Consider the following 72,089-nt stretch of genomic DNA (forward strand, 5'->3'; position numbering starts at 1 on the left):
TGAAGGGGTGAACATTGGATATGTGCAAAGTCCTAAGATGATCAATATTGGAAAGTATTGCTCACCTAAAGAGAAGGAAGCTGCCAGAAAAATTTTCGTAGAATATCAAGATGTATTCACCTGGAGCTATGAAGATTTGAAAAGCTATAGGGGTAGGAAAATAAAACATTAGATTCCATTGAAACCTTATGCAGTCCCTTTCTGATAGAAGTAGAGAAATTATAATTTGAAAGTGGCAAACGCTATATTGTGGGAAGTAGACAAGATGCTGAAGGCAAGGATCATTTATCCCATCCATCACTCCACCTAGGTAGCTAATATAGTACTAGTTCGAAAGAAGAATGGAGAAATAAGAATCTGCATAGATTTTAGGAATTTGAACTAGGCATCTTTGGAAGACAATTTCCCTCTTCCCAACATGGATTACCTACTACAAATAGTAGCTAGAGCTGAGATAATGTCCATGCTCGATGGGTTCTTGGGATACAATCAAGTAGAAGTGGAAGAGAAAGACCAACACAAAATGACTTTCACCCCTCCTTGGGGTATGTTCACATATCATAGAATGCCCTTTGGGCTCGTCAATATCAGTGCTATGTTTCAAAGGTGTATGAGTAAGACATTTCTGATCTAAAAGACCATATTATTGTTATATACCTAGATGATCTCATCGTGTTTTCAAAGAAGAAAAATAAACATAGAATATTTGAAGAAGGTATTGCAAAGGTGCCAGGAAAATGGAATCTCACTTAATCCTAAAAATTCAATTTTTTGTGTGATAGAGGGAAAGCTTCTTTGCCATATAGTTTCCCAAGAAGGTATCAAAATCAACCCTAAGTGAGTTGAAGCCATTCAAAGGTTAAGCCTACCGATAAAAAAAAAGGAGTTAAATCATTCTTCGGGAAAGTGAATTTTCTCAAAAGGTTCGTGCCAGATTTTGCATAAACTAATAAGTGTATTATAGATATAATGAAGGGGAATTCAAGTTTCAAATGGAATGAAGCTAGGAAACAAGCCTTCCAAAATATAAAGATTGTTATTACTTATGCCCTAGTACTATGTCATCCAGACTATAAATTAGATTTCATTATTTACTATTACGCCTCTGAACACACCTTGTCATCTATCCTTATGCAAGATAACAAACAAGGGATACAGGTCCTTATTGCCTTCATGAGCATACCTCTGAAAAGTCATGAGTTGAAGTATAGGTAAATAAAAAAAATGCCTTTGTAGTAGTCAAAGCATTGAAGAATTTAGGTTCTATATCTTGCAATTCCATTCTATGGTCTATGTACCTAATGTAGTAGTAAAAAGTGTGTTAATGCAACAAGATGTAGGGTGCAATGCTAGAGGAATGTGGATAGAAAAAATGCAAGAATATGACATTGAAATCAAGCCTAATAAGCTCTTGAGGGGTAATGCTTTATGCTAAGAAATCATAGAAAATAAGATCATTGAAGAACCAGAAGAATTGGGAGAGAAGCAGTTAGTTTTGGCTATAGGATTGCCAAACTCTTGGTTTCAAAATATTACTTATCTAATGATGTATGGAGAATGCCCTGAAGGCATGATGACAAAGAAAAGAAGAGATCTCAAGTTGAAAGTGACCAAATATGTAATTTGGGATGACAAATTGTTTAAGAAAGCTATAGATGGTACTTTTCTTAGATGTGTAGACAAACAACAATAGAAAAAGTTGCTGAGAACATTTCATGATGAAGCATGCAATGGACATTTCTCATCTTTGGTCATGGCTTTCAAAATATTGAGACAGTGTTACTACTAGCCCGCAATGTTTACGGATGCCTACTCTTGGGTGTCAAAATGCAAAACATGTAGGATGTTCATTGGGAGACCTAAGCTAGCTACTCTGCCTCTCAGACTTGTCATCATTGAAGGTCCTTACCAAAAGTGGGGCCTCAATTTCATTGGTCCTATCAATCCAACATCTAGCGCTGGTCACCAGTATGTTATAACTATGAATGATTACTTCACCAAGTGGGTGGAGACCAAAGCAACCAAGAAAAATACTTCTGAGGTAGTTTGTGAATTCTTCAAGGACAACATACTAGTTAGGTTTGGTGTCCCTATCAAACTGGTGATGGATAATGTGACATATTTTTTTGTAGTTGAGATCACCAAGTTTTGTTTCAAGCATGGCATCACACTCAGTCATTCATCTGACTATTTCCCACAAGGAAATGGTCAAGCGAAATCTAGTAACAAGAATTTGATGAATATTGTCAAGAAATTAGTGTTGAACAATTAGAAAACTTGGCACAAGAAAGTTCATGAGGCACTGTGGATAGATAGGGTGACCCATAAGAGGGCAATCAACATCTCTCCTTTTGAGTTAGTCTATGTGATTGAGGCTAATCTTCCATTACCCTTGGAATTGGCTACGAGAAAATTGAGAACAGTATTTAAAGATGACATATATAGAGATGGATTGGAAAAGAGGATTTTTGTACTTGAACAAACTCAAAGAGGAAAGAGAAGAAATCTTGGATCACATCACACAACACCAGATGTGTGTGAAGAGCTTGTTTAATAAAAGGGCGAGATAGTAGAAGTTCATGGTAGGAGATAGCGTACTATTGTGGGATAAGTGAAGAGTACCAAAAGGTATGCATGAGAAATTTGACACATTGTGGAAGGGTCCATTCATTGTTCATTAGGTATTCAAGAACAACTCATTTAAATTGGCATATCTAGATGGTGAAGTGTTACCCCTAACAGTTAATGGTCAGGATTTGAAGCTCTACCAAATTTCAAATTGAAAACAGGTAATTCCTATATTGTACTATAGTTACATTTAGTTCCTTTTTGTGTTTTGCTAGTTAGGTTTCCCTTGCCTTCCTCTTTCCCTTTTGTTCCCTTGCTTTAGTTTTGTTGTGTAGCCACCTTTTATTTTGTGAAACTAGAGATTTTGGATTCATTGCTTGGTTATGGCTTACCCAAGTCCCTAGACAGAGCTAGCTATTGCCCCACTTTTCATCCTCTACCCGAGTAATAAAAGTGATTACTTGTGTCTTAGTGAATTCATATTTGTGTTTGAGTTTAAGTCTAAGCCCCCTTAGGTGGAATGAGTCTCCATAGGATTTCTCCATTTCCTCTTCTCGACATTTCATACCCAGGTGATTCTTCCTTTGTGTTGATTGGATCATACGGGTAGCTTAGTGCCTAATCCAATGGAGATTCACATTGCTCATCACAAAGATCATTTACAAGAGTTCAATCTACTTGCGATCTATCATTTTCTCAATAAAAATAGAAGCTTGTGGAAATTCGGACTTCATCTTCTCCTTGGCGGGTTTTCAACCCATGAAGATGATTTCCCGCGAAGAGCACCAAATGATGCATTTGGATCAAAATAATAAAATAGTAAGTTGGCCTATGGAAAATTCATGTTCCCTTTACGATTATCTAACTCATTAAATGTTCAAGATCCATCACAACTCTCATATTCAATCTATGCAAAAAATACAAAACCAACTTCTCCTCGGCGAGTTTTCAACCCATGAAGTTAGTTTTCCACAAAAGAAAATTTTGAAGGCAAGGAAACAAAAGGTGGGTCCCTAATGAATTCTCACACTCCTTTTAGACATTTCCAAACCCAATGAAGACAATAGTCTAAAGGTAAACCAAAAAGGAAGCATGGGCGGAGAAATGGAAATTGCCTTCTCCTCGGCAGGTTTTCAACCCATGAAGACAATTTTCTAGATTTTAAAGAAAATCAAGTTAATAAGCAGATTCAAACTATAATTTGTGCATAAGACATCTCAAGATGATAATAGAAAGAATCTAATAACTACAGGAAAGTGTATATGCACCAGAATTCAAGTTAGCAAATATTTTCCCATGGAGTACTCTATTGGTAACTTCCCGAAACTTAAAGGAAAATGGGAAAGTAAGTATGGGAAGATAGAAAGTTACCATTGGGCCAACAAAATAGTGAAAAGACACAGAGATATCCATTAAAACCACACATTTACTATTTCAACGAATCTCTCCTTCAATTCATTCATGTGGTGTGAACTTTGAATATCAACGAATGAATTGAAGCTCCTATATAGATGGAAACATGAATAGTTACACAAACTACTACCCTTTCTTGAACTGTTGATATGTTAATTTGCATAACTTTTTCAAAAAGCCAGTATCTATACATTTGCTACTCTTTTCTTTTCCTAGATTCAAAATGTATTTTTAAACAAAATGGCAACTCAAGTTGCAAGTTCCAACGAGTTGAACAGAATTAAGTCTTCACTGTAGAATTTTACAGATACTTCTCTTCGCTTCTATGACATGCAAGATTTTCAGAAGAGAGTGAGGTTAGAGGCAATCCATCCCATTACTAAGAAGCTTGGAGGATGCAGGTTGGTCAAAGCAGTTAGTTTTCTAGTTGTAGTCCAAGATCTAGAGTTAATCTATGAATTTATAAATCGTTACAACTTGGACACAAAGAAAATTGTGCTGCTAGATGGTACAATGTTGATCTTCATTGATAGGAAAATTATAGTGAATTGCCTACGAGTTCCAGAATGAGAGGAATTTTCAGATTTCACATTTAGAGGAGCTATTTCTGAGTTCTCTGTGAAGAAGATGATTTGGAGAAAGGAAATAATGCAGTCATGGTTCCAAAAACAATTGAGCACCAAGAGTAAGGTTCCTAAGAATCTATTTGGGACTAATCTCAAACTTTAGATTGTCGACATCTTGGTCCTCTTGCACAGATTGAAAGGTGAGGTAGAAGCTTTAAACTTTGTTGAGGAATATTTCTTTTTGGTGCAAGTCATCTGCTCTGACACCCAATATATTGATTGGGCTCATGAGGTAAGTGAGATTCTGTCCAATGCTCTTAGTGTTGCAAAATTCTACAATACATTCTATATTTACTCTTTCCTCATTTACATGTTAGCTTCTTTATAATTACGCCCAAGCCTCCCAAGGGTAGAAATTTTTTCTGATGATGTGATATCTTATGAGTTCTACCAATGTGTACAATTGGAAAATAGTTATGTAGAGTATATAAGAGTTAATGATGCATTCACCATGAGAATTTGTAGGGAGCTACATGGATGTCCAGAAAGGAGATTCAGCCCTAAAGCCATGGCAACCATTAGCCAATTTGGGAGTTACTTCATTCAATTCTCATCATTTTCGTATTTGCATCTTGCAACTTTTGATGGTTTCCCCTTGAAGCTACTGAGGTATCCTAGTGATATGATTGTGCTAATTGAGATCGTGCAACAAGAAATCCAAGTGAACATGTTGAGCGAAAGTTTGAAGAAGAAAGGGTATGAGTTTCCTATTAAGGTGGGAGCTTTCAGTTGTGAGTCTTGTTTTAATGCAAAGAACACGCTAAAGGTGTTTGAAATGAAATATAAATTGGAGATGTATGAAGTATTAAGGCCCATATTTGATCCAAATGGATGTGCAAGGGAAGTGTTACAGATTGGAAGTGTAATCAAACATATCACTACCATTGAAGAGTACTAGATTGATTGCAAGGATGAGTTCGAGAGCTGTGATCATGCTTTCGCCAGGCTGATAGTAGATCAAGTGAGGATGTATAAAGTTAATATTGATGTTGAAGGAGTAGAAGATGATGGTCAAAATATGTATAGTAACAACTACTTGACTAAGCTAAGAGGCACTCCTATCAGCTATAAACCTTACGAAGATGCAGGAGAGGAGCTAGATATAATGATGGCTCAGATTATCAAGAGGATCAGGAAATGGGTCAAATGGACCACAGCCAGAAGGATTCAAAGTAAAAGTACATCCACTCAAGCTTCTCTAGTAGTTGGAGTAGCCTCTTCCTCTCAAGGTGGCACATCAGGTGTAACTTTGGCTATCACTCAAGGATCGGGTCAACCATTAAGTGGAGGTGATCAACCTCTCCAAAAAAAATTGCTTTGGCTAAAACTTGTCAAGATGGCTCCCTCTTGGTGATTAGAACCCAATCATAAGTTGAGAAGAAGAAAGAAGAGGATCCAAAAGATGGTGCATTCACTCTGACCCCCTTGCCTCATAGTAGCCCAGTTCCATTCGTAAGTGTTGCACTTCTCCAGCTGAGTAGTCCTCAAGTGTAGGTAGTGGATTTAGGAGATGGAGGAAGTAGTGATAGTGAATCCACTAAATCTGATGAGGTGAAAAACAAGAATTCAAACGTGGAGAAAGCCCAAGGTCCTTCAAAGCTACTTTCATAGGCTCCAAAGAATCCCTTCTCTTTGACTGTGAAAGAAATCACTCCGGTCAAGAGGAAGATGTTTAGCATTGACTCCCTTGGGATGACCTCCAAAGTGATAGGCATAGATTCATGGTTGGAAGATACTCTGGATAGGATGAGAAAAAGGAAAGATGAAGGAGCTCCCAAAAAGGATACCTTACCTATTGTTGTTCACTTTGGATCAGCACTAAGTAAGGTCAAGAAGTAGATGACCTTGTCCATTCTTGGAGAAGATAGCGAAATAGGGTATCTATCAATGGAGATAGAAAAGCCTACCAAAGAGGGAAGAATCGAGGATATGACTACTAATGATTTTACCTTCCATTCAGTGGATCACATGGAAGCTAGACATGATACCCAGGTTGGCTCGTGGAAGTCAACAAATGAGGTGATTGAAGGATAGCTCGAAAGATTTAAATTGTTAAAGGTCAAGATGAAGGCAAAAATAAAAGAACTGAATGGCTTCATTAGGAAATTGTTCACCCCATTGGCAAGAATCTCTGGAATGCCTATTACTAGTGATCCTACTACTGCAAATGTTAAAGTGCTCATCTCTCAGCTCCAAGAAGACACACTTTGTGCAGATTGGTAGAGAGTGGACCGGGAAACTCAAGTTGGAGGGACTCTCCATTATAGAACAAATTGGAAATGCTATATTGAGGCTTGAAATAGAGAAAGATAACATTTCATCAAATATAACCACCTTGGCCTGCAAAGAGAACAAAGAGTGAAGACTCTGTCTCTCTACTGAAGATGATCACTCATATGAAGACTAAGGAGGTTATCAAAGCAACAATCCTACCTAAAGGAGATGAGCCCTTATTTGAATGGCTTCAGAGCATGCAATTCAAGTCTAAAATGATCTTGGCAGCAGAAGAAGGGCTTAGAAAAATTGAAGCTAAAGTGAAGAAAGATAAGATAGAGATTATGAACTCCTAAGAGGTTTAAATACAAACTCACAAACTAGTGGACAATGAAAGGGAATAATTGGAGTAGCCGTCATTCAATTACATAGTTTGACGGGGATATCTTTTGGTCACCAGAATAGAATTTTTGACCTCTAGAAACTTGGTGGATGTGTGCAAGTGGCCATGGAGGAAATATAGGATTGACTAAGTGCTATCAAAGATTTGGCTAGAGAGCATTCTAAATGGCTCTTGAGATATACTAATGTACATGTTCATAGGCATGAAGAATTAATTCCAATCATTGTAGCTACTAAGGCCTATAGGACAAAAGCCGAAAAGGAAAGAAGGCGAAGTGATTCATATTTTGCCTCTTTCATATTTTGATGTAATCATTGCAATGGACAAACTAGCTCCTTGCCATTTGTCATTTTTGAAGAGATGAAGCGATTAAGATTCCTTTGTAATGATCATCTCAGAATCCTATATGTATTGGAATGGAAGATTAATAAAAGTTCAACTAATTTTTGGTGTGAAATACTAGATGTTGCAGAGTCAATTGAATGGTATTTTGTGTTAATTATTTTCTATTTCATTCTGTTAGATGTTAATTTTATGTTTTCTCTTTTATCTGAATTAAAACAAGGAACAAACAGAGCTTCATTCCTCTTTTTTGAGGCAATGAGTTGAATATGATAAGTAGTGTCATCATATGTTCAAGAGAGATCCTTTAGGTGTTTTCCTTCAAGTTAATCTTTATTTTTTTGTAATTAGTTTCCTTTTAATTAGTTTAATATTAGTCAGTATGCACTATTAAATTGTTATGTCTTATGAGTTCATAAGATGTGTGAGTTCATAAACTTAATTAATCTTCTGAAATCATTTCTTGCTTGAGTTAAATCCTATATAGGTTTGACTCGCTTTACCTCTCCTATTCTCAGGTTAAGAAGATACCCTTGTTTAGATTTAGGAACAAACATAATTCATCACAAATCTACAATAGGGAGCTGTACCTAATAATTCAGAGGAAGGTTAGTCTTTTTAAAAGCAAGTTTCTAGTTGTTGTAACCAGATATTGTTCACGAATTTGGGCATCTATGAGTTAAATAAAAAAGAGCAATCTATTAACCAACAATTGCACCCAAAGATATTTTTTTTCTGTTGGTCAACTTATTCTAGCCCTAATTTTGTAAGTAGAAAAATCATGTATAAAAAGGATCAGGATTAGGAATTCCATAATGTACGATGAGATTGTAGCTTCTTGTAGTGATATTGAGCTATAAAGGATTGTGGATAAAAAACCACTAGATAATAAGAATATTGGACTCATTGTTTGGTGGATGTAGCCCAAGGATTGGATGACCATGTTAAATCTTTGTGTCTTTTCATTCTTTTCTTTGAATTTTTTTTTTTTTTTTCTAATATTGGTTATATTTGCATGTAATTGTTATTTTAGTCATATTAATCCTAACACATAGAGCCAAACATTTCTCTTGGGTGGCTAAGACGCCAAGTCATCTAGACTCCCTGGATAAATAATAGAATTCCCAAGTGACTTTGTGAAATCCATGATGGTTACCTAACATCCAAATAAAATCTCTAATTAGGCTCTCTAACTTCAAATAAGATGATTTTGAAGCAACCCAAAAAGAAGAATAATAAACATGAGTATCAGTAAGGACTTAGGAACAAATTTGAAATTTACCAACCAAAGAGAGAGGATTGATAATCTGGTAATCAAGGTTCCTTTTGATTTGAACAAGAACTACATGCCATGTATCCATAGGATTATCCTAGGATGTGAAAGGGATGCCCAAGAACATGAAATTCTCTCCATGTTGGATTTGTTTTGAACCAAATTGTAGAAGCCAAGGAGGTACTAGGAGAAGAGACTAGCAATAACAAAGGGCCTTGTGCCATTGAATAACTGACTCTGAAGCAAGATAAAATGTTTCAAAATAATGAAGAGTTGCATAAAATTACCCTCATATTGAGCAAGAGTAGGGAAAGAGTCATCTATAAAATACCCACTAACAAGTTGAGTAGGTGACTTGGGAAGGGAAATCCCTCTCACAAAACGAACAAAGATGACATGAGTAAATATCCAAATCCTTTCACACCAAGAACATATAAAGTAGGAGCTAAGTGACATCTATAGTAAATAGAGTGAAAGAGACAAAAGGCTTGGGGTTGTTGACCATTAAAGGTAATAAAATTAGAGACATTTGCAAATAGAATCTTAATAGATTGGTTAAAGATAGGGTCAAAGGTAAGTGATTTGAGCATGGCTAAAATGAAAGGCCATTCAATGTGACCACAGGATTTGGAAAAATCTATCTTATGGAAAATAACCACTTGCTTGGATTTCTTGGCCCATTTCATACCTTCCTAAATAGTAATGATGTTGTCAAGAATTTAATAGGATTCAATAAAATAAGTCTTATCAAGGAAAATCAAAATAGGTAGGATATGACAAATTGTGAGAGAAAAAGCCTTAGAAATGATCTTGTAAGAGAGAATGAGTAGGTTAATAGGTATCTAATTATATTTATCCTCTAAATTATTTCCTTAGGAATGTTTTTAATATTTCCTTTGTTAATGATTTATCCTAGGGATTGGATTGACAAGCCTTGAGATAGACCTTGTGTAGATTAGGGCCAACATGATCCCTCAGCTCTTTGTAAAATTCATAGGGGAAACTATTGCAATATGAATATTTGTCACCAACCATTTGAGAAAATACTCTGTTTAAGGTCTTGGAAGGTGAGTACCCCGTCACAAAAATCTTTGGGTTTAGGAGAAAGCTAAGAAAGGACAACATCGAGACATTGTTGCAGGGCCTAATCTCTCATAGGAAAATCCTTGCATTATGAACACCTACTCATAATGTCACACAAAATCTTGGAGAATAACATGGAGTTTAGTAAGAATTTCTTGACCTTATTTTATATTTTTGATCCCTAGGGAGGTGTGTCTAGCTCTAAGGGCCTAGAAGAATTCCTTTGATCCTTGATCCATAACCCAAAGTCAATGAAGACAAGACTTGATTTGAGAAATATTGGCAATATAATTATCTACAATTTTCTTCTTATGTCTAACTTGAGTAAGCCTAACTTGAAGATAAAGATTAAATGGATTCAAGGCTAGAGCCTTAGTTACAACTTGATGAGATCCTTAACAGAAGTCTTGTAAAAATATTGTTGATAAATTTCATGTTGTCTACCATAAATGTGTATAAAGCTTGCAAAAAGAGATATATGACATCATTTCACCATTTAATCTACCAAGAGTGATGAATTCACCTCAGCTCTAAATTCTACAAGCATTGGATATGAGCCAAGGTACTTTGGTGATGAATCAATGATGTGTTGGAAGGATGCATATGACTTATTTGCCATAAAATAGAAAAATGATATTGGGAAGTGGTCATAGAAGGTCATATAAACCATTTGAGTGATAGGTAATTGTTTATCCTTAGAAAAAGAGAAAAAAGGTTGAACTGAGATCATAGAATAATCTAGCTTCTTAAAAAATGTATCTAAGGAAACTCTAAGATTAGATCAAGTATACCAAAAATTATCTAGGTGGTGGTGGTTCATATTGGGATCAAATAAGTCCACTTTATTGTACATGTAGTACCAAGCTTCTCGCTCACTATTTTTCCAATAGAAAGTAAAAATCTCATCCTTATCTAAGACCACCTTAACCATATTGAAGAACCCATAAATGTCCTAGGTTGTAGGTGGAAAATTGTTTGCAAGTTGATGCCAGAGATGTGACTGATCAACCACATCATTGGGTGCATAAACATTAACTATGACAAAGGAATGATTGTTAATAATATAAGAAAGATAAACCACTCTCTTCTTAGGGTCAAAGCCATGATCAACAATGATAGAATGCCAATGAAGTGAGAGTAGAATAGCTAACCCACTTCAACCAACCTCATGCTAGAAAGAATGAACAAAATTGTTCGACCAAATCACACAACAAGCTACACGAATAAAAATTCTTGTAAGTTTGACCACCTCAAGGAAAAGAACATCCAAACTACCAATTCTTGAATGAGTGTTTTGAACAAAATAATTTCTATGGAGGTCACTAAACCCAAAAATATTCCAAGAGAGGAAGTTCATGATAAAAAATCTTGCATGTCATCCTCATCCCCGAGATAGGATGAGCTATTAAACACAAATTCTAAATTGGGTTGAAAGTTGGTGAGAGAATCTTCACCACCAATAACCTTATGCTCAAATTAGATCTTCCATATATGGTCTTTGCACACCCAGATAGACTCTGAGAACATTGTAGTGTCAAGTAGAAGTGTCAATTGCCAAAGGTGCTTGATCCTTGCTTACCTAGGGAGGTTCCAAATCTAGCTATGAGATGTATTTCCCTAAATGAGGGTTTGAAATAAAAGATTTCATTCCCTATTATTCATGGATTGGAACAAAAGACACCATCCCTTACTGGCCACAAGTTGAAATAGAAACATGCTATGAAGAAGTAGTCTATATAAGAGTCAAAGTAGCAACTTGAGGGACTGGAGTCATTGGTTTCTTTGGAGCTGAAAGTTTCTTTCCTTTACAAACCATAGTATTCAATTCTTTTTTTTATGTTCCTAAGTGGTTTGAGAGCTATAGTCCTTCATATGGGGCTTTATATGTGGAGTAAACACTAGATAATCCTTGATCTTATGATCAACTGACTAGCATCTAAAGCAAGTATTGGGAAGATTGAGATACAACACTTTATGAGTGAAAGTGTTATTTCCAACTTGAATATCAACCATTTCTTTGAGGTCACATGAAAGGTGAACCTAAAAAAAAAACCCTTATTTAGGAATGGACATTAAGAAAATTGTTTGGTTTAAAATAGACCACCTTTTCTCAAAGACTATGCAATGGTTTGTACGAGTCACCAGCATGACAAGGGAGACTAGGAAACCCAACCCACACAAGGAGCCTCAATTTTTTTAATCTGAGACTATAAAGTATAGAGACCAATGCTGGGAAACTAGTAAGGAGGAGCAGATAGACCATGGCCTAGTACTGAAGATAGCTTTGACATGAAAAGGTTCAGAAAGGGTTGAAAAAAAAGTCCTTGGTAAGTTTTCGAATATCCTCAAGGCAAATGCCATGAGGTGATCAAGCTTGTTGATATTTGGTAACTTCAATTGGATAAACCATATGTATGTGTGTGTGAGAGAGAGAGGGAGTATATTTCAATAATATATGTATATATGAGATATTATAAAATTATTTATTATTATATTAATTAGGTTATAATGGATATCCATGTCTTATGAGTAAACATGTCATTCTATGTATATTTCTTAATATAATTAAGTGTGAAATCATTGCTATTGAAAAACACATCCCTTAACAGGTGGTGCAATTATATCTGCAAGCAATCCTTAGAAACTTAACATTATATCAGAACCAAGTTGTAGATGTAACAGAGCATTTTATAAGGACCGGATAGGAAATAGGGAATCACCAACTATCAAAAGTCTGAAGGGAAATGAGAGCATCCCAAAAATTCATCTGAGATCCGTATGCACATCTTGTATACAATAGTTTCTGGTAAAATTTCTAATTAGCAAATACAAGTGCATACTACTATGCCATAAAAGTGGAAACAGACATAGTTGATTTCCCACAATTAAAACCTTAAAGGAAAGTGATTGCACTTTACTGATCTAAACAAAATTCAGCAGCATTACGACATACAAATTATTACTCTACTATCATAGAACTAGAAGAATGAGACAGAATAGAGAACATAGATATACGTGGGGAAAACCTTTCCAAGTAAAAAAACCCACCCTCCAAACCATCAAGCTAATGTATTATTCAGTAACAAGTTACAATACATTTTCAGCCTTCACATGGAGATTTACATCTTGCTCCATTGTAGAGAAAATCCGGCAACATAACCCTATGCAAATAACTTCTCATCTCTCTCTATTTTCTACAACAATTCTTTGTACTTATAGAGTTTTCATACAAGAGGAAACAGTTTTTAAAGCGTCTACATTCAACGCATCTACAAATTATTTTAGAAACTTCCTTATGCACAACCCTTGCATAAAAAAAAACATAAGAGAATAAAACACCAAAAAACAAAAGCTTTCTATTTTTCTACTCCAAGTCTTTTCTTGTGGAAGAATCCAGCTTCATTTAGCAACTTTCCAAGAAAGCACAAATAAAGCAATAAAACTTGGTAAGGCTAAGTCACCTTATCCCAACAATCTCCCACTTGACGAAGACCTTACAAGATTCAAACTGATGAAACTATATCATCACAGCCATCCATGAAACAACATAAATCATAACATATGCTCTCGTGCTCCAACTAGACACCTGTCCAACTAACACAAGCATAAGATCCATGCAATAACAAAGGCTACACACACTGCCACCACTCCACTGTGCTCATGAGCTACACAGAAGCATAAAAAAATCTACTTCTTAGCCCAACAAAACTGTGAAGTCATCCTCCAGAAAACAAGATAAAACATCAACCGGAACAACAACCAAACTGATTTGTCCAATCCAACTGATAAACCCATGATATTGAAAATAGCATCCACAGTAAATGCTAACTCATCCAATCACCCATACCTCAAAGGTATCGAACACCAAAAAACTCATGCCAGCAACATAACCAACCCATAAATTGCAACCTCAAGCTCTATGTGCAAACCAATCAATGAAGAACAAACACATACAAGAACTCCCACTTCATGAGTAATGTCAAATCTAAAAAATCAATGACATACTGAGTCTACTAATAACAACACAAAGAAAGTGAAACCATGCAGTACCAAAAACCATCCACAAAGATATGCAAAACCTGTAGCAGAAACACTGCAAGAAACACCTCTCTCATCTAGTCTCCACAACTTTCCCATGTTCTCCACATCCAACAAAGAAAAAGAGATAAAGGAGCCACCATGTCATCACAAAAAACCAATAAAGTACAAGTGATAATAAAAGACCACATAGCTCCAACAAATCTCAAAAAAACAATGTTATGTGAACTCAAACATCCAAGAAGATAACCAAGACCAAAGAAATAAACTGCAAACCATAAGCATGTAGCATGTCCTTCTACAAACACTTCTAAATGTCAACTATGCCAAGTATGATCTCCTTTACAACCCCAAGAGAAAAGCCACAACAACATCCAAAATTATTCAACCTCAACATATCAAACATAATATGATATCACGAATCTACATGGATGTAAGCCTCTCAAAGAAGATCAAACAAATCCATTTCCCATTTCAAAAAATCAGCCCACTACCATCTCCTATTGTCATCATAAATGAAAGTACACTTCAAGGAGATAATCATGTTATCCATCTCTTGCAATGAATCCTCCAGAACCATCTAACTACAACTCAAGATCCACAAATATGAAAGAAAAGATAAATTACCTGAAAGTAACATTGGGCAATACCTCTCAAGTGATAAACTGCCAAGTAGACCAAGAGCAGGGAATGAGAATGCTCCTCCAAGATATGCAAGTCACCCTGTGACTTATCTAAGAACAAACTCCTCATAGGTCTCTATTGAACTCACGTCCAACAAAGGTGTAGGCTCCTTGGACTTTCTATTGAAATCTCATCAAGAGTATACATCTCAACAACATTTCTCTCATCTGAAGAGAACTCTAGCCTCACCTCAATCTCCAAGTATCCACAAGAACCTGTAATCAATCACTCCATGCAAAACTCCACTGCAACATAGCACTGTCATGAAGTATCAAGCAAATGATCAACGTACTCAATACCAAGAAACTAAAACAAGATCAATTTCAAAGCTCCAACCATGGAATCAGGAACATAAACATGACATCATGATCTAAACCATCTCCTCCAAAGAGATAACATGCTTCATGTGATCATATCAAATAACTGTATCATGTCACAACTCTAAACTAGTAATAAAGAGAGAACCATGACATAAAAGCCACCATAATAACATATCAAATAAAAGCATAAACAACATCAATACCAAGGACCCCTTGAATCCTAAAGATGTCAACATCTCCAATTGCATGAAGATACCATCTCCAACTAGTGAACCAACAAATATGAAAGACCCTTCTATAGCAATAGGATCTAAGGCATCCTCCAACATCTGCAAAACTAAAGAAGATCATCCACCACCATATGATGGAAAAAATATAGCCACTGCTAAACCTCCCACTGAAGCGTGATACCAAGCTCTCCAAGCATATGACACACCATCCTCCAAAACTAAAAATCATCTAGGTCCACACATCACATTGAGTGAAACCAAGATCTCCACACTAAGGAAATTCACCATGCTTTAGGACTCCATAACTGACTATCCAAGTACTCAAATATCATCCATCCTCTCATCTCAAAGCAACCACACAAATGCACAAGTGACCACAAACAAGGCTAGCTAACAAGTCTACACCAACATTGAATCAAATCTAGTGGATATAGATAGTCCACAACCAAGTTATCCCACTGCAATTAAATGGGCGGCCTACCCACCTGACTGCATAACTTGTAGATCCAATCATTGCAACATGCAAACCCACTATCACATTAGTGACATATACAAATGAGATCAAAGAGAATAATCATGTAGACAACATGACTCAAACACAAGATCAAGCACAAATATGATTTTCCAATTATGTCCACATCAAGCACCATAGTCTAGGAATCCAACAAAGCATCACCACAGAAATGTTGAGTGACTGATCACGTACCAACATCTCTATGCAGAGAAAGAAAAAACACCTCCTCTCACCATGCACAAAGAATGCATGCATGTAGAACTACAACCATCTCATCTGGTACCACTCTAAAGGAACAAGAGTCCAAAAAATAGCTCTTTAGTAGATCTACAAAAAACCACAAGCTTTTTATTTCAGCATGCAAAACTTGCAAAAACATTGTGTTTATGAATGCCCATGCACATCCACACCCACTTCTCATCTGGAAGACTCAAAGTCTGAATAAAATACAAAACAATTGAACCTAGAATAATGGATTATCATAGATGAACATCACCATAGATTTTTTCAAAAAATCTATAAACCCTTTGAATCCAATGAACAAGAATCCAAGCCATGGATGTATAAACATCCAAGAGGAAAACATAGTATTGGAACTTCAGGCCCACTTGTAGACCAATCCCACAACTACTACTAGTACATGCATTTGAGAGAGAGAGACTATCCAGAAGTTTCTAGATCATCCAATGATCAACTCCATAGTCTCAATGCATTCTAGGTAACAAAAGAGACACTTTCAAATACCCATGCATCAAGAGTTATTCTACTGTCAACCAAGAGCTCCAGATCAATGTCATTTCAACATGACCAACACTATTTTCTCTGTCTTCACCATCCTTCAAGAAATTTCTGTTGCCTCCTGAAAAACTAAATCAACTGCAAGACTTCCACTCATCAAAGGATTAATTATTAGTTAATTTCTTCAAAACAAACTTCTTCAAGCTCTGCAAACTAAGAAATCTTAATAGAAGAAATACCCAGAACCAAAAACTTTGTGAATCCTCCCATGCAAACAACATGCAATTCACAAAAAATGGGCTCTGATACCAATTGAAGGGAAATGAGAGCATCCCAAAAATTCATCTAAGATCAATATGCACATCCTATATACAATAGTTTCTAGTACAACTTCTAATCAGCAAATACAAGTGCATACTACTATGCCATAAAAGCATAGTATATTTCTTAATAAAAGCATAGTATATTTCTTAATATAATTAATTGTGAAATTGTTTCTAACTTTCTATTGAAAAACACATACCATGAGTATGAGCAACTTGGCCAAAGTTAGTCAAGGTCATAATATAATACTAAAATCCCTACAATAAATGTGTTATGATAAGGGTGAGAAATCATAAAAAGATACTAGCAAACAAAATTATCATATTATAATTGGAGATTTTTGGAACTAGAGTTAATAGTTTTAAATGAAATTTTGTTAAAGTCCAAAAAAAATTGAAGTCTTAATAATGAAAATCATAAAATAGAATTATATTAAATTACTATTTAACATTCTATTTTTCAAAGAAAATAAGGGTTGTGTGAGCAACTCAAGTCCCTACCTAGGATGGTAGGAGGAAGAAAGTGTAGAAGAGGGAAAAAAATATGCACTTCACCATCAAGCTAGTTGTTAAAAGACATAATCATAGGCCAAGATCTCTCCTTCCTCCCTAAAGTGAAAAATGTGCATTGAATGAGCTGAAAGTTGAAATCAACACATTTGGATGATGTTTTCTCTACATGTTTATGATGTTTGGAAATAGGGATCTATAGAAAATAAATTAGTAAAAAGGTTGTAGAAACCCTCAAGAAAATGTTGTGGAAGGAAGAAATTTAAAATGTGAAAGAACAAATTTAGGGGAATGTGTGTAAAGGGGGTTGAACTTCTTCAATTGATTGTTTTCACCGATGACATTAAGGTTTGTGGTGGTTGATCAGACATTTTCATCTGGGTACATAGAAAATGAATCTGTTAAGACTTTGAGAATTTCAAATATGAATGGTATAGGTAAACCCATGTTCAACAATGTTTTTCCATTGTTTGTTTTGTTTGTGCATTAATGGAAGCTCTGACAAGGTTGGACACCATAAGAAAGAGGTATGTGGATGTTTCAATTAAAATTCCTTGAAGAAAGTACCATGAAGTGTTTTATATTTAATAGTTGGGCTGAGTGAGTACGCAGAAAGTATTGACCATGCTTTAGTGGCTAGTGTGGGGCCCATTGAGAAGGCTATTTCAGCTCTCACAACCAATTCCATTTAATATCATATTTAGGACTCAAATCTAAACTCACTACTCCCATGGTGAAATATCAGTACATAGTCACACCATTCTTAATGAGACTACAAGCAATTTGACTTTTAACATTAAATTTGTAATCTCCCGCCAAATTATTTTGAAAGATAAACATGGTTTTCTTTGATTATATCAAAATTGTAGTCATAAGAGTTGGAGTAAATGAAATCCTCAATTTTTTTTGTTGTGGTCACATTGGAATTATACTCATCCTTTATATTTCCACCTTTTTAATATATCACAATCACTCTCTGTTAATCCTCATTTTTTTCTACTTTTTTTATCATCATCATATGCTATGGGAACACCAACAAAGAATTTCAAGGTCCAATCATAGTTATTGCATTTATTTGGAAGTTTTATGAGATAACAAGGTATAATAAAATTGGATTTGTTGAAAAAGCTTCATAAAACTTCATGCAAATGATACATGTGAAGCCAAACACTACAACTATACCACCATTTTCCCTACTTGTGCCAATGTGGAAAGTTTCCATTAAATTTTTTTGGGGATCATATTCTATAATTGAAAATGCTTTGGTATATATGTTTATAAAATGTAGAATGCATAGGGAAAGCATCTGTAATTGTTTGACATAATTTGTTGAAGATTACAAGATATGCACAAAATGAATTTCACTAATTCCTTGAAGATTACAAGATATGCATAAAATCAATTTCACGAGGATGATGTCATTCTTAGATTTGATGAAACACTATAGAGAAGAATGCTTGCAGGATATTCACAACACTGAAGCAGAAACATGGCAAACAAATCTAGTTTAAAATTTGCCTCCAAAAAATGTTTTCTCGTGGATTATTTAGAGGGTTTTCTAAAAAATTTGTTTGTAAGTACTTTTTGTAAAGAATTTTGAAAACTTCTAGAGAGTTAAATTCTATACTTGATTAAGTATTTAAATAATTCTATTAATATAAATTATGATATCACATGTAATTAAAAAAGTTAGAAGTACTTAATTTATAGAAGTTCTATCTTTGTATATAATATTAGTTTTTTTTATCAACTTTATTCTTTTCTCTACTAGTAATTTATATAATTTTGTGAAAGATCTTAATTCTTCATAGCATAAAATTAGCTCTTAGAAATGAATCTTTTTTTCAATCTTAATTGGACTCATTAGAAAGGAAATTGAAAACAACAAATAATAACTTAACTTCACTTCATGAATTAGATGTTAATTTTAAGAATGATATAAGTGATTCAATCATCCTCCTTGTATTACCACACAACCAAATTTATAAAATTAATGAATGAGAAAAATATGAAGATGACTATTATTCTACATATTGCCAAATTGCCCCTTCAAAAGAAGAAAATATATATTAAATTGCAATAACATGACCATATATAATAATTTCACTTACTTTTTGTCTATAAAAATTATAAATTCTATGACAAAAGAATATCTTATACATTTGCTAATTTCAAACATTAATGAAATAAGAAAAGTCTATAATTATTGTATTTCAAATCTATTAAAAAAAAATAGATATGATATAAATTAATTTACCTTTCAACTAACAATATAACTAAAATAATCTTATACCTAGTTACTAATATTATTTGGATATCAAATTTTATTTTATATATTGCTATTTTATAATAAAAGTTTAGAAACAAAGAAAAATAAAATAAAAATTCTAAACACATGCAAATCTTAAATGTAACATTGATCAAATTTGTTCAAACATCAATAAAAGTTTATAGAAATTTAATTATTGTTAAAGATTTTAACTAACATAACAATTAAATGATTAGAATATTTAATATTAGATGAATAACAATGAAATAAAAACAAAAGAAAGAAGTAAGAGTTACTATGACTATATCACTGATGTCGAAAGACTATAAAAACATGTGATTATACTATAAACTTCACTGATTGAAACTTAAATTTGAGGGGGAACATCAACTAGATTCTCATAATAGTTAGTTGAATGTACATATAGATACAATTCCTTTCTTGGAGCACTATTAACAAGTGTCACATAGTGGCTTGGTACCTGTCTTTAGTTTTTATATAAATCTAATTTAAATTTAATAAATTTATTATAGTATATAAAATATTTTAATTAATTATATATATATATATATATATTTCTATAATGATATTAATTTAAATTTTATTCATAAATATAATCATTGATCTATATATATATATATATATATATATCATATGATGCTATTATATTATAGGTAATTATAATATGAAAATAAAAATATTTTATAATAATAAAAAATCTTAAATGATTATATAATATAAGTAATATTATTTTTAATTGAATGACAAAAAATGTATTATAAAAAAATACATTATTAAAATATAAAAATCCAAACCAATGCACTTAAATTATAAAAATAAAAATATTAACTTTAATGAATCACATTCAATTTAATAAAAATGACTCTTAAAAAGTATTAGTTTTATAATCTATCAAATCCGGCCAATATAAGAGCTAAATGAATTCACCCAATCATAACTTAGAAAAGTATTTAGTAAAAGTTGTAAAGTTAAAAATATTGCATCTATGTTATGCTATGGTATTAGTTTGATAAGAAAATTTTAGGATGATTTATTCTTATTCATAGAAAAGAAAAAAATTTAGTCACTTGTTAAAGCCTTAATTTTAAAAAGTATCAAATAGTACTTAGCCTACCGGCAAGTACTAATAAAATGATATTGAGGGACCTTAATGAACTACATAAATTATTTGGTAAATTTTCTTATAAAAAATAATATTTAATTAGATTTCATGACCAATGATGTTACTACATCCAGAACTCAAGACCCTACTCTACTCTGCATGGTGGTTTGAAAGGCTATGGGTTGGGAGTTTTAATTTGGAAACTAATGATCATGCAAGAGGATGTTTTGAAACTTTTTCTTAAAATGCGCTGAACATTTTCAGCTATCAAATTTCTACAAGTCTCATGAGAATACTCACTTCGAAAATACTCACTCCAGTTGAACATTTTTTGGTTGAACATTTTAGGAGGAATTTTTTAACATAAAAATGAAAACATGAATGCTTAATCTGATCATAACTGTGATTTGTCAAGTATCTAGGATTTATAAAAATGAAAACATGAATGCTTAATCTGATCACTACGTCCACTAACTGTGATTTGTCAAGTATCTAGGATTTTGTATTGTTATTGAGCAATTGTAGAAAAATGTCGGGTAGTTAGAAGTTAAACAATAAAGTTTTTTTTTTGAAATTTTATGAAGCCAACTATTGAGAATGGGCAATTGAAGAAAATATCATTTCCAAAATATCTTCCGAATCTTGCAAGAAAAAAATAAATTCTTTGTTAAATTTGTTTTATGCTCACAATGATCATAATTCCAAATTCCAAATTCTTAAAAAAAATGTCTCTAATGTTTATTCTATGTACCAAACTCTCCAAATAACTTCCACCTCATTGTATGCAAACAAGGCTTACTCAACAAGTTATATTTCTCTTCTTCCATTACATGTCTCAAGATATACAACAAGGGACACATAGCTCTCTGGAATGATAGTTGTCATGCCTCAAACACATTTAAGGTAATATTTCTCTAAGACCAATAAAAAAATCTAATTTACATAAATAACAAAAAAAAATCATCATATCTTGGAAACTATAGTGCAAGATGATAGTATTTCAAAGACATAATTGTCAACTAACAAACAAAACTCTCCTATATGAGTTGAAAACTGTAATCTCTTGCCTTTACTGAATAAATTTGAAATTATAAAAACCTCCTCTCAGTAGTAATAAGATTAAATTATTATAATTATTATATATATTTAATTATGAAAGACCCCTTTTAAATGGCAATTTTCTTTTTAGAATATTATTCTTAATAGCAGGAAGCTGAAAGATTGTCCAAAAACAGAAAGTAATTTCACGGTACAGTGTAATTTACAATAATAATCAGAAAATAATGATGATTGCGGTTTACTTGTATGACGGTAACGAAGAAGAATAATTAGACTGCAGTATGAAGCATAAGGAAGAAGACACGGCTGTATAAAAGCACGTTCTTCCTTGCACTTCCACGTTAATTGACTGTTTTGAATATCGTGCAGGGAAAAGACGAAACCATGCAGCCCAAGTTGAAGTTCAAGATTATATTGTTTACTAATGAAATGCCAAATGGGTACCGTCTTGCAACGGTTGAAGAAGTTGGGAATAATTTGGACAGCCTCAGACGCCGAGGACTGTTAAAAGACTATCGACTTGAAGCAGCACGTCTTTTGGATGGTCACATGTTGCCTGACTATCGACTTGATCAACATGTTTCTGATTATTTGTATTGGTATGTGGTGGTGAAGGAAAAAGAGAGGGATGAGGATGCAGGCGTTTGGACTAAAAGATGTTCAGGTATAACCACGGCTTGGTCCTACTTGTTATTACTAATATTATAATAATATAGGTGTTATTCATTATTTAAGTTAATATGGTATATTTTTATTTTAAATTCATAATGCTTTATAATAATTATCGTTTTTATTGGGATATTACAGCTTGTTATCCATCAAATGGTAATCTGTTGAGAAAGCAAGTCTATGATGGAATTATTCTCTGTCAACAAGGGAGAGATACTGCAATGGCTCTTGCTTCCATCCATGGAGATCCAGAAGTCCTATACTGGCTGCTCAAAACTACGAATCAAACAGAGGCCCAACGTTTTACAAATTTGCTCAAGTCTTCGAAGATACAAAAATACGGCTGGAGGGCACTAGTTAACTTCTCCGCACACATGTTTGACACTTTGTCGGCTTCTCAATTTCCTCTGCAGTTGCCACTTGAACGTCATCATTTCTTAAATTATTGGAAAGAATATAGTGACTGGTATGACATTCTCAGAACATTCGACATTTTCAGGCCTGCTGCTGGTAGCATTGTTTATGTTGAATTGTTGGTAGAGATGTACTCTGCTGATGTTCTTCACCGGGAATTTAGAGATGGAATATCCATTTTGGATACAGTTACAGTTAAAGCTATGAATGATGAATATTTGATTCCCGCATTGACAAAGCTCCTGTCCGTATCTGATCAACATTCCTTGGAAAATCAGATTTCTAAGATTAGGAATAAATTTGAAGACGTTTTTGTTGAGGCAATTGAAAGAGGGTATGATCAACTTGTACAAGATTTATTAAAATTGAGAAATTACATTGAACGACTCCCTACAAATGTCTGTCTGGAGGTTGGAACAGGGGCCGTGCGTAAAGGCTATCTGCAATTCCTATCTGATTTTTTAAATTTGTTAAAGCAAAAAGTTGGTAATGAACTCCAACAAGACAAATATGGAAAGACACTGTTCCATTATGCAGCCGATTCCGGAAATGAAAAAGTCTTCCAATTGCTTGTTGAGAGTTATCAAGATATGTACAAAGAGAATAAAAGGGATAAATTGGGAAGAAACATTCTTCACTGGGCAGCACTCAATGGGCAAGCCCACTTTTGCAAGGTTTGCGTGAACGATTGGCAGTTAAAAGTAGATGCCAAGGATGTTTTAGGCCGGAATTCTTTACATTTTGCAGCTCAAGGAAAGATGGGACACCTTGTCGTGGATTATTTAGTGGCATCATCTTCTGTGGACTTAATTTATGAAAGGGATGATGAAGGAAGAACACCCTTGCATTTTGCATCTGCAAAAGGCAACATAAAAATGGTTGAGAGACTATTATTTATTGTTGAAGCAGATAACCCCTCTCTAGTGAAACATTACATTGAACAAGCTGATGGCTCTGGAAAGACTGCATTGATAATGGCAGCAGGTGGAGGTCATACGCGCATTGTGCGGCTAATTCTGGAGAAAGGGTGCGATTCTTTATCACAACGCGATGTCAACGGAAGCACGGTATTGCACTATGCCACTAAAGTAGAGGATCCAGAGGTCGCATTGGCCATATCGCAGAGTATCCTAAATAAATATGCTGATCAAAGTACGGAAAAATTATTCTTGTTGTGGGCCTCAGCAGCGGGCATTGGCACTGCAGAGGACAGGGAAGGGGTAAAGCCTTTTGTTAAGGGTTTCTTTTTACGAGAGAAGGAAAAGGATAAGACTAATTTGTTGGAGGCAGCAGCAGAGACTAAGAACGTGGAAATGGTATGGGAGCTTCTAAATAGAGGTGCCCGCATGAAAGACCTTGACCAGTATAGAAATCGAGAATATGGAGGCGAACGTACAAGGAATGCAAAATCGGGTAAGTTATTTTTAGATATAGTATTGTTCTTCGCTCTGTAATTTATTTTCGCTATTTTTGTTGATGCTCTTCGATTGTCAATTTATGGTGACAGTAATTAGAGAAATAGATATAGCAAAGGAGCACGGACGAGATAAACCAAGCCCGAATGACAAGCTCGGTAATATAAAATTTTATAGTTTCAGTTATTATATTGCATAACGTGGATTATAATAGATCAGCCTCATATCCAACACGCATTTGTTCGATTTGTGCAGAAAGAAACGTTTTAGCCGAGGGTCTAGCTGCTCTGTTTCTAAATAGATTTATAGAGTCTCCAATCACAGTGGGAATATCTGGTGAATGGGGCATGGGAAAGTCCAGCCTCATGATTCAGGTGCATTTCTCTTCTGGTATAGCAAAAAGATCAGTTTTTTATGAGTGCTTGTTTAAAAAGTAACAATGAAAATTTACATTCATCCAACTTGTACATGTAGACCGAGAATATTCTGTTAATGGCGGCTTCTCAGTTGACATTTCCAAACCTCCTCTATTCTGAACAATTTGTTGGAGCAGAGAAAACATCGTTGAGTATTAGAGGACGAAAGATATATAAAAGGATGAAAGTCGAGATGAACAAATTGTTTGCATACAGCGAATATGAACCGTGGAGTGATGTGCCATTTGTCCTCCTCCTCCCATATGCAGTTTATGTTGCGGTAAGCAAGCTATACAGATTGCTAACATCCAGCGAATCAGAGGTAATTATACGTCAGATATAGTCTTCTTTTAAATTTCTACACTTTAACAGAAGTAATTATAATATCATAATCAAAAAACCATTTTGAACAGGATGGACTCGTGCTCTTGTTGAAGCAGTATCATCCCCAACACGCAGCAATTTATAAGTCCTTCGCATGCATGGATGTTTATAACCAAATGGTGAGTTAATAAATTAATGATTTTAAATGCATGCAGAATTATAAAGTGTTCAAATAATTATTCTTTTATTTATACTTATGCTCAGGTAAGATCTGATATTAATGAGGAGAGTCAATTCCAACAAATGAGAGGAGTGCCTCGAATCTTGACAATAAGATACAATGCTTGGCACTATCGTGATGAGCAAGAAGCTTGGGCAGGGTTAGCAGTGACAACCACAAAAGAAATAGAGAGGGCAATGACCAGAGCACAAAGGTTCAGTACCTGCTGGAGATACAGTTGGGCTAAGCATAGTTCAGACATTTGCATACAAATATTTTTGCCTTGTCTGTTGGCCATATTTCTAGCAGGTTGGGTTGCTTGGGCAGCTTGGACCTTATTAAAGGATGCTAAATTCAAAGATTTGCAATATGGATCCATACCTTGCACTATCATAGCAATTGTATGGGCGGTTTTAAGATCTGTTATTTCTGTTGTGAAACCAGTGAGCACACAGATGATGGCATACATTAACTCACCAGATCACACAGTTCATCTTGGCTATCAAGAGCAAGTTATATCTGACATAAATTTCTTGAAAGTTGAACTTGGAAGAAAACCCCACTGGTTTTTCTCTTTCATTTCTGGGGAATGGTGCAAAAGTTGGTTTGGCTTGTATCCTGACAATGTTGAAAACACATGCATCCCAAAATTCAGGCCAGCCTCTGAGGACCAACTTCGAATAATAACCTTTGTTGATGACCTTGATAGGTGTGATGAAAAAGTTGTTTTACAGGTACGTGAAAATCTTTTTTTTTTAGGTTTCTTATGTCTGCATATAAGATACGATTCCGGATATAATTTTTCTTTTATTTTCTAATTAATGCAGGTTTTATCTGCTGTCAATCTTGTATTGGCTGAGTGCAAGATCAATGTGATTTTGGGAATAGATAAAAAAATGATTCAAAGAGCCGTCGAGAAACATTTTATAGATAATAATGATAATGATCTAGCAGATAAGTTTATTTGTAAGATTATTCAGATTCCTCTGAGTTTACCTGATCCGACAAATAAAGAATCAGATAAATTTCTACAGTACTATTTGGGACACCAACCACCTATAGAAACCACACTTCGACTGGAAGACAATGAAGACACGGATTATGGTGATTTAGATACAGATAATGGTAAAATATAAGAAAGTGTTCTTTCTACATAACATAGTCATTAAGTTCAAAAAAGATTACATCATAAAATTTTATACAATTGTATTGATTGAAGATATATGACTGCATCAATTAGTCTGTATGATAATTGTATTTTATTTGGCTTACATATTTACAGATGATGATGTAGTCCTTGATCCAAGCACAAGAGAAGATAGTGCAGTGGTAAATATTGAGTGCCCTACTAGATTACACATAGGTTGTGAAGGTAAGTATTTGACTTCTTCAAGTGCTACATTGAAATCATTTAAACTCGCAATAGAAATAAATTTAACAATTCATTTTTTTAATTATTTAGCAGGAATTATCAAAAAGTTGGGCAATTGGCTTGCTTCCCTCTTTCAAATTTTGTGTTTGCTCGCTTGTAACCTTTCAAGCGAACTTAGACAAATTGATGAGGAGTTAAACACAAATAAATTCAAGTCTTTAATGTTCTCAAAAGGTGCAAGGTTAACAAGGGAAATGTTACTATCAAATTATAGCCTAGAAGAAGCTACAACCTTGTATAAGTTTAAAAGATTTTCTATTGGCACCCAAAAACTTCCTCGTGAATGGAAACGCTTTCTGGACTACAGCAAATTTGTGTGCAATGTTCTTTCCATGAGAGGCAAAGTATATAAGCTACTAAATTGGAAGCTAGAATTGGTGGCTTGGATATTCATTTGTTGGAACTGGAAGCATGAGATGAACACTCTCATCAAGGTTGCCTTAACAATTTTGTATTCATTTATTTTGTGTTTGAAAATAAAATTTAATATATTTCTAAATGTTTATTTTGTTTTTCAAGTATAGGGTTGGCACAAATATGCAAGAATGGAAGTGAGAGAAAAAGAAAATCCCATAAAAGATGAAGATGAAGGAAAGGAACATCAATATGGACCTTCACTTAAACAAATAGTTATCAATTATCTTGTTGAAATGCAGAAAATTCAAGGAAATTCAAATGTTGATGTTGAAGAAAGTGAAATCCAACATATCAGTTGGTTGGACTTATTAGAGGCAATGGATATACAAGATGTTTCAATGAGAGGCATTCAATTGTTTCAACAATTTCGCCTTCATTGTGAAACTGACATCCTTCCATGGCCTTTACTAGAATCAAATGCAAATAAATATAAAAGATTAAAATCCTCAATTCTAAATCAAAATTGAAGAAAACTCAATTTATTTTTGTACATAATTTATATATATAGACATTATTTGTAATGTTCAAGAATGTATATTTGTTGAAGTTGTGAAATTCATTTATAATATATTTTAAAACTTTGGAAATAATGTCACTATACCTACATTGTTGTCTTATTCAATCATGTCTCTATCTTTTATCTTTAACATTTTAAAATGGCAAAAAAATATCTGTAAAGAAATACAAATACTTTTTAAAAGTTTCTTGTAAGATTAATTCAATATTTTTGATACGTAAATGTCACTTTCAAACTTACAAGAAATAACAAAGGTTGATTAATTGAAATTTCAAAATGGATGGAGTAATATAACACGCCACAAACATGCACAAGTCATTTTTCTTAGATGTATAAGATCTTGGCTACAAGGAATGGTTAGAATGATGATAATTTACGGTATTATTGTTTAGAAGTTTCAATGAGTGAAATGGATGCTTGCTATAATTTTTAGCTGCTATGCCTATGCTCATAAATTTTTTAGATGTATAATCATATGGAAATTTTTAGATATATAATCATATGGAAATATTTTTAATGAAGACATCATTGTAGAAGAACTAATGCTTAAGAGTCAGATAGATTGCATGGAAGAAAATGCACATGCCTCTATTATGTATAAGTTTAGTTTGATCAACAAATATATTTATTTTTCCTAATAAATCATGAAGTCCATGCATTGCATATCTGCAGTTGAATATTTAAAGACTGCATATTAAATATATTGATCATGCATGCTACTATAATTTTAGGGAGTTTATTAGTAATCAATGAATAATTAATAAATAAATTTATTAGTATGGAGGAGTCTACAAATGGTGTAGACAATATAAGAGAGATGTAATTTATATTGTTTATCAAGCTACAAAATAGAAAGGGTGTATTCATCCTACAAGAATGTAATCAGATTTGGAGATCAATAAAAGATAGTGTATTTGTGTTCTCTATTTTTTATGTTTCTCTATTCTTTTGCTTGTTTTAGATTTTACAATCATACTATAGTAGATATATCCCTTTAGGGAATAGAGTGATAAGGTTTGTAACTTCCCCTTCAACTAAGCATTACTTATTTCCTACATACTTTAGAACAATCATTTCTCAAATCTACAACACTTAAGATCTTAGAGATTGTATAGCTCAGATCATGTTGATTATAATAGGATTAGGACTACTAGCTTGCAATTTTCTTTCGAATGAGATAGAGAGATTTATGGAATGTTTTTAAGTTAAACAATAACTATATGGTAGCACAGTTCCTGCCAAGTGCTTGCAGGGTGGTTTTAGGAAATAGGAGATGGAGGATAAGCAGCTAGAAAATTATTATGAAGAGAAGTGCCAACATTGAAGATATTACATGAATAATCTATAGTAAGGAATTGCTCTTTTGATTTTGTTGCATATATGTTTGAAATAAATGTCCAAGCTCTACCAATTTGATAGTGTAGACGATGAAAGTAAAGTGCAAAATACCATAATGAAAAGGTGCTGAGATTTCAAAGGGACATAATTAAAATAAAGGAAATTCTCCTATAAATTACTGCAACAAAATGTCTGAAATTTTAAAGCTATAATCTATCACAATAAAATGCATGACACCTATCCCTTAATGAACCCCATTTCGTAATCTCCCTAAACACCTCATTTGCATTTTGGGTCATTTGTTAAAGTGTATTTGCAAAGGTTGAGTGGTGAGAAAGACTAGATGGCCTAAACCTATTAACTATCTAGCTAATTTGAGAGGTATTTTGTGTAAGGTAGTTTATGAGGTCCTCTTGCATAGAATTTAAATGATCTAATGGTATGCTTGGAGAGTTTATAGGTGGTCATGGTTGTTGATGGGGAACATTGAGTGGATGGATTTGTGCTTGTGTCACAGAGCATGAAGGGTTTATGCCTGTGTCAAAGCGAGTGGAGATTTCTATGCCTGTGTTAAAATGGATGGAGGATTTTGAGGTTGTGTCGTAGTGGGTAAAGGGTTTTTTAGCTATTCTGCAATCAATGAAGGGTTGTGTGCTTCAGGAATTGATTGCCTTATTAGTGTATGAGATGGTATTTCATGTCTAACTCATTTTCTTGGTTTTTTTGATGCATCTCATAATAAAATAAAAATATATTATAAACCTTACATTTTTAACTAATAGAACCAAATAGAACCATAAACAAAAAAACATGCGAAATTACCTTGTTTATAGGGCAGCATGGTAAAAAATGTTCAAAATGGCTTAGGAAATCTCAAAGCCTGATCAAATTTTACAAATTCTATACTCCTCAAGCTCTATCTATGCTTCTTAGGAATTAAAATGAGGCAACCCATTGGTTTTTAAAAAACTTATAGCTTTTCAAAACTTGACTGGGTTTTATAAAATTAAATCTTTTTAATAATCTAACTAGGTTACAAAACTTAGTTGGGTTATTATTTAATGTTATAAGGCCAAGCTTGGTTACCAATCTTGGCCATTTTTTTAGTTTGTAATAACCCAATCAAGTTAGTAATAACCTTATTGAGTTATTGAATATTTGTTTTGTTCGTGGGTGTCCACATTTTTGTACACCAACCTGGTGCACACACCCCACAAATCCCTGACATCATAATGACTAATATGATGTGTATTCAATTCAAACCAATACAAAATATCACTCTTAACATCAAGGCTTATTACACTGCCTTGTACCTAGCGATAATTTTTTTTTTAACGTAGGACAATAAAACACAATGTCATGTCTAAATAGTATATTTTTAAAGTTCGATTTAGATGACTACAATAAATGTATTGATATCAAATTAATATTTACTAATTTGACATGTATATAAAACATAAAAACGTCTAACTAAAAAGGGTAAAAATAATAAATATTAGCACCTAAAATTTACACTACTGCCAAATTGACAAATGTTAATTATTATTCACAAAATCGCTGAATACGTTCATTGTGAAAAAATGGCATGCTTATTATATAATTATTGTACAATAGAAAATTAAACTACATTAGTCCAAATCAATAATAAAAACACTCCAACACATAATTTGTGTCATAATATTATACAATACTGCAAAGGTACAAACTTACTTACACAATGTTTATGTTTAGATAATCCTTGACAAATACTTCATATTAATTTATTAATATTATTTATTATTCTAAATTTTAATATTGATTTAATTTTATAAAAAAAATACAAAACCAAATAAGCCTGATCCCAAGTTGTCTATAATGTACTATAACTAAAAATACTAGTTATCACACTTATTTCTCTTTCTATATCTCAGCTTAAATTGTACACACTATTGGAAAAATAGAACAACAAAAAAATAATAGAGAAAGAAATAACTTCCAACTAGTTTTTTTTGAATAATAGATGCCAATTTATACAATAGCTTGACTCAGCAACATTCCTAAATGACTACTAATTAGATTGACAACAAACTACTTCATGATTGACAACACACACAGAAACTTGACACTAACTAAAATTTATGGACACCTAACTCAACACATCTACAATAAGAACTTGATTCAAACTAAAACTCTTTGACTCAATCCTAAACTAAACTTGTGTTGCAAGTAAGTCAACAAGGTTTGCCACATGTGTAACAATTATTATTGACTATTGTTGGAACATTAACTCCAACACCCCCACTTAATGTGACAACTAAAGGAAATATTATGTAGAAATTACACTTTGAAAATATGTCATAGAGAAGTAAGATTTTCTCATAGTTATTCAGCTATCATCCAGCTTCAAAACACCATTGGACACACCATCTCCACATGAAATATCTCATAAATGATGTCAAGCTTCCAGACTTTCAGATCTCCCCGAACTATTGGACACACCATCTCTACATGGAATGTTTCATAACCCTCGTAAAGGTATAGCTTCTCCAATCCTATAGCATCTCAAACTATTCAAGCATCCATCTAGACTCTACCACATCTTTTCCTAATTTTCAAAGCAATGATCTCTTCAAAATCAAACAAATTCTTTAATGAAATCATGATCATTTGGCGGTTCTTCTCCTGGCCTCATCTTCTTAACAACTTCTCTAATGAACAGAACTTAATAGGAAGATAGCTCTAATACCATATTGGAAAAATAGATCAATAGAAACATAATAGAGAAAGAAAGAACTTCCAGCTAGTTTTTGTTGAATAATAGATGCAAATTTATACAATAGCTTGACTCAACAACATTCCTAAATGACTACTAATTAGATTGACAACGAACTAATTCATGATTGAAAACACACACATAAAATTAATACTAACTAAAATTTATGGACACCTAACTCAACACATCTACATACAAACTTGATTCAAACTAAAACTCTTTGACTCAATCATAAACTAAACTTGTGTTGCAAGTAATTCAAGAAGGTTTTCCACATGTGTAACAATTATTATTGACTATTTTTGGAACATTAACTCCAACACACACACCCTCTCTCTATCCCACCCTCTCAAAAGTATTCTAGTTTACCACCTCATCCTCGTAACTAATAACAAACAATATAATGCAAACAGATCCCTGAACCTTCAAGAAACAACTCATCTCTTTTCTATAAATTCTCATAACTTCTCCACTTTCAACATCTGATTGCAGATAAATCCTTGAAGCTGTAGGTGAAAATTACAAAAAATAATATTGAAACTCATAAAAAAAAAATTTGATGCTAACAGATCTTTGAGTATCCATAGACATAGTCTTAACTATCATTTGAATTATTTAGATATGTCCTCATAAATTCTCTTTTATAAGTATTGTTGGAAGCCTTGATACTAAATTGATTCAGACAAATCTTTGAACCTATGAATCTAATTCCCAAAGATAACCCTATCTTGGTAAACATTACTAAGGCTATGAATAGTATCAAAACAACATAACTTACAAGTTAATGAGGAACAATCTATTAAATTCATATTGCACAAATAACAAACAGAAAAGTTTTAACTCATGTTCAATCATCAAATAAATGAAGCAAAGGACACTTCTTGTAAAATATCAATTGTAGAGAATAATATAGCTATAAGGGAGTTAGCATTTTGTTTAGATCTAAAAGCAAGAATAAAACTAGGAAGTTGACTGAAATGTGGAAGTATTCGAATCTTTCAATGCAAAATCTCTTGCCCATCTTTTTTTTTTTGCCATTTGGTAGAGATAGTGTTGATATTTACAATTCAATTTTTTTCCCTTCACATATCTCCTCAATAGATTCCAACAACTCTGCAACTTGTGCCATATTTGGTCAATTTTTAGATGAATCTTTTGACCACAACATTTTTAGATGAATCTTTTGAGCAGAAAAGGCTACTTGGATCAGTTGAATAATAGAATTGCATGTTGTTGCCATGTTTTATTCTTCCCCTTTTCAAGATCAAGGTCATTGGTTAAGAGATTAAGAGGTGTCTAAGTCTATTTTAGGTTACTTCTAATCTTACCCAAAGCACTCTGCTATTTACATTTTTTTGGGTCTCCCATTGCAATATATTTACTTAATTTTTATGTGTAGGTTTCCTATTTTTCTAGTGCACACAAGATTTAGGTGATTTAGGTAAGGTAGGGGTGTGATATTATGTCCTCTCAATGAGAAGTAAGTGTTCTAAATTTCATTCTTTGCTATTTTGCCCTAATATTTCATATCTCATAGATTCCAAGCTATCGAGTTGGTTTCCTCATTAAGTGAACTACACCAACTGTAAATCTGAAGGTTGGAGCCATGGAAAGTGATTGTACTTTTGTCAATACCTGAGGACTTATGAAGTTGTGGATAGAGGCTAGAGCGATTCTTATTCAGATTTGTGGAAATAAGATCAAATATTGCTTAGGGATACAGGTTTATGGTTTGTTGTTGCATATTCATGGAAATGCAATCATTTTATTCTGTTTCCAAAGCCTCATGAACCTGAGTCAAATCATAGTTCAAATAATCAAATAATGTGAGCATAATGATTTGATGGTTCATAATAAGTAAGAAATCCTCAAGAATCTAATTCCAAGGCCATCAGGTTGAAGTTAAAGGTTGAATGTTGTTGGTTGTGTGTCAATCTAAAAAATGTTATTGAGAAAGGAGTTCTCAATAAAAAGGTAACAAAATGACCTTCTTTTACAGAGGTTTTGAGAATTCAAAGTCAAGTTACCGAGAATTCAAATAGCCTTTGGAGATGCCCAAAAGATACTTCCGAAAAAGTAAGTGTTGAACATGTGAACCCATTATGAAGAAAAAGAAATGTCAAAGCCTTTAGTGGAAAATAAAAGAATAGAATGCACAAGCTAGCAAAAGGATCACTCCTTGTGCTGCGATCCTGAATAAAAGGAAAATGGGTTTGCGAAGAGGCTAAGTTTTTCTTTCTCTCCCGTATATGTTAATATTGCTAAGAATATATGCAATCTAGATTTTGAAGCAAAGTAAGGCACTACCTGCAAAGCTAAGTATTTATGTGGTTCAATGACTTTTAGTAATATCACTTCACTTAAGTACAGTAAGGGTGCTTTCGAGAACTTAATAATTTAAGTACAGATTAATGAAAAGTTTAAATAGTCATTACTCATGGAATTAAATGTAAATCAGGCCATTATTGCCAAACTTAATTTTTTTCATGTAGCGCCAATGTTCTAATTCCTTAAGGCTATTTCATTGGATTTGCAAGCAATTGGTTTCTGCAAGTTTATTTAATGACTACTTATCAAAAATTGCATCCTGTGCAATCATGGTGAATGGTAATCAGAGTTGCTGGTTATGAAAGATTAATTGGATTAGAAATTGAGTTAAAAGATTATTTAGATACATCCTTTAAGTTCTACGACTTGGGTGATCTACATAGGAGGCTCAATTTTGAATCAATTCACTCAATCACTCTAAAACACAAAAAGAGTGGATTGGTAGAGGCAGCTGGCTTCCCAATGAAATTTCATGCACCTGAGTTAGTAAAGGAGTGTATAGAGAGATACAATCCAAAAATGATGTAGATTCTACTTCCAAATCAATCCATTCTCTTGTCAATTAACAAGGTGTTGATGCAGTTAGCATTTGGCATCCCTGTACAAGAGCAGTATTGTAACATTGATTTTTGGTCCTCCACATCCATGTTTAATGTGAAAATGACCCTCAAATAGGGGGACATGTAGAGGACCTAGTTCCAGATTACTCACTCAAAGAAGGGCAAGATGCCAAAGAATCTATTTGGCACAAATCTAAAGCGAGAGATTGTGGATATCCTCACACTCCTCCTCTGATTGAAAGGAAGGGATGAGATTTTGAAGTTCATCAAGCATCACTTTTTCCTAGTACAATCAATCTGTGTTGAGGATAAGAAGATTGACTGGGCATAGATCATTTGTCATGAGTTTGCTTCCTGGTTGAATTCTACCAAAGAATTCAAGCACATATCATTTGTCATGATCTTGCTTCCTAGTTGAATTTTGCCAAACGATTCAAGCAGTTCTATATGTCCTTCTATTTGATTTATGCTTTGGCAACAAACCATTTGTGGCCTAGTCTCCCAAGTATCCCAAAATATGATGAGTCCACCAAGGTTTATGAGTTATATTCACATCTACAACTACAGAGGAGCTATGAGAAGTATGTAGTTGTCAATGATGCCTTTATGATAAGATTATGTTGGGTGTTGCAAGGTTTCCATGAGATAATATTCTCATCTGAGGCAATTTTTCCTATAAGCTAGTTTGGATGCTCGTTCATCTAATTTCTAAGCTTCTCCTATTTACGAATAGGAGCTTATGATGGATTTCCAAAAAGATTGCCTAGATATCTGTAGGACAAGGTAGTTTTAGTCAAGCTATGTAATCAAATTCTAGAGGTGAACACCTTGTGTTCCAATGGTAGGAAAATTGTTAGGATTCCATTCCCTACTATGGTAGGCCTGTATTCATGTGCCTCCAAATCAAATGCCTAGAACCTAGTAAAGAGTTTTGAAAGCAAGATCAATTTGTTAGACTATGAGGTACTCAGGCTTCAATATGATCCAATAAATTTTGTGAGGGATCATCTAAACTTGGGGTATGCCTATAGGTATGTCCCAGATATTGAAGATTTCTAGTTTGGCTGTCTCACTGAGTACCAAAATTGGGAGAGATTTTGGTCAAGGATAACTATTGATGAAGTAAAATTATATAATAGTTATGTTGACATCTTTGATCTGGGAGATGATGGAGCCTACATGCAACCTACGTCTTATGAGAAGATTAAGAACATACTAATTTTATCTACTCCACTTGTTGAGCCAATCATTGATATGATGGAGGTTCTCATGCGAGGGATAACTAAAAGAATAGTCAAATGGGTGGAGTGGACCCAAGCAAGGAGGAAAAGGATTGGAGCTGTCATTTCAATGGATGGAGTGTCAACAAGAGCTACCCAGTTAGCTATAGCTATGACCAAAATGGACACCACAATAATATCTATTCTAGGCCATCACAATCCATTGGCCAAGGAGTAGACTACCCTCTAGAAAAGAATGTGCCACTTACTCCAACCTAAGGAGCTGGCCCTCTTCCAAACATTTGGAAGATGGGAGAGAAGGAAGATGACAAGGATAAGGGGAAGGAACAAGAGAAATCAGTAGCTAAGCCATCCTCCCCTATTCAAGTCATCAATTTGGATGGCGATACAAATCCCATGGATGACTAGGAATAGGAAGCATCTCAGCAAGGGGATACATTAGCCCTTTTGGTAACCAAGATAGCTTACTTCCCAAAGCAAGCCAACTCCATTGATTCTGAGGAAGCTATTCGATCCATCTGCACTAAAATCTTCTATCAATGTGCTCTCTAAAGAGTCTTGGCTTGAAGAGACCATTGATAGAAAGAAGAGCAGATATGAGGATGTAGCCCCATCAAAAGACTTGATCACACAAGTCACCTCCTCTTAGCCATCAGAGAAGACTAAGAGGCATAAAACAATTGATGCATTGTCTATAGATTCAACAACTAGCCATATGCTAGTTGAGATTATAGAGGCTCAGATATAGGGAAGATTTTACGAGCTCTCAAAAGATGATTTTCAAATCAAAACATTGGATCTTTGAAATCCAATTCATGACTCCATGGTGAACATGTGGAATTCCACCAATGAAAATATTGAGGACAAGTTGGAGGAGCTAAGAGTAGAGAAGGAGATATTGAAAGCCTCAAATAGAGACCTAGTAGAGTACATAAAATCTAAACTTGGGAGTACTTCTTCCACTCAATTTGACCCAAATGTAGAAGAAAACAAGAACTTACTACTAAAGCTACAACAAGAGATACAATTTGGGCAAGTAGGCCGAGCATGGGTAGATTAGATAAACGCCCAGGGTCCCCCACTAGTTGAGAATCTAGGGAGCTTGGTACTGGATGCTCACAAGCTTAGAGAGGCTACCTCATATCATAAAACAACCATACAGAAGGCAACACACAAGATGACAGAGTAATTTTCCCTTCTGTAGGAAGTGATAGATATGAAGACCAATGTGGCCATTACTCACGGGATTCTAAAGTTTGGCCAAGAGTCTCTGTTCCACTAGAAGAAATCCTTGGAGTTTGTCATTGAAATATCTATGAGATCTATGAGTGAACTTAAGGATGTGCACGACCTAGTACAAAATATTATTGACAAGTTGTTTCAATACTTGAAGATCTTGAACATAGAGTCCTTTGTATCTACTAATGGAAAGCTGGTGGACATCGAAAGAATGAAGTCCAAGTTCCTGACATTAATTGACAAAGCCATTGACCTGCTTAACTTCTAGGTGGCCAAGATCCAAGAACTATCAACAACTAATGTAGTCATAAAGAGGGAAATGGAGAAGTTCCAGTCGAGGGTTGCTAGAATTGATGAACTTACATAAATGTATGATTATTGGAATATCAAAGCCAACAATATCCTCATTCTAGGTGTTGAAGATCTTGATAAAGTAACTGAAGCTATGAAAGAATATAGGGTTAAATCAATTACTTCTAAGAAGGCATGATGATTTTGATTCTTCTCTAGACATCTATCATTCTTCCCCTCTTCCTTCTTTTGTCACCATTTTTGGCATTTTACTAATTCTCTATAATGGGCAATTATTCGAGCTTGTCCTTTTTTTAGAATATTCTATTTAGAGATGCTCTACTAATAAATCATCCAATGTAATTGACCATTTTGAGAAGGCCTATAAATGTAACCTTTTAAGATGTAAATAAGATCGGCAAAATTTACTTTGAAAAAACCCGTGTAGCTAGGACTACTATGTGGGACTCTAAGTTCATTTTAAGTTTTGATGTTCATTTAGTTTAAGTGGAGTTTATGGAATAAATTTGTTAATGCTGAAAGTTGAATGAATATGAATGAACTTGGCTTTATTTCCTTCGTTCAATAGGTTGTATGCTTTACTCCTGTCAGCATATGCATGTCTTATCTTCATTGTAATCTATGTGTTTAGTTTAGTTTGTTGTATAAGGAAGTTGGAAATTAGTGTGGGAGTAGCTGAGGAATAGACAATCTTGGTATTGTTAAAACATTGGCTAACTATATAATATGTGAATTGCTTATTTCATTATCTTTCCTTTCTTCCTGTTTTTGTAGTTAGTGTTGCATGTTTCCATTTGTTTTTATTTTTAGTTTGAGTAGATTTCATATTGTGAGATAGTCCCCCTTCTTTGTCTAGGTTGTTTAAAGTGTTGAGCAACTTGGTTTTTGCCTCTTCTACTCTCTGGTTAAAAGCACACCCCCAAAACCCAAAAGATAAATTCATTGCATATCTTGCACCCATAAGAGAGTTGTACCTTTCAATTCAGGGGTCTTTGATAGATTACTACGCTAACCCATTATGTTGTTAACTTTTGTGTTTTCCATATAATCCTTTGGGAAAGTAAAGAGTTAAGGTACAAACCAATATATAAAGGAAGACAAGCTATTAACCAATAGTTTTTGGTGACTCTACTGGGGATGATACTCATACATCTTAAGTTCTCTTAAGTAGGGTCCTACATTCTCTTAAGTAGGTATGTTTGTGGCTTTAATTAACAAACTCAAAGATTATCTCTGTGGCACTCAAATAATTGAGTCATGTATAACAAATCTTAAGGAAAATTGGTTTTGCCTCATTAAGGAAAAATTCTCGTAGTGCAACCTAATCTTGGCTTCTAGGATGAGCAAGAAGATATCATAAATCAGTTGAATACCCTTGCCTAGAAAAGCCAAAAGTCCATAGACCAATATAGAAGAGTAAGCTTCGCCCTCAAAAGAGACGAAGCAAATGTTGAATATTGGGAGGGAGTTTTGCAGGAAAGAAGATTGAGAGAAGTGCATCCGTAGTGAATTGATATAGTTCACCCTGGATTCTACATATACCTGCAGTGCTTGTGATAAGGCGAAGATTAACCCTGTGTTTGAAGAATTGCAAAAAGCTGACTTCCCTATATTGGAAGACCCTATAGGACAAGGAAGAATGTGCTCTTGAGATCCAGTGTATGAAGGTATCTGTGGTGCTTTGTTTCTGCCTCACCATTCTATTGCTCAAATATGCAACCATTCATCTTTTCCTCCTATTTTTTGCACTCAAATCCCATATATTTATAATACCCTCACTCTTCATGGAGTAGTCACTCCTACTGCTATCACTTTTTAGCTCGTGCTAGTAATCCTCCCTGGCTTAATGGTTGTTCCTTGAGGTAATGTCATTGGTCCTCTATGCCTTGCTGCCAACAATGACGTTCCTAGAGCCTCTAGAAAGAATTTCCCAAAGTTCAATGGTGATGGGAAGATTTTTGCCGATGAGCACATCACGGGATAAAAGTACAAAGTTGCGTCACCTTTCAGGCTGACTTATCAGAATGACTGAATTTGAGTATTTCTATCTAAAAATAATTTTTGTTCAAACACATGATCTTGATAAATTTATTCTAGCTAAGTTATATATGGTCTCACACTTTTCCAATTGAAAATGTCTATTAAATGGATGTTTTATATTAGTTATTATCCAATTAGTAAAGAAATAAAATTATTTTAGAAAATTGATGTTTCAATAACTCTTACTATTTTTTATTATATTTTTTAAATAACATATAAACACCATTTTATAGATCTCAAAGTCATGAATATTCTCATATATAGTTCATAGTGTTTTAATTAGATATAGTATATTGTAATTAAAAAATTCTACAAGTACATATTTTAACACTCGAGAAGATGTCAATTTTGAGAAAGAAAAAAATATTAAATCATATATATATTTTTTGAAATTATATGACGTTCTAGAGGAGAGATTCCTCTTCCAGAATCTATAATTTTTCTTTTGGTTGGAATATATTTATTTTGAAAAATGTGGTGGGAGATGAAAACCGTTGATTTGAATAAATTAAAATTTGAATCATTATAAAAGAGAAAATATAGGTCTAAAGCCAATTTTAATTTTTGATTTTTCTACCTACATATGTTATTTGTAACATAATTTGATATCAAAAGGAAATAAGTTTATTTCCATGTCATTTTGTGGTGGGAATTAGACCCCTAATTTCCAACATTTTTTAGCAACTAAAAAGTTATCTTTAAAAATAGAAAAATAAATAATTTCTTATTCCAAATAATTATAAAAAATTATAATCCTAAAATTCATCCATTTCTACACATTTCATTAGTTTACTTCATTTTCAAATTCTAAATAATAATACCAGTGTTATGTCATTGTAGGTGAATAGTTATACTTTTGTTAGCCTTTTCCTTTGTAAAAGGGTGACACAGGTTTGTGCTTTTACCCTGCGACTTTCATTGCTGCATGTAATGTCATTTGTCCTAAACATGAAGATGTTTCAATGAGGATTTTCATGATAACCATGGTTGACAATGTTGTTGGCTAGTTTCAGCACATCCCAGTGGGATGTATAGCAACCTGGGATGACATGTGGACCCGATTTGAAGATCGTTACAAGAGTACAGAGGATGAACACACTCTCATGACTCAACTTACCTAAATCAAGAAGGAGCCAAGTGTTCCTATGATATATTTTATTTCTAAATTCAATAAGTTGGTCAATAGGATCCCTTCTGCAAGAAGGCCTACTACTAATAACAAGAAGATGTTCTTCACTAGCTCAATGCCCCCTAACATAAGCTTTCATATCAAACGTGCACATGTGGCTAATTTTTTGGTTGCTCAAAACTTGGAAATTGAATTAGAGGATGATCTAATAGCAGCTAAAAAATGGAAAAGAGAAATTCATAGTGGAGCATCTTCAAGCTCTATCCTTGGTGTAACTAACAATACTAAAGCAATGCTTCAGAAACTCTCCAATGAGATTATTACCATGAAGAGAAAAATGGGAAAACTTGACCCTTCACCCCAGCAACCATATCATGATATTCCTTGAAGGCAACATGAAGGTAGGCCATATTAGTTGTCATCTACTCAGTAGAAGCTTGCTATCAAGGCACCCCCCAAGAAGAAAAGCATGCACATTTTTCATCTACAAGCTAATCATGATGGTGATTCCTACCCATAGATGAATAGATATAAGTAGCTCATCACTTCTAATGAGCTAACTATCTAGTATCCTAAAAGTGAAGATGATTCTACTTTGCATGGTGAATCTAGAACATTATTTTTGGAGTATGAATTAGATTTGGAAGTTGGAGGTGACTGCTTCACCATCCTAGATGGAATTTAGATGATTGTGGCTACAAGAAGTCAGAGAGAGAGGAATCTAGGGAACTTTATTCCTTCTTAGAACATAGTCACTAGCCCTTTACCAACTACAGCGGGAGTATCTACTTCCTCAACCTGGAGTTAAGAACTATCAAAGTTTGAACCAAGTGGTAAGCCTCATTCCTTGTTTGATATTATACAATATTGTAAGGATGCTCATATTCAGGTGTCTCATCTTTAGTATCTCAAAACTCATCTATATCAATTACAAAAGCTAGTTGATTATCGTAAAAGTGACACTAGTGCCAGAACTTAGCCTAATGTCAACTCTACCATTAACAATGACCAACCTCAATTGGATAGTGTCCCTCTAGCTGATGAAGAGCTTGTTTTGCCTATGTTATTCAAAGAGAAAGAATAATCATCCTACCTACCTTCCCTAGTCAAAATCTGGACCCATTCTATGTGTCTTTGTACATAAATGGTCATAAGCTTAGTAACTGTATTATTGATTCTAGTGCCTTTGATAATGTCATGCCCTCTATAGTTGCCCATGCCCTTGGCTTGAATCTTACCAAAACCTTTGGATGTTTCTACTCCATGGATGCAAAGAAAGTCCCTCTGATAGGTCAAGTAAAAGATGCACAAGTAGCATTGGTTGTTCACCCTACAAAGAGAATAAAGTTGACTATCCTTGTAGAACATATTTCTATGAGCTATGGGATGCTTTTGAGTAGAAGTTTGTTTAGGGATATGGGAGGCAAAATGAAGATGGATTTGTCTCATGCCATTATTCTCATGGGGAATAAGAAGATCAAGTTGGAACCTGAAGAGAAGGCTAAATTCATAGTTTTATAGTTTGATGATTCTAAGGAACACATTTTTTACCAAGAGATGGAGTTCAGAAACTACATGATGTTCTTTGACTCTAATTATTTAGAAGAACAACTAGATCCCTCTAGTGATCTCAAAATTTGGAGCCTAGAGTTTGATGAAAGTTGTGTAACTGTCAGGTCCGGAGCTGGGGTGGTGTTGATCTCCCCATGCGGATATGTAACTTAGCTTTCCTACAAGTTTCAATTCAAGAACACCAATAACACAATAGAATATAAAGCCTTGCTTCTAGGTATCAATGTTACAAAGAAAAGATGAATCAAAATTCTAAGAGCTCAAGGATATGCTGAGCTTATGGTAAAATAAGTCTGAGCTTAGTACACTATAAAAAATGTGGGGCTCGAGAAGTACAAAAATAGAGTCTAGGCTGAGATTGAGCACCTAGATGCCTTTTCAATCCAAGATGTTCTAAGGGAGCAAAAGGCAAGGGCAGACTTGTTAGTGGCATCTTCTTTGTTGCTACTTCCTCATCAATACTTCATAGATAATGAATACAACGTCAAAGTCTTGTTTAGACAAAATGTTCCTGATAATGTAGAAACTTGGCAAGTATTCAATGATGACAAGAAAATCCAACCTTTCCTTGAATAATTTGAGACCTTAAGTGATCAGTACTTTGAAGGGAGTGAAAATGTCTGCAAGGATTTTACCCATGAAACCGAAAAGGAGTTGGAGCTTGGAGTCAAACAACTCAAAGGTAACAACATACCTCATCACCTTATTTCCCTTGAGGATTTTTTTGATAGGCATGATGCATTTATCTGAAGGGAAAGAGGAAGGAAAGGTGGAACTTTAGGAGAGTATGAAGGAATGAATATTGGCACTGAGTATAAGCCAAAAATTGTTAATATTGATAGTAGTTGCTCAAAGGAAGAAAGATCAAAGGAAAAAGGTTTCAGAGTACCAGAATGTGCTTTCTTGGGGATACAAGGACCTAAAGACATTTATAAATGGTGAGTTCAAGAAAAAATTCCCCCCTAAAGCTTGATGCTACTCCCTTTAGGCAAAAGCAGCATTACTGCAATCATATGGTCTTTGATGCCATTTTTAGGGAGGTGCACAAGATGCTGAAAGACAAGATTATCTACCCCATACATCATTTGATATAGATAGCTAGCATTGTCCTAGTCTGGAAAAATAGTGGAGAGATTAGAATATGCGTGGATTTCAGACATTTAAATCAAGCATCTCTAAAGGACAACTATGCCTTGCCTAACATGGACCACTTGCTGCAAATAGTTGTTGGCTCCAAAATGATGTCCATGCTAGATGGATTCTCAGGTTTCAACCAAATTGAGGTAAACCCAAAAGATTAGTACAAGACTATATTCACCATTCCTTGGGGAATGTTTACATATAACAAAATGCCCTTTGGGCTTATTAATGTTGGTGCCACCTTTCAATGGGCTACAAATTCCTCATTTTCTAACCTAAAGGATAAGAAAATTGTTATCTACTTGGATGATCTGACAATCTTCTCCAAGAAAGGAGAAAACCATCTAAAAGACCTAGAGAAGGTGTTCAAAAGATGTAGAGAGTATGGGATTTTCCTCAATCCCAAGAAGTCAGTTACAAAAGACAACCTACTAGGTCATATAGTCTCCCAGGAAGGCACCAGGATTGATCCAGAATGTGTTAGAGCCATCTCATAGTTGAACTTACTGGGAAGGAAATCTGGAGTCAAATCTTTCTTTGGACAGGTGAACTTTTTTAGATGATTTTCCCCTAACTTCTCTGAAATCACCAAGTGCATTGGTGATATTATGAAAGGAATTAAGATCTTTAAGTGGAATGATTTTGGAATAGTGCCTTTTGATCAAATTAAGGAGACCATAGCCAAGGCATCCATGCCGGTACATCCAGATTACACTAAAGAGTTCATATTATAGTGTTACACTTCAGGCCATACATTGTCTACAATACTCATACAGGAGAACAAGGAAGGCATCCAAGCACCAATTTCCTTCATGAGTACCCCCCCTTAAGGAGCATGAGCTTAGATATTCTCAAATGAAGAAGCATGCCTATGAAGTGGTAAGAGCTCTCAAGAACTTTAGATTTTATGTATTGCACTCTCATTCTTTTATGTTCATACTTGATTCAACTGTCAAGAGCATATTGACCCAACAAGAGATAGGTTGTAACACTATAGGTGCATGGATAACCAAGGTTCAAGAATATGACATTTATGTAAAGCCAACCAAGTTGGTGAGAGGAAATGGCTTGTGTAAAATAATAGCAAAAAATCAGGACTTAAACTAGGATGATGAATCTTCAAAAACACTAATGATCAGACTTTAGGATCCCTGGTTCTTGAATATTACCTACTTCCTAACTTATAGAGATTTCCTTGATGGACTAACATATAAGAAGAAGCAAGACCTTAGAATCAGATCAGCTAAGCATGGCATCTATGATGATCAACTATATAAGAGGACAGTAGATGGGACCTTTCTAAGGTGTGTGGATAAACCTCAACAAGAGAGGTTTCTTCATAGCTTCCACAACGAGGCCTATGGAAGTCACTCTTCATCAACAATCACAACATATAAAATCTTGAGGCAATGCTACTACTGCCCCAAAATGTTCAAGGATACATATCAATGGGTGGAAAAGTGTGACAAATACATAATGTTCTCAAGAAATCTTCAATTAGTTGCTCTACCTTCAAAGCCAATTGTAATTAAAGGCCCCTTTTAGCAATGGGAAATTGATTTCACTAGACCAATCAATCCACCCTCATCTACTAGACATCTATATGTCATCACTACTATAGACTACTTCACCAAATGGTTTGAGACCAAGCTGACTAAGAAGACTACTTTTGAAGTAGTTTGTGAATTAATTAAAGATAATATCTTGATAAGATTTGGAGTGTCAACAAAGTTTTTCATGGAAAATGCTTCCTTTCTTTTTTTTGCAGAAATCACAGAATTTTGCTATGACAATAGTATTCACTTAAGTCATTCATCTGACTACTTTCCTTAGGAAAATGGTCAAGTAGAGTCAAGCAACAAAAACTTGAACAATATCATGAATATATTGGTTTCTAAGAACCAAAAGAACTAGCACAAGAAATTATATGATGCACTCTAGGAAGACAAAGTTACACCTAAGAAGGAAATCAAGATTTCCCTATTTGAATTGGTTTACAGAGTTCAAGCTAGTCTTCCTCTCCCACTAGAGCTATCCATCTACAAACTACAACAAGTAATCAAGGATGCACAATTCCAAGATGGATTGGAGAAGTGCATTATGTATCTAACTAAGTTGGTAGAATAGTGTGATAGGATGGTTGATCATATTTTCGAACATTAGAAGTGTGTGAAGTCATTCTTCGATAAGAAGGCTAGACCAAGAATATTCATAGAAGGTAACCTAGCATTGCTATGGGATAGAAGGCATGAGCCCAAGGGCATGGCTCACAAGTTTGACTCACTCTGGAAGGGCCCTTTCAAGATTATGCAGGCAAACTAGAACAGTTCCTTCATTCTGGTATATCCTTCTAGAGAGATTCTACCATTTTCATACAATGGCCAAGACTTGAAGTTGTTTCAACTTCACAATTGAAAGAAGGTAGCTCCTATAGTTAGCGTTAGTCTAGATATATTTTTTTTAATTTTCATGCTTTGTTTTCCCGCTTTCCTAGTTTAGCTTTCCTTCTAGTTGTGTCCTTACTTTAGTTGCCCATTGTATTTTCGTCATTCTAGTTGTGTGAAACTAGAGATTCTAGGTCCCTTCTCAGACATTTTTGTAAATTCCTAAGTCCCCAGTTAGAGCCAACTGTTACCAAGTTTTAGTCTTCCACTTTTCAAGCTTGAAGTCATTGGTTAATAGAGTAAGAGGTGTCTAAGTCTATTTTAGGTTACTTATCTTTTCCAAAGCACTCCGATATCTACATTTTCTAGGTCTCCCTTTGCATACATTTACCTAATCTTTATGTGTGGGTTTCTTATTTTTCTAGTTTACAAGGGGTTTAGGTGATTTAGGTAAGGTTGGGGTGTGATATCATGTCCTCCCAGTGAGAAGTAAGTATTTTGAATTTCATTCTCTTCTATCTTGCCCTAATATTTTATATCTCACATATTATGAGCTATCAAGTTGATTTCCCCATCAAAAAAACTACACCAACTACGAATCCAAAGATTGGAGCCACAAAAAGTGATAAAAAGGGCTGTGAATGTGCTTTTGTTAATACCCAAGGACTTATGAAGCTATGGATAGAGGCCAAAGTGATTCTCATTTAGATCTATGGAATTAAGATCAAATATTGCTTAGGAATACAAGTTTATGGTTTGTTGTTGCATATTCATGGAAATGCAATCATTTTATTTTGTTTTTGAAGCCTTATGAACCTGAGTCAAATCATAGTTCAAATAATCAAATAATGTTAGCATAATGATTTGATGGTTCATAATAAGTAAGGCATCCTTGAGAATCTGATTCCAAGGCCATCAGGTTGAATTTAAAGGTTGAATGTTATTGGTTGTGCTTCAATTCAGAAAATGCTACTAAGAAAGGAGTTTTCAATCCAAAGGTAACAAAACGGGCTTCTTTCTGGAGGTTTTGAGAATTCAAAGTCAAGTTACCCAAAATTTGAATATCCTTCGGAGATGCCCAAAAGATACTTCTAGAAAAGTAAGTGTTGAACATGTGAACCCGTTATGAAGAAAAAGAAGTGTCAAAGCCTTTAGTGGAAAATAGAAGAATGAAATGTGCAAGCTAGCAAAAGGATCACTCCTTGTGCTGTGATTTTGAATAAAAGGAAAATGGGTTTACAGAGAGGCTAATTTTTTCTCTCTCTCTCCCATATATGTTAATATTGCTAACAATATCTGCAGTCTAGATTTTGAAGGAAAGTAAAGCACTTCACACAAAGCTAAGTATTTATGTGGTTCAATGACTTTTAGTAATATCACTTTACTTTAAGTAAAGTAAGTGTGCTTTTGGGAACTTAATATTTTCAGTATAGATTAACAAAAAATTTAAATAGTCGTTACTCATGGAATTAAATGCAAATCAGGTCATTATAATCATTGGCTGAACTTAATTTTGTTCATTTGTCACCAACGTTCTAATTCCTTAAGGCTATTTCATCAGATTTGCAAGCAATTGGTTTCTACAAGTTTAGTTGATGGCTACTTATCAAAAATTGCATCATGTGCAATCATAGTGAATGTCAATTAGAGTTATTTGTTATGAAAGATTAATTAGCTTGGAAAGTGAGTTAAAAGATTATTTAGATACATCTTTCAAGTTCTATGACTTGCATGATCTACATAGGAGGCTAAATTCCCAACTCATTCACTCAATCACTCTGAAACTCAAAGAAAGTGGATTGGTAGAGGCAACCAACTTCCTAATGGTAGTTCATGGACTTGAGTTTGTTAACGAGTGCATAGAGAGATACAATCCATGAATGATGTAGATTTTATTTCTAGATCAATCCATTCTCTTGTCAATTAACAAGGTAGTGATGTAGTCAACATTTGGCAACCCTATAAGAGAGCAGTATTGTGAAATTGATTTTGGGTCCTTCGCATCCATGTTTAATAAAAAAAAAGACCTTTAGATGAGAGGAAATGCAGAGGACCTAGTTCCAGACTACCCGCCCGAAGAAGAGCAAGATGCCAAAGACTCTATTTGGCACAAATCTAAGGCAAGAGATTGTGGATATCCTCACACTCCTCCTCAGATTGAAAGGAAGGGAGAAGATTTTGGAGTTCATTGAGCATCAATTTTTCTTAGTGCAAGCAATTTTTGCTGCTCGGATATGAAGATCAATTGTGCACAAATTATCTGTCATTAGCTTTCTTCCTAGTTGGATTCTACTGGAGGATTCAAATAGTTCTATATGTCCTCTTATTTGATTTATATTTTGGCAACACATCATTTGTGGCCTAGTCTCCCAAATATCACAAACTACAATGAGCGCACCAAGGTTTATGAGTTCTATCTACATCCACAACAGTAGAGGAGCTATGAGGAGTATGTAGTTTTCAATGATGTCTTTCTTACGATGAGATTGTAGTTGGAAAGTAAAGAGTCAAGGTACAAACCAATATATTAAGGAAGACAAACTGTTAACCAACACATTTATCATACGTAAAAGCTTCATTACACAACAACAAGATATCATCAACCACCTCTAAAATCCTATTAGGAAAAAGCATACTAACCCACATGTGTAAGATGAGTCCATCAAAAAAATCTAGTGGGTTGGCCTCTTACCTGTTAACATCTCCAACAACAAATTTCCATAGCTGTAAACATCTCCCTTAGTTGAAATTGTTGAACTAACTCCATGCTCTACATCAAACCTATGTCATTTTTCTTCAATTAGAATAGTGTAAGAAAATTGAAAAATTAGGGCAAGTCTTAAAAATAAAATAACAACTGTTTACCACGGGAAATGTAGCCTAAAGCATCTTTCAATGTTGTTGAAGCTAAAAATGAAACCTAGAGTTGTGAGATAGTATATGGGCATTTCCAAAATTGGCTATATGGGCTGTCATATAGAAGTCTAGAAGAACATTGTTTGGCTTTAAATCATAGTGAAAAATTTGAATTCATTTTCCCTACACCCCCAATATTACATTTTCCAGTATCAAAATGCAGATTCTTGTCAAGGATTTCATTACGTATGAACTCAAAAACCAAACCTTTGAAGTCAAGATTAGAGCATGGGGTTTGGACTTTTATTATATTTTGGTGCTTGACCTTACTCAACACTTGGAATTCAATACTAAAGATTTTATGAGCTGCTTCATTCTTTAAATTGAGAGCCTTAACAACTACCATTATTCCATTATTGAAAAGTCCTTTGTATATAGAGCCAACACCTCCAAATCCTAGCAACTTGCCCTTGCCAAATCCATCAGTTGTAGTCTTGAGCTCCTTATATGAGATTCTAGGATGTGGAAACTCTATTGATAGTTCCACACCCCTTCACACATAAATACTTGTACAAAAGTAAAACATATAAGCTAAATAGAACTAGAGAGGGAATCACATAAGTCATGTATTTAAGTAATTTATGGAAGTGCCTTGGAAATGTAAAATTCCCTTGTCCACATAATTGAGCGACTCCTTTTAGTGGTGACTCTATGAGGTTTTTAAATGGTTCCCATTTCATTTGGATCACGAATTTGAGCTAGAATTAGAATTCAAAATTCTCAAAAATTTCCTACTCCATTGTTTGGATTTACAACATGGGAACTAGAATTCAGGGAAATGTGGATTTTGTATCACCATTTGACCCTCAAAACAATCATTTCATCTCCCCTCAAAATAATTGTATTTGGAATTCCCATTTTAGATCCCATTTTTAAAAAATGAGGATTCTAAGTAAAGTGAAATTTAATTGGGTGTGACATCTGGATGCTCATTTGGGCACCTATTTTTGCACATAATTTTGAAATTTAATTGATTTATAATCAAGAGAGTGAGGCTTTTTAAGAAATGACACCCTTTGCATCTACTTCAGGTACCCTTTGAGCACCATTTTGTAAAAATTAGTAGGTATCATTTGAAGAAATTAGAAAGATTACTATAGAAATTCGTACGAATGCAATTTTTTTAAATTAGGGAAAAACATTCTGCTATTGTTGTTCCTACTCATATGTTTGGATAAAACAACTAGTACCATACATATCTAATTTCTTTCGTATTCCTTTTAACATTTTCTTAAATTTAAAGTTACAATGAACATCAACATTTTTGGCATGTGTAGAGTTGGAAGCACCATGAATAGATCCTTGAAAAAATGGGGAATAAGAATCACCTTTCATATTGTAACTTTTATATTTGTCTTTTGAACTATATATTTGTATTTTGAACCAAACAGGCTTGAAATAAAAAATTCTAAATATCAAATATTTTTGGTTTGAACGAAACAATCATAAAATGAATTTTGGAAATAGTAATCTAGATTTCAAGTTCCAGAATCTCAAATCAAATATTCTAAATTCCAATTCTTAAATCATATTCTAGCAACCAAACATTAGAAATTTATCCTCTCGAACAAATTCATTCAAGTTTTAGAGAAAAGACTTATTAAAAAATAGTATGTATAAAACAAAAAGAAAATAAATATATTTAGTATTTGATAATTTTTTGAAAAGATAAAGAGATCATAAAAATAATCAGCTTATGCTCTCTTTATTATCTCTCATGATTTCCTTATGTTCTCTTTATCATCTTGATCATTAATCATTGAGTGTGGTCCAAAATCTATCTGAATAATTGTCAAATAGATTGTGGAAATCTACACTCTTTAATTTAATGGAGATATTTAAAAAAAAACTTTGGTTGCATAGTACCAAATAACTTGTTTTGTTATTGTAGGAGATATACACTATTCTGATATATCCCAGTCTGGAAAATGAATCAATAATTGTGCCTTCAAAGATGTTATGTGAGAGGTTAAGATATTCTAGATTAGTACAACTTCCAATAGAACTTGGAATGTGATCGGATAATTGGTTTTTGGATAGATTGATTCCTTAGAACCACTCCCTAAATAAATTGAGTAGGCAAGCTTCCATATAGTGAATTCCAAGATAGATTGTAGTAGGAAGAAGTGTAACTTGTGGCAGTATGTTTCTAGAGAGATTATTGTGGGATAGGTCAAATAATTCAAGTAACTGAGAGTTGCAAGACTAAGGGGTATCATCTATATTAATTTTTTGTTATCAAGTTGAAGGTGCCTTAGTTGATCAAGATTTCTAATAGTGTTATGAATTTGTCCAATGAGTCGGTTAAATGCCCTGGGCCTACTGGTGAAGTTCAATGGCTTAGAAAGATCCCACTAGGGATCAAGTCTTACTAAGAGTAAGGCTGCAAAATCATAAGAGATGAGGTCAGGATTGTGCCCCACGTAATTTTGACAATGTGGATACCCCTCGGTCCTTAGCTCTAAGACAAATAGGTTTCAGGTATGAGTGTACCTATATCAAATTCCGAAATCACCTTAATCAATATCAAATTATTGAGATTGCCAATTTCTTGTGGTATTCTCTCTCCTACAAGATTTTTTTGTAAGGGTAATACTGAAAGAGTAATAGAGTGTTGGCTAATGGAAGGGGTCAAATCCTCGGAGATAAGGCTCAAGACCAAGTATAAAGTTTGGAGGGAAGAGCAATTTATAAGGGCTGGAAGAAAGGGCAAAGTCCTTGAGCTAGTAATGAAGTTATCATACAACAGAAGATGTCAGAGAAAGGTCAACTTACCCAACTGCAGAGGCATGCTTCCATTCAGATTATTGAGGTTGAGGTCAATAAATTTTAGTTTGGAACAATTTCTAGAGTTTTTGGTAATTTTCCACTTAACTGATTCCCCCACAGATTTAGATCTTTTAGATTGTTGAGCTTCTAGTTGTAATCTAGAATAACACCATGGAAAGATTTGTTAGAGTTATCTAATGTCTCTAAAGATGAAAGATTCTCCAAAATAGGAGAAAAATGACCCATTAAGCCTAACCTCAAAACATTTATTAACAACACTCTCATCAATTTGCTGCATGAAATGCCTGTCCAATTGCAGATGTTAGTGATAGCATCCCAATCTGGTAACGCATTGTTTGGATTAGAAGTGAGAGAATTCTTGAAGGCAAGGAGGGCCTATTTATTATTGAATGAGGTAGAGGCAGAGGTAAAGGTAGAGGTAGAGGAGCACAACTGATGATAAGAGAGAAGAATCTGCACATGCAAGGGATTGATGGCTAATTGGTATCTGATTGAATTCATTATCAAACAACCTACACAAATTCTCTAAACGATTGATGCTCACTATAATTAGAGTATTTGGTCTTTTTCCTTATAATTTCTTAACTTTGCCCAGGGTTATTACTCAATTCTTCATCAAATGACCACACACCCAATTGCATTAACAATTATATATATATATATATATAGGAAAAAACATCCAGATATGATATTGATATTAGAATTCACTTTACAATTTAATTCACTACTCCATGTGTAATGAGTAGTGGTTCAAAAGAACCCATCTATCATGAAAATGAATGAGACATTTTGCACTTATGACATCTACATGATGGTCACTAAGTGATAATAAGAATCAGTCACCCATACCAATATTGCTTCATCTTAAATTTACTTAAGATAGTGCACAAATAAGATAACCCAATCCTTAATATTTCATATCCTCATCTAATCAAAGATCCACTTTGCTAAATAATGTACCACCTTGTTCCATTCTTGGAGAACATGACTAAAACCAACAAGATTTTTTTTTTTTGCAAATTGAACTTTTTTACTATTTCCATCAAAATATTTCTTTTTAATATTAATTATATTAATATAATATAATATAATAATAAATATAATATTCTATCCAACATAGGCAAGTTCCTACAACACAACAATAACTTTTGAGCCTCTCATGTGGGAGGTCTTGGGTTCAAATTTTCTTAACACATAAAAATAATTGATTACAACAAATAACAATAATTAATCTAGGCTTTAGTGATTTATTGATCTAAAAAAATTAAATTTCTATCCAATATATGGGGATGTGCAGGATCATGGTGTACCAAAAAGTGGCAATGTGAAAAAACTGGAGTTTCAAAATGTCTAAAAGTGTTTCAAAATCTGCTCTGACTTTTTTCCACCCATCCTAATACCAAGGCTAAAAAGTTTGGGCCAAGCCTTTTTGGGTATCCAATCAGTAATCATGTATCAGATTTCATATTGGATACCTGATATGTTATTGGGTATCCGATATGAAATAAGATACCCGAAATATGTGACAGATTTTAAAAAGAAAACTTGAGAGCTATTTTGCATTGCATGTTTCTAAGTTTTATTGTTGTGCTCCATTCAGGTATCAGATTTCTAAACGAGTATCGAATAAAGGTACTTTTTTTGTATTTTTTTTATAATTTGAATGAATATTATTATAAATTAGTTATTTTAAATAGAATTTGTTAAAAATTAGGTTTTTTTTAATAGAAATTGTTGAAATTTAGGTTGTTTTTAATAGAAATTATGTTTTGCAAATTAATAGGTATAGTTGACCCAAATAATGATGCTGAACTAGGAAATAATGTTCCTCATAACCCTCCACCAAACGATCCAATACCCCCTCAAAACTGTCAACCAAATGATCTCCTACCCCCTCAAAACCCTCCTCGAATTAAAGATTTGATAATTGAAAATCTTATTGAACTGAGGGTTTTGCAAACCACATATAACAATATACTCACATTGGCTCCCATGTTAACCACATTAAACACCACAGTAGATAATATTGAAACACTTACCAATGAACACAATGCCACTCTTCACCGGCGTGAAGAAATGGATGCCATGTTTGATGATGGGTTTGACTATGATGAGGTTTTTGCCCTAAATATAATTAAAGATGATATAGTTAGCCTTTTTGTGGACCCAAAAACTAGTAAACAAGAAGAATGCACAAAGCCCAAATTAGCAATTAAATGGTACACAAATGAGGCTATGCATGCAAACTTTTGGGATAGTTGGTGGATGATTTCTGACATCCCTCCACACAAAAATTTAGAGGTGGACCATTCTATTTCATTAAAAATTTGTATGCCAAATTTGTGACATTGCACCTCAAGGTGAACTATTGGAGCATGAGGCCCGACATGGGTATAGGAGGAGGAGCTCCTCAAAATAAACCCTTTTCCCAATAGAAGAAATCTGGCACTTTTTCCCCCCTACTGATGTCTCCCCCCTCCTCCATTGCAACATCTTGATATCATTACAGAGACTAGCTCTCAAACTATTAGAGTCATCCATAGATTGAGTAGAATATTGATATCCCAAGCTAGGTCAGTGTTGTCTCCCTATGTTGATGATGCTGGCGTGAGTTCATAATTGATCAACTCATCACATGTTTGCGTGCTCCATACTTGCATAACGTGCAAGAATATTTTTTTGGGTCCCATAGGTGATCATTTTGAGAATCGGTTTGTATTTGAGGAGGATACACTAGATGCGCAGAGGCTACAAACACTGATGTAAGATAGGAGGGGCATGCAAGGGCATGTAATCCTTTTGTTTTGGTATGTGTATACATTTCTTTTATGACATATGTGATTTAAAGTAATTAATCTTTATAATAGAGTAATTTTAACCCATAGTGACTTATATAGGTATGTGATCTTCATTCATATTTAGTTGATGACTAAGGAAGAGCTCAGACAGGTTGACAATGTCACTCTCTCAGCTATTTCATTTGGCCTTGAGACATCTACGGTACATTATGTTGTGTTCTCATTATTTTTCTATTTGATATTGGAGAATATATGGTTTCTAATCTTTTTTTTCTCTTGCAGGTATCACCTATCAGTGGGGGGTAGAGTGCGGGGGTGAGGCAGAACCCATTGACAAGGGAAAGGTAATCAGGTACTTTTAAAGTGATTAAATATCAATGCATTCTTGTAAAATTTTTGTGTTAATGAAACTTAATTACATTCTTTGTTGTACAAGACATGGCTACTGGTAATGAGTGTAGGCAGATTTGGCATCATGGACCCTCTAGCATTTCCATTCATAGTGAAAGCCCCATCATATGTATAAGTATCATTTATTTGTTTTTTTTCTTATTTTCATCAATAATTTAAAAAATAATTTTGTGATATTAACAACTAGTATTTTTTGTTGGCATCATGTTGTATTTGTCATCAATGACAACACTTATTCGATTTTAAATGCCTATTGAGCTCATCACTTAGTCTACAATTTATACCGAGCATTCAATGTATACCTTGTAAGCTTGGCAGTTATGCAGTTCACACTGAGCATTCCTGAAGCTACCAGGTGGTTGTGTAGTTCAATAATGGTTATCGAGCTTCACAGTATCTACTGATTTATCAAGTCAATTTCTTCCAAGAGATGGATATGTAGTGTTTACCGAGTGACAGGAAGGTAAACAAGGAACTCAATATCTATCGAGTGACACTACATCTACTGAGTCACCAGTGGTTACTGAGTTTAGAACTACTCCGAGTGATTAGTATGGACCGAGCCTTCACTTCTACTGAGTGCATGATGATGTTGAGTAATGCAGTGGATGCCGAGTATCAGAAGGTCACTGAGTCAGTTTAGTGAACCTGAGTTGTTTTCTATTAGGCTGACTCAGTAATGTTTTGTTTACTTGTGTTTTGGCTGAATCTGTAGTTTTGTAAATTGGAAAGGTATATATGTAAGATTCATATCATTGTATTGTATGGTATTTTTTGAAGTACCAAGAAGTACTTTTGAGGAGTACATGCGAAGGATAATCGGTAGTAGTTTAAAGAATGCAGAAAGGTCAATATAGAAGAAAACAAGTCATATCTATCACATAACGTGATCAAGTGCTAAAGGATCTTATCAGCAATCAGTTGTAAGTAGATCCACTAGTTCATCCTGATAGGTGAATCAGTTTTCTAAATCCTTCAAGATGGTAGACTTAAGAGTCTTTGTATAAATATCTTAACTGAGTGCATACTTCATTGTATGTTTGTAAATCCTCTAACAAGGTGGACCTAGTAGTCCTATTTGCTTCTAACAGGGTAGATCACCAGAAGTGGTCATTGTAAGCCTTAACTGGCCAACTTTATGTTGCAGTAGTGATGTTTTGTGGGTATCATCCCCACCCTAGTTTTACTTTCTATTTGGAAGGTTTCTGGGTCACCAAACATTGTGTGCATATATTGTGAATGTTATCTTTGTATGCATGTAGTAGATTAGAAGAATAATTGGTGAGTGATTTATATGGTTAAATTTCTAAATTGATTTAAAGTTTTTGAGGTTACTAATTCACCCCTCCCCTCTCAGTAACCTAGCTAGTCTTGAGTATTTCCAACAATTGGTATCAGAGCTTTGTGGTTCTCAAGATAAAGTTTGATAGCTTGAGAAAAGATCAAGGATAATGGAGATATTCAGACTTGACAAAGCTATTGAAAATGAAAAGCTAGATCTAGAAATGGCCATAGCTCAACTCAAAGAAGCAAAAGAGCATCTTTTCCAATCCCTAAAAAGAAGAAAGCAACTTGCAAAAGAAATGATTCAAATGAATAACCATTAGTATTTTGAGGTAAAGATTGAAATTTTTTTTCCATCAAGTAGTTCAGATGAAGCCAATAAAGCAATCAAAGAACTCCTAGAAAAGAATGACTCTTTGCAAGAAGAGGTAAGAAAATTGAAAAGAGAACAAGAAATTCAGTCATTAAGAATGAGTGAGATTTTGGAACAAAGAAACAAGGCAAAAGAAGACTTGGAGGCTAGAAATAATGAAGAAAAAAATCAATCTACTTAGTATGAAGACCTTATTGATCAAATCACTGGAGCAAATGAAGAAATCAACATTCTCAAAACTGAAAATAAAAGAACAAGGAATGATCTGAATTTTGAAAGACAAATAAATGAAAGAAAAATAAGGGAGCTGAGATCTGAAAAGAAAATCAATGAGAGATTGAAGAATGACCTTAATACTAAAAAACAAGTCAATCAAAGGATGGTGAAATCCCAAGAGTATATGCTATATTAGTATGTTAAAAACACTAAATTAAGAAATCAAAAGCATTTACAAACTAAAATACCATAACATAAATGAGAGACTAAAGAGGAAACCCCAATTGGAAATGTGAGCCAAATGAATGGACTCTCCCAATAGGATTTAGCTCTTTGCTTCGTAGATGAGTCTAAGGATTGGGATGTATGCTCGAGTGCTCAAAAGTTACTTCAATGGATGTTGGGTAATGGAAAATTGGTAGCTTTGTGAGCTCTCAATTTGGCATTATAAGGGTATGGTTGATGGCTTTTGGTTCTCAAACTAGCACTATAACTTTAACTCAAGGATTGTGATGAAATGGCTTGGGAGGGGATTCAATTTATAGGCTAAGGGCTTGAGGGATGGAGGGCTAAGATGCAAGGAGAGATGAAAGCTTAAGGAGGGCTAGGATGCACTCAAAGGGGAGCACATGGATTGTGCTTATTTAGCACCAACCAGGGAGTGACACATGTACTAAGGTGAGTGGATAGAGGAAAGGGGATGGATGAGTCAACAAAGGAGGCTCAAGGGATAATATCTTCATAAAGACCCTTCATTATTGCTTGTAACAACTTGTAAGAGTCTTTATTGCCTTTGTAAGAGCATTCATTGTTGGGTGGTTGGGATATTTTGGAGGGAGTTGAGATTGTTGACTTTGCTTGGCTTAGGAAAGTCTTAAGCTTAGTTAGGGAATGTGACAAGGTTAGGGGGGGATTTAGAGGTAATTTAGGATTAGACTAATCTTGTTAGTGATATGCAAGTGGATGGAATTCAATGAGGGTGAGTGAGTTAGTGGCTAAGCTTGGTTAGTTTGGATGAATGGGGTGGATTAGCCTAAATGGAGGATTTAGGATAGTTTAGGGGTTATTAGATTTGACGGTTTTATTTATTAAATAGATTTATTTAATAAATGGAGATTTTGGAATTAGATAGGAGAATATGATTTAATTGATAAATAATAGGTTATTTGATTTATCAATTAGGACTATAGATGATTAATTAAATTAATCATCTAGGAGATGGCAAAGGATTAATTAAATAAGAATTTAATTAATGATGCCTTTAGAGATGGCTAAATTAGATCACCAAAGCGGTGTAATCAAATTTTGGTGTCTACATTTTGCCCTTCTTTGACATAGTGTTGAGACAACACTATTTCAAAGAACTTCGAATGGAGATGACACAAGGAAGATGTTTTTAGCAACAAGGTTGCCCCAGTCTTAGATAAGAAGAGGAGAGACTAGATGTAGAGATGCCCCCTCAAGAAGGCAGTAGGGAGAGAAAATGAGGCTCGATGGCTTCTTGAAAAATACAAGAAATCGGGATGAGCAGAGACATAGATTGGCAAAGAGAAGGGGCTAAATTAGTTCAAACTCTCACTATTGGAGAATGATAAAGGAGAATCAGATGCACAAGGGGAAGCAAGCTTAAGACTTTAGGGAAGGTGGAGGATGAAGGAGTGGAGCGCTATAAAAAGGAATCCAGGAGGAGATGGATAAGGAGATTATAAAGCTGATGCAACAGGATTTCAAAGAGTTAGATTGGCGGAAGATGGGTTTCTGAGATCCCTAAGACTAAGATTGTGGATCTCGAAAGATGAGGCTTGGTGGATTGATTGGATCAGTGGATCCCTAAGACTAGGATTGTGGATCCCTAAAGCTAAGAGTAATGATTGATTCTTAGAGATACGGTTGCACAAGCTAGGGTAGGAGAGACAGATGCTAGATATGGATGGAGGATAATGGAGATGAAGGGAAACCATTGAAGCTTTTTGAGTAGGGGGATACTTCAAAGAGAAGTACCACCATATAGTTGAGCACTAGATTTGCTATAGGACTATTGGTTAATTGCCAAGGTTACCAAGAACATCAAGGCCTTTTCACCAACTATCTAGAGGACTGATGAAATGACTCAAAACAAACACACAAGGATTGCCCTAGCATCACACATGAATCTCAAAAGAATTAGAGTGGAACCAACACTGGGTAACCCACAAGAAGAAAAGAAAAACAAACAAAAGACTTGATCAAGACCTTATGCTCGGATTGCCCCATTCGTAGTATACCATGATATGGAAGATCATGGAAACCTTGAGGAGGGAACAAAAAGATTGCTTGGAAAAGATACTTCAAGACCCAAAAGGGAAGATTCCAAATCAAAAGAAAGCAAAAATCCAAAAGAGAACCATTTGCCAACAAGATGGGTGGGACGAGGTACTAACAGACCAAGATCAGACATGAGGAAAGCTATATCCTACAACGATCTATTGGAGAGCACCTAAGCTGATGGATCTGGATGAGTGATGCATCTAGCAAGCTGAACTAAGAAGGATAACACTTTGGTGATAGGAGATCTAGCTAAAGGATGCATTCGAATAGCTAACCAAGGGTTGTGCGATGTGTGCAAGATACTGATCAAGGAGGAACTGACACGAAAGCTGGATAGATACAATGGTACTAAGCTAAAGAGGATGTACAAGATGACAGACCAAGATATTTACAAGTTGAATCTGACCAAGATATTTACAAGCAGGTGAAAGCTCAGGATGATAGGATAGCGAGATGGTTTGATGTTGGTGCAAGATACAAAAGCTAAGGATGAGGTGAGAGCAGAAGATATGGATTTGGAAAGATGCATCCAATGATGATGATAGATGTGTGACCAAGGATGGGGATAATGATAAAGTTGGTGGTAGCTGAGCTGATAGATGGCACTAGAGTGAATGGCTAATGAGAGGATGACATTGGATTTGCATGAGGATAGCCCAGAGTGAGATACCAATGACAAGGGAGGATGGACATGACAAGATCTCCAAGGAATATAGTGCCCCTAGTTAGAAGATGACATGCAGAAGGAGGTCTTACGATGGATGTGATAGGATTGAAGCTAGGATGGAAAAGAAGGCACTAGGGAGATGGATGATAGCTGGGATGATGGGGTGAGGCTGTAGAAGATAAGTGGATAGTGATAGATAAAAGTTGGAGGATGAAAGATAGGTGGATAAATTGGAAGATGGAGTTGGATGGCAAGATGATGACCAAAAGCATGAGGGTGATAGGCTAAGTTGGGGATGGCTAGATTAGGCATGATGCTTGTTTTCCAAGTTTTCATCATGGTACTTGTCCAAGGCACTCGAATTGCCAAGTTTTCACCAGTGGATGCTTTATTTTTCTTTATTTTTTTGACTTTTTGACTTTGGACTTAGCTGGAATGATTTTGGCTTTCTTTAGCTATTTTTGGAATTTTTTTTTAGAGATTTTTCACTGGTTGTTGGAATGTTCAATTTTGTTGCTAGCTATTGGTACACCAGATGTGTGATTAATGCAATAGATTGGATTAGATGGGATTGATGGTAGGAGGTGGGGTTAGATTTATGGAAGCATGCTTGGGGATATAGGCACCCAAGATGGAGTTATGAGATGGGGGACACGAGTTACTCGATGGGGGATTAGCAATTGTGGATGCCATTATGCATTGGGTTTCAACTTTTTTCTTTGGGATCCACATGGTTTTGGATTTTCTTTTCATAGGCTTTTGCATTATTTTGCATTCTTTGATTGGGTTTTTCCTTTTTGGAGTATGTCTTTTAGAATAGACATATGATTGCCTAGGATGTGGATTTTTAGCTTTATGCATTTTGAAGTTGGCATTCACATTGCTAAGGTAAGCTTTGGGAAGATGGTTAGGAGAAGCTTTGTGAGATGAAGAGGATATGGAAGAGCATGTAGGGGGATGATGATGGATGATGTGCCCTGATATGTGCTTTTGTTGATCTTGCGTAGGAATGGATGGAATAGGATTTTTATGACGACTGATAGGAGGATGGAGGATGGTAGATTTTGGGACATAGGGACCCAAAATGGATTTAGTGGATGAAGGGGGGGATATGGTAGGTTGTTTTGGGTTGCAAGGATGGTGGATGGGGGATGACATAAGATTTCTTGAAGGAGTGATGGGAAGTTGGCATGGTGGGCCTAAAGATAGGCTTGGTTTGGGGATGGCATATACCAACACTTTTAGATGCTGATCCATTGGATACATATCCAAGACCATGAAATCCTAGATTCTTTTGTGCAATAATAGGCTTTCTAATTCCTTACTCTTGTGGTCCTAAACCTTGACCTTGATAATGCCCTTGATTGAGCATTCGAACTAGCTGAGGATACATTTTGCTTGCGGAAAATGGTGGAAGTGCTTTATCAGATGTACTACAACGGGGAGATACTATTCTTAATTCTTTTGCTAAGAGGAGGCCACCATGGATGAATGTAAGTGAACCAAGAGGGTAGATTATAGATGGTGGAATAGCTTGGATAGGTGGTAAGATGGAAGCATGGAGCGGAGGAGACGGTAGGATAGGATCTAGATTTAGCTGATGGGATGAAAAGATATCCTGCAGTAGAGGAGGTATGGCTTGAGGTTTTGGAGATGGCGGGGGTGGTGACTGTACTATGGATGGAAGACATGGTACGATGATATCTTCATTTATGCTTTGGGGGATGTCAACATGCTTTTGGGCAAGATCTTGATAGGATTGGATTGAAGTGGATGGTGCGATAAGAGGTGAAGGGATGGATTCTTCAAAGGCAGCGGATGGATAGATGGGAGATTCGGTAGTGGAGATGGGTGACTAGAAGATGGATGCATAAGGGTCATTATGGGAGATTTGGGAAATGTGTGGAGGTGATGTGGATAGGATTTTGAGGGATTTGATAGATGGTGGGATTTTGATGCTTGCGGGAAGTGGAAGGATTTTAAGAAATTTGATGGATGGTATGGGGATGATAGCTATGGGAGATGGAGGTGATATTATAGATGGGGAAAATTCATCACTGACTACTTCACATGGTTGGATTAGATGACATGGTTTATCGACTGTTGGAGGCAGATTTTCTTGTATTTCCTCTAGGAGATTCCTTGGAGACTCGTGTGTTAGAGGTAGAGGTGGGTTGACAGGAATAGCTAGTGTGATGGGGGTGGAAGATTGGAAGCTTGGTTGATTGGGTGATGGAGGAGAAGCTGGGATATCAAATGGCATGACTAGATAGTTTGGAAGAATACATGGATTTTGGGGGATGCTTGGGGAAATGTTTCTAAGGCTTTCAATATACCTGTCATAATCAACAAGATTTTCATCATCATTGGAATAGGAGGTGGCGAGAGTAAGGACAATATGACCGAATGCATCATGATAGGTTTGGGATTTCATGTTTTGATGATGAGTCAGATGGGGATGGGGTCTTGCATATGGATGAACATGGAAGCTCATGGTTGGATTTGGATTAAGCGCAGATTTTGGATTGGCTGATGAAAGATTTCCTAGGGAGAGTCAAAGCTGCATGACAGACCTAAGGAGGATTGGCTAAAGATTTTTGGCTTTCCTGTGGATGGAAGACTTCAAGGCATGCTGTCAAAAAGTGAGAGTTTTGCTTTCCTATGCACTGGATTGGTGGAGATTGTGTCAACATAAGGATAGACTAATGATCCTATGGGCATGACATGAGATTGACCACTTGTGGATCCCAACCTTTAGCTCAAGGTGATGAGGTATAAAAGTGACAAAGCTGGATTACCCTAGACAATGCTCTGTCATAGGGATAACCTTGGTGAGATTGGTTGATTGGTAGGATTGATTGGATAGCAAATTTTGGCAGAATGACAACAACTCTCTAAAGGCTTGGGTGTGATTTTGGATTGGGTTGGTAGCTCGCTGGGGGGGATGATTTGGATGGACTTTGGATTTGGGATTGTTCTAAGGCAGAGAACTAAGGGAGCTTGGATGATTTTCTGATGAGGCAGTGACTACGCTAAGTATGCCTTGAGCTGGGAGATTTTTGCTTTTTTGGGATTTTGACCAAAGTTGGCAAACATTCTTTCAAAAGCTATGAACAAACAAGCAGACAAAATTTTGGAACAAGCACGTCAAACACACCAACATCCTAGGAAGCTTTCTACAAGGATGAAATTTGGTTTAGCTAGGGAATCCTTGATATACACAAGGTATGTGAAGCCCATATTTGTAGATGAAACCAAAAAAGATGTTACACAGCCGAGAGGAGCGGTAACCCACTTCTCCTCTTTCACTTCTCAAGGGTATAAAGTTCCTTGAGGCTTAGCCTGAGTGACAAAATCTTGATTTCAAGAGAGGTGTCTTTGGATTCACCTCCCGATCTTTATACTCCGCCGAAATGCTGGAGTTGAGGTTGTCCAAGGGGTGATGAAATCCCCATGTAGGCCTCCTAAAAAGTGTAAAACAAGACCACATATATGATCTTGGGTTTTAAAAGACACATGTTCATTCTAATTTGACAACATCGTCAACATAATGGAAGTCGAGAGATCGTCAACATAAGAAATGCGAGCGTCATTGAAAATGCATCAAAACCATGTGATGTTCATTGATTGTTAGGCATTCAAGATTGAGTGTGAGTTTGTTTTAAGCCCAAAACAAAGATGTGTGAAACTTGATTGTCAAGCGCGCGCCTGGAGGCCCTCCATGTCAATTGATTGTTCAATTTTAGTGCCCAAATGAAGTGTTAGCGAACCTAATGTGCATTAAAAAAAATTTCTAACTTAGAAAAACTAATAAAAACACAAGTAGAGTTTGATTTTTGTGGAGCACTTAACACCCTCTTAGGTAGACCCATCCCCATAGATGGCGCTGAGATTACAACCAATGGTTGAATTGATGGGTGATTAAAGAGGGTGAGTCCAATGAAAAACTCGCTCAAAGCATTTTTATTTGTTTTTATAACTTAGAAGACTACAAAAATGTGGATTTAGATTTTTTTTATGCTCAAAAATTGAAATGTGAGATATTGCAATGGTTAATTGATCTTATGCATTCAAGATTGAGTTTGTTTGTTTTAAGCATGCATTCCAAGAAAGATTAATTTTAATCCATTCCATTCAAGATTATGTTTGAGCAACATTCATTCAAAGAAAAATGCTCAAACATTCAAGTTCATTCCAAGGAAAACCTAAGAAACATGATTAAGTTCGTTGCTCCAACCTGCAATGAGACAAAAAAGCAATTTGATTAGTTACCCAAAATCTTCCAAAATGAAAGCTTAACTATGGGGAAAATTTTTTAACTTTTTTTATTCTTTTTGATATGCATAAAAAGGCTTAGAATGGTCTATTTCCTACGGAACCTCTAAAAGTCAAATTTTAACTACAAAGTGCAGAAATAAAGATTTTAAAACAGAAATGCAACAGAGACAAGCGGAGACGACAGTTCATCAGGTGCAAACACCAAACTACGGAGACTCTGATCTACAGAGACGATAGAGAAAGAGGCAGAGACGAAAGTTCAATTTGGTGACGCAAAAAATAGGAAACTTGGTGGAGATGCTAAACTATGAAGATGCTGATTTGTGGAGACGATAGTTTAGGTTAGCGACAGAAGAGATGACAGAGTAGCTGGCAGAGATGATGATCTGTGGAGACGACAGTTTAAGGATGCGGAGATGATAGAATAGCTAGCGGAGACAATAGTTTGCAGGCGCAGGTGCTAATCTGCGGAGACATCAATTTGGTTGCGGAGATGACAAAGTAGCTGGTAGAGACGACAGTTTGCAGGCGTAGACGCCAATCTGCAGAGACAACACTGTGCGAAAAGAACTGAAATGCGCAAATTTTTTCCAAATTTTTTGGTTATTTTTGAATTTTAGAGGGTATGTCTTCTTCCCAAGTTCGCCCTTCAACCTAGAAAAATAAGTGAAACACCCTACAACTCACTCAAACAATAAGAAATATTAGATTGTTAGAAAAAATAACATATAGATAGAAATGGATGATTAAATGACCCATAGTGGGGTCCCATTGGGCGTGCCAAAATGTATATGCTATATTAGTATGTTAGAAATACTAAATTAAAAAATCAAAAGCATTTACAAACTAAAATACCATAACATAAATGAGAGACTAAAGAGGAAACCCCAATTGAAAATGTGAGCCAAATGAATGGACTCTCTCAATAGGATTTAGCTCTTTGCTTGGTAGATGAGTCTAAGGATTGGGATGTATGCTCAAGTGCTCAAAAGTTGATTCAATGGATGTTGGGTAATGGCAAATTGGTAGCTTTTTTAACTCTCAACTTGGCATTATAAGGGTATGGTTGATGGCTTTTGGTTCTCAAACTAGCATTATAGCTTTAACTCAAGGATTGTGATGAATGGCTTGAGAGGAGATTCAATTTATAGGCTAAGGGCTTGAGGGATGGAGGGGTAAGATGCAAGGAGAGATGAAAGCTTAAGGAGGGATATGATGCACTCAAAGGGGAGCACATGGATTGTGCTTGTTTAGCACCAACCAGGGAGTGACACATGTCATAGGGTGAGTGGATGGAGGAAAGGAGATGGATGAGTCAACAAAAGAGGCTGAAGGGATAATATCTTCATAAAGACCCTTCATTATGGCTTGTAAGAGCTTGTAAGAGTCTTTATTTCCTTTCTAAGAGCATTCATTGTTGGGTGGTTGGGATATTTTGGAGGGAGTTGAGATTGTTGACTTTGCTTGGCTTAAGAAAGTCTTAAGCTTACTTAGGGAATGTGACAAGGTTAGGAGGGAGATTAGAGGTGATTTAGGATTAGACTAAGCTTGTTAGAGATATGCAAGTGGATGGCATTCAATAAGGGTGGGTGAGTTAGTGGCTAAGCTTGGTTAATATGGGTGGATGGGGTGGATTAGGCTAAATGGAGGATTTAGGATAGTTTAGGGGTTATTAGATTTGAGGGTTTTATTTATCAAATAGATTTATTTAATAAATGAGAATTTTGGAACTAGATAGGAGAATAGGATTTAATTGATAAATAATAGGTTATTTGATTTATCAATTAGGACTATAGATGATTAATTAAATTAATCAACTAGGAGATGGCAAAGGATTCATTAAATAAGAATTTAATTAATGATGCCTTTAGAGATGGCTAAATTAGATTACCAAAGCAGTGTAATCAAATTTAGGTGTCTACCCCAAGAAGACATGAATCAATTGAATTAGCAAAATGAGTAGAATATTCATAGACTAAAAGGTAAAGCAGGACTTGGATACAAGGAAGAAGGTGAATCATCCAAGCAAGGTGCAAAAAGGAATCAAAGATCTACTTGCAATCACTATGGTAAGTTAGGTCATACATCAAACAAATATTGGAAAAATGGAAAAGAAAAATCCAATGGAAAGTGCTACAACTGCAATCAGCATGGTCACAAAGCTAATGAGTGCAAGGAGAAACCAAAATTTGAAGGTAAATTTCACAGATGCAAGAAGCATGGTCACAAGGCATTCCAATGCAGATCCAAACCATTCAATCTAGCTGAAAAACTTGTAAAAGCAATATTTGGATGGGATTACAATATTTGGTATAGATCTCATTATTGTGGAGAATATGGACACATTGGTAAAGACTGCTTAAGGAATCATTTGAGAAAAAGAGATACAATAGTAAGATGTTATACATGCACTGAAGTCAGTCATATAGCTAAAAATTGCATGAATATAAGCAAAGTTGAAGATGGAAAGAAAGCAAGGGCTAACAACATAAGGAAATAAATGAGGTAGCAATGGATTCCTAAATCTATAGAGGATACAAGCTCAAATCATGGAAGCGAGGTCACTCAAGAAGAGGGTGACTCCATTCACTCAGACTAAATACCTAAGAATGAGTTGGAGCTACACTCAACAAGAAAATCACAAGCAGTTCCAACAAAGAATGCAAATGATTCAATCAGTATTCTAGATACACAAGGATCACAGAAAGGTTATCTTTCACCAAGTTGCATCAGACTCCACCGAGGAAAGTTGATGGAAGACCTTACCGAGTGAGGTTGGGAGTAAAAGAAATCTTGGTTCGTTTGCCAAGTTGGTACTCTTACCAAGTTAGGTCAGTGGATGATAGTCTATCATGCACTTTGTCATAGTACCTAAAATTAATGGATAGTTTTCATCAAAAAGGGTAGAATTTGACTTCATTTTTCAACGCATCTTCAGAATTCTCAGAGCTAAGTGATCCTAGGCGCATCGAGGCTATTTCAAGAAAATTTAGAGTTAAGAATTTGTTCGAAAGATTTCTATCATTTATTGAGAAATGATGGCATCCAAGAGTGGCAGTAGCAGCAAGGTAAAAAGAGGTTCAGAAATGTTGGTTAAGGGTGTGGAGTGGAAAGAGCTGAATTTCAACCTAGTTCCTACAGTTGTAGAGGGACTTGACCCTAATGGTGCACAATCTCAAATTCCACCAAAGGTACTCCTAATTAGTGACATTCATACTCATTTTAAGTATTCTATTCAAGAGATAGGAACCCTAGAGATGGATAGTGCTTTAGAAGAAATGCATGTTGATGGCTCATTAAAGCTTGAGCACAAGCACTTAGAAGAAAAAGGCTTAACTCATATCACACACTTCCCACAAAATTTTCAAATAAAGTGGATAAGGTACATTCTTAGTCAGTTTCACAATGGGCAATTATGGTTAAAGCAACCAGTATTAATTACCAAGAAGATGATTCATAAGATTATTGGTCTCCCCATGCTAAGTAAAGCAAAATGTACCAAAAGCCTAGGTTAGGATGAACTCCAAAAGAAAACCCTAGCTGAGTGGAATGGTAGAGGTTTGAAAATTAGCACTGTTTCTAATGTAGAGTTAAGATTTGGAATTCATGTAATTGCACATAAGATTTATAGCTCTAGTTATTTGAACAACGTGCCATGTGAGATAGTGGACTTAGCATTTAAGGTTGTGAAGAAAAACATGGATTTTGACTTCTCAGAATTACTCTTGAAACAATTAAACAAAAATATGGAAAGCATCCGAACATCAAAGAATAATCCTTGAAATTTTGGTTCTCTGTTGACATGTCTTTTCTTCTATGTACAAAAATTCTTTCCACCCAAAGGATCTATTGTGTGGAGAAAAGATATTCCCATTCTGTATCAGATAAATGAGTTTCTTGCAGAAATGGGTGTAAACTTTGATAACATCATGGACAATTATTTTGAAGATTTCAAGGAAAGGATGAATAATAGGTTTAGGATTCCTCCTAAACTTATTGAGGATTACAAAGATGATGTGTGCTTCATGGTTGACTCTGATAGAGTATATATTTAGGCAATCAGGCCCCAAGTTGCATGGGTGAAACCTCTCCCTTATGAGGTCAATATTGATGAAATCAGGGACATCATTGAAGCACTGGAAAATGAGCCTGTAGATCCCAAGCAACCAATCTTTAGCACATTTGATGAGGAAAAATCCAGAATTGAACTGGAAATAAACCTACCTCAGGCAATTAGCAAAGGAAAGAGGAAAATAGCCAAGATGAAATTTGCCACTAGCCCTCTTATGCTTATCAGAGGTAGAGGAGAAGATGAAGAAGATGAAGAAGAAGAAGAAGAAGAAAAAGAATCAGAAAAGGAGGTAGAGCTAGCAAAGAAGAAGGGCAAGGTAACTATTACGAAACCTCCGAAGGCCTCCACAACTATTTTCACTAGAAGAGGAAAAGGAAAAGGTGAAGTTGTGTTCAACAAACCCCAACTCACCTTCTAGGAAAGATTGAAGTAAATGGAAGAAGGAGGTGGAATCACAAACTTCAAGGCTTTAAAGTTTGAAACTAGAACTGATGCCAAGAAGATGCAGATTGAGGTACTCAACAAAATGGGAAAATGGAAGTATTCTCTAGACCAGATAGCTCCTCAGATTTCAAAAGAACTACTAGAAAGATTGCACCCAAGGTGGGAATCAACTATACAAATAGCTAAAGATATTTATGAACAATCTTTGAAGAAGTTACTACCAAATCTTACAAATGTAGAAGTTAAGGTAGTAATGAAGATCAATGAAGGAAGAATGATGATTAGATTCCATACATGTTTGATTTTAATCAAATATATTGGGTGTGTTGTTAATAATACAACAAACATTTGGAAGGGCATCTATCACCTACATAAGCCTAGTGATGATCCAGTAGAGATAAAGGATGATGAAAGTGACCAAGAGGATGAGGAAGATGATAATACTGCCTCGATCATAGTAACTATTGAAGATATGCAAGAATTGATGAAGGAGAAGGAAGAAGAGGAGAAGGAGGAAGAAAAGGATGAAGATGATCCCGTCAAGATAGTAACAAAAGCAATTGCATCTCTTCCTCACTCTCCACCAAATACTATCACATCTGTGGAGATAGCTTCTACTATTGAGATTGTGAGCACAAGAGCAACATCAATTGCTCAATCTTCACCAGCCTCCTCATAGTTCCAGGTGTCTGCAATGGAAGTTTCAAGCACTTCATCTACTGAGCTGTCTATTACTTCTTTAGCTACCGAGTTAGCTCCCTTTGCTCCTACATCATCAGTATGTGCATCAGTAAGTTTCACAATTTTTTCTTTAGCAACTCCAATTGCATCAATTTTTGTTCCAGTTAGTTCATCAATTGTAAGTATTCCAACTTGTACATTACCTATTGATACATCATTTTTGGGAGGCACATCAGTTTTGGATACAGTTAGCACCTCTCTCAGTTTTCCTCTAGTTGGACCAATTCAAGTTTTTTCTGCTAGTCCAACTTCATCAACTATTGTTTTTGTTTCTAAATCCAAGGAAGTAAACACCAAAGTAAAACCAAAGACTCCATTAAAACTTCTACTTAGTAGCAAGGTAATTGATGAGGATATAAACTTGGATAAAGAAATTGTTATAACTAAGATAGATTTGGATATTGCCACAGTTGATGAAATGAGATTGGTCAGTCAGCTTTTAGAGCAAAGAGCAAGCTAGAAAAAACTTAGAGATGAGAGAGATAGAGAATTCTCTATAATTGAAAGTGTTAAAAATATAATTACTGAGGCTATAGGTGTTGGTGTTGATTCATCTCAACATATTTTGTTACAATTAGAAGAGGCTATAAATAAGTTCAATGAGGACACTTTTGGCCAAGAGAAGCTCATTGAAAAGGCAGAGAAGAAATTTGATAATAAGGTGCTTGAGCACATTTCTCAGCACATTGCAGTAAAGTAGGTAGAGTTATCTACAATTTTGAGCAACCTTGATCAATCTTTCATCAATGTAACATCACTTTTTGGCAAGCTTTGTGATGTTACCGAGTTCACCAAGGATATAAAGGAGAAATTGAGCAAGATTGGTGTAGACATGAAAGCAAGCGCTCAAAGGCTTCAGCTTGACCCTAGTTCAAGCCCATCTCATCACATGAAGGTGAAATTTTTGTCAAAAATGCAAGCATAATTTCTTAGAGAGGAATCCAGGATCAGGTCTACACTGATTGACATCTAGAATATGATCCTTCCAATTATGGACCAAATACATAAACATATTTCTTATTCAAAAACATTGGTTTAGGATACCAGTTTTTCAATTGTAGATCATATGATTAAAATTTTTGCAGAAGTTCAAGTGGCACTCTCCACCTACAAAATTTTGCAAGATAATTGGGATAAGACATTGGCTCTTATTCTCAAGGTGCAATCTGAGTTTCTCTCTCATTTTGGTATCTCTATTTGAATTTATTGTATATACTCTTTGGTATTATTGTCAAAAAGGGGGAGTATGAGATGAACAACGAAAGAGATAAATGCTATGTATATATTATGCCATATGTATGGGGGAGATATGCAAAATATGTATATACAGTAGCTTTACAAAGATCAATTTTGAAAAATCAAATTCAGAATGATAGTGAACATATGTTTTGGCTCATAATTGTTTTTGTCACTAATGCCAAAGTGGAAGATTGTTGGCATCATGTTTTATTTGTCATCAGTGACAACACTTATTCAATTCTAAATGCATATCGAGCTCATCACTCAGTCTATAGTTTATACCGAGCATTTAGTGGATACCTTTTAAGCTTGGCAGTTATTCAGTTCACACCAAGCATTCCTGAATCTATCAAGTGGTTGTACAATTCAATAATGGTCATCAAGCTTCATAGTATCTACCAAGTTATCAAGTCAGTTTCTACCGAGTGATGGATATGTAGTGTTTACCGACTGACAAGAAGGTAAACAAGGAACTCAGTATCCACCGAGTGACACTACATCTACCGAGTCACCAGTGGTCACCGAGTTTAGAACTACTCCAAGTGATTAGTATGGATCAAACCTTCACTTCTATCGAGTGCATGATGATTCCAAGTAATGCATTGGACACCGAGTATCAAAAGGTCACTGAGTTAGTTCAATGAACTCGAGTTGTTTTCTATTAGACTGACTCAGTAATGTTTTGTTTACTTGTGTTTTGGTTTACTTTGCAGTTTTGTAAATTAGAAAAGTATATATGTAAGATTCATATCATTATATTGTATGGTATTTTTTGAAGTACCAAGAAGTACTTTTGAGGAGTACATGCAAAGGATAATCAGCTGCAGTTTAAAGAATGCAGCAAGGTCAATATAGAAGCAAAAAAGTCATATCTATCACATAAGGTGATCAAGTGCTAAAGGATCTTATTAGCAATCAGTTGTAAGTAGATCCACTGCTTCATCTTGAGAGGTGAATCAATTTTCCAAATCCTTTAACAGGGTAGACTTAATAGTCTTTGTATAAATCTCTTAACTGAGTGCATACTTCATTGTATGTTTGTAAATCCTCTAACAAGGTGGACCTAGCAGTCCTATTTGCTTCTAATAGGGAAGATCACTAGAAGTGGTCATTGTAAGCCTTAACTAGCAAAATTTATGCTGTAGTAGTGAAGTTTTGTGGGTATCATCCTCACCCTAGTTTTACTTTCTATTTGGAAGGTTTCTGGGTCACCAAACATTGTGTGCATATATTGTGAATGTTATCTTTGTATGCATGCAGTAGATTAGAAGAATAATTGGTGAATGATTTATATGGTTAAATTGCTAAATTGATTTAAAGTTTTTGAGGTTACTGATTCACCCATCCCCTCTCAGTAACCTAGCTAGTCTTGAGTATTTCCAACTCATAGGAAACACCTAGTGCATAGGAGGCTAGATGCCAAAGTTTTGTATCTTTGCTAATGCGGTCATTATATCCAGAGGAGTCGAAAAAGGTAAGTTGTAGTTATAATTCTTAGAATTATATCTTATAAATTTAGTATGCTATGAATTATAATGTTATAGTTTAACTTGTAGATTCATCTAACAACCATACTTGAACATATATAGGCCAAAATTAATGATGTTTGAGCATTGTCAAGGACATATGAGAGGACTCCTGACCGATGCAGGAGGTCGACGAGAGAGGTATTTATGATGAAAATTTAATACTATAAATCTTCACTAAAAAAGGGATCATTATGCATTTGATTAATTTAATGTTAGATACATAGAATCATATAAATTTAGTAGTCTAACTTTGGGTTTTCCTTTTTTGTTTATGTAGGTGGCATCTGATCCACTTAGTGTAGTGAAGAGGTTGCATTTTGATCATCGACCGGCAACATAACATAGCATAGTTGTCATAGGGTGCATCATGAGACATTTTGAGATGGAATATGCCACATTGTATATAGAAACATTGATATTATACATATTTTGATG

At 34.9% G+C, this 72,089-nt stretch overlaps 2 pseudogenes; both read right to left on the minus strand.

Annotated features, from left to right (window-relative positions):
- Positions 1–32,604: 32,604 nt before the first annotated feature.
- Positions 32,605–49,185, minus strand: LOC149577676 (receptor kinase-like protein Xa21; annotated as a pseudogene).
- A 1,781-nt stretch (positions 49,186–50,966) lies between these two features.
- Positions 50,967–51,559, minus strand: LOC149577677 (uncharacterized; annotated as a pseudogene).
- Between the last annotated feature and the right edge of the window lie 20,530 nt (positions 51,560–72,089).

Source organism: Cupressus sempervirens, chromosome 1 (assembly GCF_028749045.1).
Source record: "Cupressus sempervirens isolate cs-2001-9-10 chromosome 1, ASM2874904v1, whole genome shotgun sequence".
Classification (NCBI taxonomy): domain Eukaryota; kingdom Viridiplantae; phylum Streptophyta; class Pinopsida; order Cupressales; family Cupressaceae; genus Cupressus; species Cupressus sempervirens.